The sequence below is a fragment of the Pinus tabuliformis genome, chromosome J, assembly GCF_031772625.1.
Source record: "Pinus tabuliformis cultivar Carrire ecotype Pingquan chromosome J, CPIR1, whole genome shotgun sequence".
Classification (NCBI taxonomy): domain Eukaryota; kingdom Viridiplantae; phylum Streptophyta; class Pinopsida; order Pinales; family Pinaceae; genus Pinus; species Pinus tabuliformis.
The window spans coordinates 589423529-589495617 of NC_142295.1; the positions used below are offsets into that span (position 1 = coordinate 589423529).

General features: G+C 39.0%; 2 pseudogenes; both read left to right on the plus strand.

Annotated features, from left to right (window-relative positions):
• Positions 1 to 25461: 25461 nt before the first annotated feature.
• LOC149228362 (mitochondrial uncoupling protein 5 pseudogene) lies at positions 25462 to 26833 on the plus strand (annotated as a pseudogene).
• A 19600-nt stretch (positions 26834 to 46433) lies between these two features.
• On the plus strand, positions 46434 to 48491 carry LOC149228363 (ABC transporter C family member 9 pseudogene; annotated as a pseudogene).
• Positions 48492 to 72089: the final 23598 nt, after the last annotated feature.

The following is a 72089-nucleotide window of genomic DNA, read 5'->3' on the forward strand; positions in this document are numbered from 1 at the left end:
TGACCTTTGTGGATGATTAACCAATAACCATGAAAGGACATGAATCCCTGCTCGTGGTAGTTGATAGATTCAATAAGATGTATGTCCTAATTCCCTATAAAAAGACCATCAACTGAGAAGAAGCAACGAACTTGTCCTTTGGATAAGTATGGGTGCACTTATAATACCAAGGAGCATCATTTCAGATAGGGACACAAGATTTCTTAGTGGATTTCGGTCTACATTATGGGAGAGGATGGACATGAAGTTGAATAGGTTGACAACGTTCCATCCATAAAGAGATGGAAAAACACTAGCAGTCAACATGAGTTTGGTGCAACTTATGAGGGGTGACAATCAAAAACATCTAAAGACTTAGGATGAGAATCTAGTATAAACAATGTAAACTTTGAAATGGGAACTGTACCGAGTACCTATTTTTTTGAGGTAGCAAAAATTCATCTGATTTTGAAAAGTGATGATTCAAAATACACCTTCTTCTTTTTTAACATATTTTTGACACTTTAAATTTTCTTATGTATTAAGAATGAACATTGTTTTTAAAATTCTAGTGATTTCCATACTGATTTTGAAAAGTGTTGATGCAACATCAACCACTTTTTATAGCGTTTATTTTTGATACTTTAAATTTTATAATGTATTAAGTGTGGATAAATTTTTTTAAATGTTGGTGATTTTTATGCAGATTTTGAACAGCATCAACAAATTTTTTTAAGCATATTTTTACACTTTAAATTTTCTAATGACCTAAGTTTGCACAATTTTTTTTAACTGTTCATTATTTAACCATTTCTTAAGTTGTCTTATTCCTCTTCTTCTTTTTCGTCCTAACATGTTTGTTTTTCAAGGGTTTTCCAAACATGTGATTTTTGTTTTTCTTTGCAATGTTTTTTTATAATGATTTCTTTTTGCAAAATTAAAAAATAATAATAACATTAATATTTTGAGGTTAGGATTTTTTATATATTTATATATTATTAATTAATACTTCAATACATATAAAATAATTGTCACTAAAAAATAATAATTTTAAACACTGCAAAAAAAAAAGGTATGGTTTGCATATAGATATAATTAAAAACATGTGTATTTTAGTTCCTTTTCGCTAAAAATAACATCTTAAAAAAAAAAAAAAATATGAAAAAATGAATAAAAAATTTAAAAAATAAGAAATTTTTATGAATTTTATATGAAAAAATAATAACAATTGAAGAGTGTTTTTTTTTCATAATTTATTTATTTATTTTTTTCCTAAAAAAAAGTTCCAGATAAAATTTTAAGTAAAAATAACATAAAAAAAATTAAAACATACAATTAGAAAAAAAAACTTAAAACAAATAAAAATAAATTAAAAAAATAATAATAAAAATAAAAGAAGCATTAAAATATATATATAATTAATTAATTAATTTGAAAAAAGAAACATTAAAATAAAAATAAAAATAAATTAAAAGAAACACATTAAAATAAATATAAAACAATAAAAATAAAAAAAATAAAAATAAATAAAACTATGGCTCCAAGGTTCTCGGCGGGGGAGCTCTGATTCCGGTTATCGAAACACCCCCACCTAGGACCCGTTGGGCCGCAGGGGTCCCACCCCCTAACCCAATGTACCTAGGGTGAGGGAGGTCTGATTTGCCTCCCCTGCCCTAAGCCCGTTGGGTTGAGGGGGTGGGCGGGGGCACGGAGTTGCGCCTCCCCGCCACCCCTGCGGCCGAATGAGCCCAAGGTGGGGGAGGCCCGATTCCCAAAATTGGGCCTTGCACGCCCTAGGTCGCGGGGGTGGGAAGGGGTGCGGCGCTGCGCGTAGCTCGCCCCACCACACAACCCCGCGGCCAAATGGACCTAAGGCGGGGGAGGCCTAATTCTGGGAATCGAGCCTCTCCTGCCTTGGGCTTGTTTTGCCGCGGGGGAGGTGGGGTGCGAGTTGAATGCAGCTTTGCGAGGGTGGGTGGGGGAGGGTGAGTTGCACGTAGCTCTTCTTCCCTTCCCCCCCCGGCCACCCCCTCGGCCAAACGAGCCTAGGGCAGGGGAGGCCTAATTCCCAAAATTGGGCCTCCCCTACCCTGGACCGTGCCCTTGCCCACCCTTGCGGCCCAATGGCTCTGGGTGGAGGATATGTTGATTCCCGGAATTAGATCGCCCCCAAGGCCAGTGGGGTCATAGTTTTTGAATTTTAATGCTTTTGCATGTTTTTTTTTAATCTTTTTTAATTAATTTTTAAATTGTTTCTAATTTGCTTTTGTTTTTTAAATTTTTTTTGTTTATTTATTTTTTTGCAAATTTTTTTATTGTTTTTTTAAATTAGGCTTTTTTTTTTTTTTTTGCTCGTTCTTCTTCTTCTTCTTTTCTAATAAGTTAATTTTTTTTAATCATTTTTTATGTTTGATTCTTTTTTTGGGGAATTTTTTTTTTATATTTCTTTGTGTTTCACCAATTTTCTTAATTTTCTTACTATTAACATATATTTTTATTTATTCGTTATTATTTTAATTATATTTTTTTGTGCTTTTTTGTTTTTATTTTTCTCAATGTTTTTTTCTTTTCTTTGGGTCATGGTTTTTAATTTTTTTATGTTTTAATATATATTTTTATTTACTTATTATTATTTTTTAAGCTTTTGCATTTTTTTTTGTTTTGTTTTTTTTTTAATATTTTCATTTTTTTCTTTTGTATTTTTCATTTTTTTTTTGTAAGCTGCGGTGGTACTCTTCTTTTTCTATTACTTTAAATCAAAAACAAAACAGTACATATTTGGTTGACTTCAACTCGCCCTCTTGGGGAAACCGAGTTTTTCAGCCACCTAAAGTTCTTAATAGCTGACCAAAAATAAAAGTTCCAGATTCTGATTATCCATGCTAAATAAACTAAACAGTCTTGCATATTTCTATTTCTACTTGTATGCATATAGCGATTTTCCTCATCTAATACTTTAAGCAAACTATAATTATCTATACTATGCAACTTCATCAAAATTAATACATATCTATACTCAAACAGCTTCTGCCGCTGGTCGCTGGTTTGTCTCCCTGTTGGCACCCTGTTGTCCTTCCCTTATCATTTGCTGAATTTCCTCAAGCTTCTTTTCTTGCATCTCCAATGTAATCTAAATAATCCTCAACTCCCTCCTTAGGTTGGGGACTCCTTGCGCCAGTTCTGCCATCTTCTTTTGTATTTTTCATTTTTATTTATTTATATATTTATTTATTATTTGGTAATAAATAATATGTATAGTAAATTTTTAATTGTGATTTGTAAAAAAACAATTTAAGTATGGTTTAAACATATGATTTAGATATGTAGAGAAGTTAATGGTGTGAATTCTAGCTATTGATTTAGTGGCGAGGATGAGAATATGCTGAGATCTTTAAATTTTCACCATTCAATCAAAAATTTTAATTAACAAAATCATTAAAGTGCGCAATTCCAATAGGGATGCATCTTTAAATTTGCACCATTCAATAAAAAAATTTAATTAAGAAAATCATTAAAGCGCACAATTCCAATATGGATTCCTATCATTAAAGCACTCAATTCCAATACGAGGATGCATATCGGCTTAATAAGCTTTGTGACAATATGGTGGCTCATAAATACTAAATGTTGAAAATCTCATTACTAATTTTATTTCTATAATATTTTTCTTAATTAATGAAGTTTTTTTTGTAAGTTTGGTAGGTCCTTCCATTTTTATTAATATAAAAGCAAGTTACATCCACATAACAGATAGTTAGTTGGCCTCAACTTGCCCTGAGGGAAACCAAGTCTGTTGGCCACCTAATAACGTGATATGCCATCCAATAGCAAAAAATAATAAGTTTGTCTAACCAAGCTAGATAAGTCTGAATGTCTTTGCCTTGCCTGAATACTACATGCCTAAAAACAAAATGATCATTGTTTTGAAAATTAAAAGCTTCTTGCATACAAAAAGAAAGAGGAAATTGGAAAACCATTTATCAGAGTACTTTTCTCCCTCGGTAGACGCAGACTCCACCAGAGTCGGGTCCTTAACATTGGAGCCTGGAAGCTCTGTCTATGAGATAATGTAAGGGAGTTGATCGTCTATTCATCGAAGGCGTTCATCCTACTTTTTCCTATGAAACTGGAGCTTCTAAAATTCGTGTTTATAGTTGGGAAAGTCCTGCATCACTGGAGACATGCCCACAGAGACCTGCTCTAGAGCCTTTCCCGAGATGCTCTTCATGGACCAGTACAAGGACAAGGTCTGTTTGAACTGGGTGATGGGAACACGGGTGTGCCGTGGATCTGGAACCATAGCCCGTCATTCCTCCACCCCAATTTCCATCGAGCCAGTTTAACGGTTCAAGTTTGCATCCCATTCCTCGATTAGTTGCCAGATTTCCTCACTCGTGCCTTTGTGGTTAGTTGTAGCCACATCATTGATGATGCTGACAACTAGTTTATGACCCCTCGGTTTTCCTGCAGAGGAGATGGGTTGCCCTGTTGTCACGGTACCCCTTGGTTCTTCTACCTCGACCCCTCAGGGCTGGGCTTCAAGCCTTTGCAGTCATCGTTCAAGCCATTGTCGCATGCTTATAGTGTTCAGTGGAGGAAATGGTAAGTCAAATTTCTTGTACATGTGGTAGCCCAAGCCCAAAAGCTTCCAACTTCCAAGTGCCACTACCGCCCCACACACCTACCAAGGGAGAAGCATGAAACCATAATTTCCAATAAAGAGCCTAAGGGACTTCCTCCCTTTTCTTCCATTGCATACCTTCCTTACCGACTGACCCAAACATAGATACAACTGCCACAACCCAGAGCCCATTAACATAACAATCAGACAAAGGTATGGAGAAAACATCGAAGCTTATACCATAAGAACAAACCCGGTACTCGAGCCATTGCAAAGCCATAGATATACGCCCAAGAAGACTCCCATAGGGGCAGAGGCTGTGGAACAATTCGACTCCAGAACAAATAGAGAAAAAGCCCCAACCCATCCCCAAAAAATTCGGAAAGACAAAACCCAAGAGAAAAACTGTAAACTACCCATCCCCCAGTCCCAGCAATGTCGGGTCGAGCCAACAAGAAGTCCCGAGGGCCGACCGTAGAGACAGAAACCCCATATAAACCCATCCTAGATAAAATAATCCCAAACAAAACAGACACAAAGACCATGTCAGGCAGATGGACTTGTTGCAGCAGGCAAACACACGCATGTAGATGCATGGAGCCTCTCTTTCTCACAAACCCCAATAATTCAAAACCATACATTCCCAAATCCATTAAGCAGATAAGTCGTTGCATGGAGGAGTGAAAGGAATGGTGAATCACATACTAGTTTACCCTCACAGGGAGAAGACTATCTTGCCACCTCGCCTGAATTCGTGTCATTCCACCGAGCTCGGCACCACCCTTCCACACTCCTCTATCAGTAACAAGACACTTACCAACTTCTCTCTCAGAGTGCCTAACCAAATGCCAGAACCAAAACTCAATATTGTTGCCACCTCTTGTTGGAGTATTAACACCATGCATTCACGAAGGCACTACACCAAATGCGTCAAGCATGTGGAGGGTCGTGGGTTTGTACCCCAATGTCATCTTCATTAATCTGTCATAATGGAAACGTCGTCCAAATTGCAACCCAATCGAGAGTTAATTAATGAATTTAATTAAAGTTGTTTCTATAATATTTTTCTTGATTAATATATTTTGGCATTCAATCTCCCAGCCACCCGGTGAAAATTGTGCAATCTTCGCAGACAGTCACACGAGTATATTGCATGTCAGTCCTCCACTTTGTTTTGGTTTTCAACTAAAATATTGCTTGTCATGAGTGTTGTTATGTCTCCAAGCATCACAGGTGTTCTTCTCCCTCTCAACAGCACAGGTACAATGGCTTCCAGGAGAGTAGAGTCAAAAAGACCATTGAGAGTGAAACTGGGGATGCAATTGAGCAAGTGTCTATGAACTTGCCTATCTATGAAGACATCAAGTTGTTCATAGAAAAGGATATCAAGATGAAATGGCAACAGAATCACAACGAGCAGCACCATCGGCAACAGTAGAAGGTAGCAAACTTGCATGCGAAAAATGCAAGAGGAAGGTTGTTGACAACGCAGAGGTGGAGCAAAGTTGCAAGTTCAAATAGATCCACTTGTGATGAAAGAAGCTTTGGAGACTGAGACTATGAGGCAATGAAACGACAAGAGGATCGCACGAAGGTAGAGAGAGAAACAGAGAAGGAGTTGCAGGTGTTGGAGCGGAAACTCAAGGAAGAACAGGGGTTACACATATCAGAGGAGGAGTTGGAGTAGGAACAGGTATAGCAGGAGGCGCAACATGCACAAACTTATGAAACAACACCCATACAGGTTATAGACCCAGCCCAGCAGCTGGCACAGAGGAGACCGTGTGGGAAGTGATGTCGGTCGCATGAAAGGGTGTTTAGGAGCATGGATGTCATTATGCACATGCATGCAATCCCACCCATTGGCACACTCACCAAGGTGAATACAAGAAGCAAGTACGACTTAAGCTAAACATGTATTTCAACATGTTGATGTGCATGGTGACCAGCACAAGCTTGGAGATCAGCACAGACACTATGCATCAGTATGTTGCTAGTCCGGCCACACTCAAGACAATGACACACATGATATCATACAAGTTGGACAGGGGAGCCAAATCAGTGTACCCAGATGCAACAGAGGCAAGATTTCATTTCCAGAAAGATGTCACCATAGAGTACACAACCACCATCGTGGACTACCAAACCTGGCATTAGTTCGTCACCATCGACCATGGTGAGGATGTCGAAAAGTTGGTCTTCCCACAGTTGTCTTAGTCATAGTGATGTCTTGCATGGCTTGCTCAAGCCTATTTTGTCTCACATGGGTACATGTGCAGATTGTATGTAACATCTTGTAAAGTGGAAGTTCAAGTGTCGATAGTTGAATGTAACAGTCATAGAGTAATTGAAGATTCGTGGGGGTAGATGAACAGTCACAAAGGGGAATGTCAAGGGTCACCCTACCCTCTGCTATTTATAGTACCTCATAACTCATTGTAGGGGCTTTTGGTCAGTTAAGCTTCCGATAGGAGTATCTTAGAGAAAGCTTGGACAGTATTGTAACGAGCCTTGGCTTCTCCACAATGTAGATCTAATACATCTCTTTGGAAGAGTAGGCAACATTGACTGCAGCATTCCATTATTGGGACTAGTGGTTGGTCATGGTTGTACTGTATGATTGGAACTTTCACTTCTTAATATAACAGAGCCAACACGTTTCATGCATATTTTGTTATTGTATTTCAGTTAACTTGGTTACTCTAATGATATATGTATATGTTTGCTTACACATGTATGTATAGACTCTTTCTGTATATGTATGTATGAATCTTACTGAGATGTGTTGTTGGTTTAACCATCACTTTGGATTGTTGGTTGACCTTCCTTCTAGTCTATGATGCATCTTTGCCCGTGTGTTCCCTTCCAAGCTACATGTCGACACAGGTTCCCAAGGGTGCACTCATTCCACCCTCCGTGTGTTAGAACCATTCATGCACCTTCCTTGGCTTGTTGCGCATTTCACACCCTTGCTACCAACAAGGACATCCTACTTACCTCTACGCGCAACTGCAGTCAAGACGATACCGTACGACCCACTGCTGGGACTCCTACACCAAACGGTATGAGGTCTAGTTGGGACTTCTTACCAAGGAGATCCCCTGACATGTTGGCGGGTCCAACACCGTCAACATTTTGGCACTAGAAGGAGGGCTAGATATCAAGTTGAGCCCTTACAATCTGTTTTGAATCTTTGTACATCTATCATGGACACTATCATACTCATCCCTCCGCGATGTTCTTCGCATGCCAAACCTCTCGACATCACGAGGGAGTTTGTTGACCTCTTTTTGGAATTCATGTATGATGGTGAAGGCGAAGTAGCATGGCCTGAGTTCTTAGAATACTTCTATGCATTCCTTGTAGATGAATTATATGCAGAAGAGGCCAGTGTATTGCTTGCATACACACTTTGCGAATCCCCACTACAGTGGTGCTGGAGTCTGCCACCCGGCAGCGTGCACCCACTGGAGCAGTTCTTTGATCTCATTGAATCTACTTTCCATCATTTTGATCCAGAACCTCTTGACAAAAAGTTGTTAAAACAATGGAAGACCCTGCAAGAATCGCATATGGATTTTTGGGACAGCTTCTGTGTGTTGCAATTTCAAGCTCCGAAAATCTAGATCAAATTCCAGTATCTCGTGGAAAGATTTGAATATTGTCTTACCAAATCTGTCAATCCCAAGAAGAAGTTCAAGCTTAAGCCCTGCTTAGCATACTTCGGTGATGGAGCTACACAATCACAGACGGACACTGTCACTGTCACAAGTGATTGTCTGTCATCCCCTCATCAAACAGCTCCACCACCACAAAGTGATGTGGGTGAACATGCACACACATCTATTCAACTGTCACATCCTCCCAACATCACTTCTCTCAATTTTTGCGTAGACTTGCCTACGAAGCCCATGGATTTTCACATGCATGTCTTACCTCAACCTCGATCTTCGTGTTCTGTTGATCCTCTGGATTGCACTGTCTTGTATTCTTCCATTCTGGACTCTACATCTGTTGTGAACGAGGATCAAGCTTTCGATGGAGTGGGTGTTGGACAACCAACTTGTGCTATCATTCATGAAGAGTATGACTGGGAACATGAGCATCAACCCACGGTGAAGGATGACTCCCTTCTATCCGCGCCTCCTCCATTTTTTCCTGCCCTTTGTGGTGATTCTGCCATCCCTGATTTAGCATGTGTATCTTCGTCTGCGGATGCACCCACTCTTGATCATTCGCATAACACACCCGATGTCAGTCCATCATCCGACAACAGAGAGGATAAATCATTCTTTGAACATCCACTTGATTCTTCATCTGCTTTTTATGGAAATGCAGAGGGTGAACATTCTTACTTCTCATCTACCCCTCTGTATGATTAATCAAATCATGAGGATGCCAACAAACATCCTGAATTTTCTGATCTTGGTTTTCGTGATCTCTTTACTTCTTCATCCGATCATGATGTTGATTCAATCGTTGTTAATCTGTTTAAGACACTGGTCTATGATGATCTATTTGTCGACGAAGTCGAAACCCCGCAGACTGTCAAGGCACTTCAGCTTGAGCTGATGGTTATGTCAGGCCCTCGCTATCCTGAGGTTGGTTTCACTTCCGATCAAGAAATTGTTCAAACACCCAAGGCTCCTCATCACTCATCTGTATGCACTGAAGATCAATCTAACACTCAGATTTCGCTTCCTCCACTCGAACTACACGATCCCATCGCTCATGCATTGGAGGAATCTTACACAGCAAGCACACTTGCGCAACGTAAGTGGTCTATATTTCTCACGTTTTCTTGCATGTCACGGTCAAGAGAATGTGTATGCTTAACATCTGCACATAGTATAGCACATCACCATGGCAAGTCCATAGAGTACATGCCATGCGCTTTCAATCACTTCTTTTATGTGGACGAATTTAAGCCTAGAGTGTGTTTTTCATCACTTTTATATATTTCATGTTTGTTGGTTTTCATTGCTGCGTTGTTCGGGAACCATGCCTTCACCAACATGGGTCGACCAATGCACCGGTCACTGCATTGGAAGTATCACTTCACATGAGCAGACCCAGGCATCGTTAGCTTAGGAGTAGGAGTAGTGTTTTTTTTTGGTTTACTTTCTTGCATGCATGTTTGCTTCTTACGTTTCATGTTTGTTTGTTTTCTTGCTTGTTTTCTTACGCATTTTCTTCTTCTTTTGCTTTGTTTTGTCATTTGTTTTCTTGTTTGCGTTCATAGGTTAGTTTCTCATGAAATTTGCAACTCTTGAAACAAGTTGGGTAAAGTACAAGAGGACTTGTGCAGTTATCAATACTTGGTTATTTGTCATCCTGCCTCTGCATGAAGAACTTGTTGTCCTCAGTCCATGATACATCAATGGAAAATACGTATTGTTTGAAGTGAACCTTGGTGAAAAAAGTGTTATGCGCAGTTACGAAAATGAAAAATGAAAAATGAAAATGGAAAAAAATTCGAAAAAAATAAAAATGAATAAGGTGAAAGAAGAGAAAGGATTCCTATGCAGAGCGGTGATGCAAGTAGCTCTGTCGGGGTACTGACCAGGCTCACTGGCAGCGGAGTGATGCTTGTGTTCCTGCATGACTCCTCAAGGGTACTATCCAAGCCTGCTAGCAGTGGAGCAACACCAGAGATGAAACTAAAACTTTGACGATCATATGGCTTGTGCACCAATATGTCCCTCATCCCAATTGAAACAACTGTATTTTCTTGGCTTGGAATGTGTACCGACCGACCAAGATCTTGGCAGATGCTACATCTTACAATCAAGCAAGTGTGGAACCAAGATGAATAGAGAACTGAACAACACTTCCGTAGGTGTTAGACTTGCTTTTCATGAACAAGGTCCATTCAAAGAGCTGGAGTTCTACCAGTGTGTTGCCGAGTGTTGTAGCAGCTACAACCACCCTCCAAAATTTTACCTTAGCTTCTTTTTGGAGCCTCCCTACCAACCATCCATAGTAGCATGTCTTGCACTGTTAAGTACATAGGCTTCAATGTTTTTCAGTGGCTTTCCATCCAGTGCATGTCATTTTGCTTCACTCCCTTCATAGGCTACCATTCCGAAATTAAGATATTTGTTGGCTAAGCAGTTCCCTCATAAAATTGCGCAATTTTCGAGGGGAACCATCCTTCCCTCCAGAAATTGTGAAAATCTTTTGGACAGCCTGCTAGGCTCAGAAATTTCGCAAAATAGTAAAATAGGCTTCCTTGAGAAAACTGCGCAATCTGGCCCAGCAATGCAGCTCAGCCCAGAAATTGTGCAATTCTGGGAGATAGTCACTTGCTGACTCTAGAAATTAGGAAATCTCTTAGTGACAGGTAGTTCTGCTTAGCCTAGAAACTGCGCAAATTTTCATCCCAAGCTCAGACCGATGCATGTGCCTTCAGGTTGACCGGTTCCCTCTGGGACCGAGCAAAACTAATTTTCATGCATGGGTTGCTTTTCCTGAAATAGAAAAAGGAAGCATGAAAAAGGCATCCCTGGATTTAGGGACCTATTTTTAGCAGCTAGAGGTTACATGCAAAGATCATTTTAGAAACCTCTCGCCAAGTGTTGCTTTTTCCTAGATTTGTGGCATGCGCGTCATAACCTCGATCTTATCAAAACTTATGAACCGGACGTTGCAGAGCTCATTCCTCACATTGATCTTGTAGCTCTGACATCCCACATCACATCCAGGAGTCTTCGACACTTTCAGCTTAGTTGTTTCAAGGTAAGTCTGCTTCTCATGTCTTGTGTTGTGTTTCTATCGCTTTTTGTGTTTCACTTTGTGTAAGTGTTGTTTGCTTGATTTCAATGAGCGCTTGTTGTCGTTTTGATGTATGTTAGCTTGTAGAAGCACTGTTTCAGTTTTCGTTTGCATCTCACTGATGTCGTATGCATGACATTTTTTTTGCATCGACAGTCGTCGTTGCAGCAACCCGCTTCACACACATGCATGCTTTCCCGTTTTTTGAATCCTACACTTACTGTTTGCATGCACAATCATTCACTCTTGTTTACACTCAGTATCACCATGCACTCAGACTTCTCATGTTTTCAGTTGCCCGTCGGCGGGTCTAGGTTGCTTTGGCCCAGACCTTGACTTACCTGGCTAGCATTGTGCATTTCTGGAAGTGAAGGCTCTGCCTTCCCTCCAAAAATTGTGCAAGTCTAGCCCATCACTGGCCTCTAGGATTTCATTGCGCAATTCTGAGAGGCAGTGCCTTGCTGGCCTCAAAAACTGTGCAATGCAGTTTGCTGGTTTGCATGTCACTGCTGACTGAAATTGCGCATTACACAGTTTCATTCCTCAACAGGCCAGGTTGGACTTTGTGTTGCGTAGTTCCAGCAGTCAATCAAGCTCTCGACAGCTTGGGTTGTGCAGTTTTGGTAGTCAGTCTCCCAACATCCCGGTGAAAATTGTGCAATCTTCACAGATAGTCACACAAGTATGTTGCATGTCAGTCCTCTAGTTTGTTTTGGTTTTCAGCTGATAGATTGCTTGTCAAAGTGTTTCTATGTATCTAGGAACACAAGTGTTCGTCTCCCTCTCAACAGCATAGGTACAATGGCTTCTAGGAGAGAAGAGTCAAAGACACCGTTGAGAGCGCAACCATGGATGCAGTCGATCAAGTTTATATGAACTTGCCTATCTATGAAGACATCAATTTGTTCATGAACAAGGATATCAAGATGAAATGATAACGGCATCACAGTGAGCAACACCATTGGAAACAATAGAAGGTAGCAGACCTGCAGGCAGCAAATGCAAGAGGAAGGTTGTTGACAGCGCAGAGGTGGAGCAAAGTTGCAAGTTCAAGCAAATCCACTTGTGATGAAAGAATCTTTGGAGGCTGAGGTTATGAGGCGACGACGCAACAAGAGGAACACGTAAAGGCAGAAAGAGAAACAGAGAAGGAGTTATAGGTGCTGAAGCGACAACTCAAGGAAGAACAAGAGATGCATAGACGAGAGGAGGAGTTGCAGTAGGAACAGGTACAACATGAAGCGCAACATGCACAGACTGATGAAACTGTGTCCATACATGTTATAGACCCAACCCAACAGCTGGCACAGAGTTGACTGGGTGAGTAATGTTGTCGATTGCATGCAAGGGTGTTCAGGAGCATGGATGTCATTATGCACACACATGTGATCCCACCCATTGGCACACTCACTAAGGCGAAGACAAGAAGCAAGTCTAATTGGAGCTGAACATGTATTTCGACAAGTTGATGCGCATGGTCAAGAGCACACACTTGGAGATCAGCACAGACACTATGCATCAGTATGTTGCTGGTCCAACCACACTCAAGACAATGATGTGCATGATATCAAATGAGTTGGATAGAGGATCCAAATCAGTGTACATGGATGCAATTGAGGCAAGAGTTCGTTTCTAGAAAGTTGTCACCACAGAGTACACGAACACCATTGTGGACTACTAAGCTTGGCATCAGTTCGCCACCATTGACCATCGTGAGGATGTCGAAGTGTTGGTCTTCCCAGATTTGTCTGAGTCATAGTGATGTCTTGCATGGCTTGCTCAAGCCTATTTTGTCTCACATTGGTACATGTGCAGATTGTATGTAACATCTTGTAAAGTGGAAGTTCAAGTGTTGATAGTTGAATGCAACAGTCATAGAGTAGTTGAAGAGTCATGAGGGTAGTTGAACAGTCACAAAGGGGAATATCAAGGGTCACCCCACCCTTTGTTATTTATAGTACCTCATAACTCATTGTAGGGGCTTTTGGTCAACCAAGCTTCCAATAGGAGTATCTTAGAGAAAGCTTGGAGAGTATTCTAATGAGCCTTGGCTTCTCCACAGTGTAGAGCTAGTACATCTTTTTGGAGGAGCAAGCGGCAGTGACTATAATGTTCTGTTATCGGGACTAGTGGTTGGTCATGGTTGTATTGTATGATTGGAACTTTCATTTCTTAATATAACAGAGCCAACACATTTCATGCATATGTTGTTATTGTATTTCAGTTAACTTGGTTACTCTAATGATATATGTATCTATTTTCTTACGCATGTATGTATAGACTCTTTCTGTATATGTATGTATGAATCTTACTAAGATGTGCTATTGGTTTAACCATCGCTTTGGATTGTTGGTTCACCTTCCTTCTAGTCTATGATGCATCTGTGCTCTTGTGTTCCCTTCCAAGATTTGTGTTTACACATGTTTCCAAGGGTGCACTCATTCCACCCTCCGTGTGTTAGAACCATTCATGCACCTTCCTTGGCTTGTTGCACATGTCACATCCTTGCTATCAACAAGGACATCCTACTTACCTCTGTGCACAATTGCGGTCAAGGTGATATCGTACGACGCACGGTTGGGACTCCTACACCAAATGATCTGAGTTCTAGTTGGGACTTCTTACTGGGGAGATCCCGTGACATGTTGGCGGGTCCATCACCGTCAACAAGATACTATGGGAGCATTGTGAGGTTTTGGGAGCCACGAGGGGGAGGGTGTAGCCCAATGATTCAAAGAGCTCAAAGTCAACAAGAATGATACGATTGAACAACTGTGAGGAATGCCAAACCAAGAAAGGACCCCACAAGAAGAAAATAAAGAAAAAATCAAGAATGGATAAGGATAAACCTACAAGAGAGAAAAGTTGTCTAATAGGTATCAAGTTGTTCCACAATGGTGGGTTGCTTTGTCCAGAGTTGGAACTTATCATAAACCTTCATGCAGATATCCTTGTTCTCAAGAGAAACAAAGTGCTTGGCGAGATTTAGAGGGGAAGATGCTAGCTTTGTAGAGAAAAAACTCTTTTGCAAGCTCGTGGTGCTTTTATTCAAAACTGCTTGGAATGTTAGCGGTGAGTATTCCACGAGCGTAGTTCACGGGACTAAACTAGTTTTAGCTGCTCTTCACCTAGTGAGCTCTCATATTAGACAGGGAATTGAACCAACATAACAACTAGGATGTTTTTTGCAATTAACGTTGCCATGTTATGGCCATAGACCTATTGTCCCTAGTGGCCTGAGACATTATAAATCTAGAGTGCCATGATCGAGGCAATAATTTCCATACTTCGCGATTGCATAGAGTGATCAATCACACAAGAGAGGCTCAAATAAAAAATCTAAGAGAAAATCAAATCGGCGCAGGTGTGACGATAGTGAAAGTTGCAAAGGTAATGTTTAATGAGTATAACTTGTTTATATTAACAATATTAATACTAAAAATTAATATTAACATTAACGTTAAGACCATATTAACATTAAAACCTAATATTAAATTATATTGATAAACCTAATATTACCTTTAAACCATATTAACATATTAAAACCTAAAAACCAATTATTTATATTAAATATAATATTAAAACCTAATATTTTATTAACAATATTCCATTCTACATTATACTACACTACTAAAATCTAATATATATTATTATATTAAAATTTGAAAACTAATATGTCATTTTATCTGGAAGGATATTGAAAGCTAATATATATAATTATATTAAAAATCAACACCTGAAACGTAATAATATATTATTATTATAAACTTAAAAAAAATTATTATAAAAGCAGATCTTAAAACATAAAACATTTGTATTTGTTTGGAGTGTGAAGGATATTAAAAATTCAATATATATTATTATATTAAAAATTAAAATATAATAATATATTATTATATTTTAGATTTTTGTTGTTTTGAGGATGAATCACATTAGTTGATATCAAATTTTGACCAAATCTTAATAATATAATTAATCTGAAAACCATTCTCATTTATAATAATATATTATTAATATAAACTTAAAAAAATTTACTATACACTCATAACATAAAACCTAAAACACTTTTAATTTACCATAAAATTTTAAATTTTGAATTTATAATAATACTCTTACATTTATAACCAAATATATATATATATATATATATATATATATATATTTCTCGGCAAATGCTAATTCTATTAACTATAAAACAAAGTAAAAATACAAGGGGGCGAGGCCTCGGGAATCATCCTCCGATGGCATTCAGAACAACATAAACTATCCCTTGTAAGGGAAGAACCAGATACGTAAGCAAGAGAACAGATAATGCCACTAGGAATTAACCGAGGAAACATGAAGAGGAGGAGAAAACCGTCAGTCGAGAGCATATGACCAGAGCATGAGATCATTACAATGCTCAAAATTCCAGAGACCATTACAATGCTCAAAAATCCAGAAGAGTTTTACATTACTAAGCAACACAGAGAAAATTAAGTCCGCCTGTCTGAAGATATCTGACCCGAGCTGCGTCTATAACCACTTGAGCTTGATCATGTTAGTCATCCAAAAAGCAAAAAAGGAGAAGGCCCAAATGGCCTCAAAATGCATCTTCCTCATGCTGAGGTTCCTCCACCACTGGACAGACGTTATCCTTCCATGCATCCTCATGTCCAGCATCTTCCTCACCTGGGTGCCTCATTAGGGGGCGCGTGTCACTATCCATCTCTTCCCGAATCCTCGAGACAACAGTTTCCAGAGGCTGAGAGGCACTGGGAGCCTTGCTCCTTTCAAGTCTCTCCCCCTGATCTTTCGCCAGACTTTCCCCTGCATTGTCCTGTCTATTGCTTTGACTGTTGACTCTTTGGAAAGCTTCCTGAGAAGGCTCAGACATCAGGCGCACCCGAATTGGGGGCGGAGCTTCTTCTTCATAGAAGAGAATGGTGATATTGGCAGTGATTACAGGTCTCTGCAAATTGCTCTGAAAAAGTGAAATGAGTTGTTTGGAACCCATGATATGGAATTGGATTGTGAACAGGATCCACAGAGTTGGAAGCCGCCTGATTTCCATGCCCTCCCCGACTTCCCCCTGAACGACTCCTCTTGTTGTGGCACACCATGATGAGTGGAGTCCATAGAGGCTGAGATCGGAGGGTGATGAAACAATCTGGAAAATCGAAAGCAGAACCCAGAGATAGGTTACACAACATAGGAACCAACTTAAGACACGGACGACCAGACTGTAATTGCAGGGAGAACGACGCAGAAAAAGTAGCAGGGGAAGTAGAAAGCTTGCCAAAGTTTCCAGAGACCAGACCGTTATCTAAACGCCACACTTTCCCAAGCCAGAGATGAACAAGAAATGAAATACATAGAGAAAACTCACATTTGATTGCAAGGAACATCCAGCCTCCAAAACCCACTTTCGGCTTTAACTAGAGACACGAAGGCAGGGCGCTTACAGTGGTAATGAAATCATGGACGCCATGGATAAAATAATCAAAGCCATACCTTGAACGGGACAAGTAGTAAATGCAGAGAACGTGCCAAATCTTCTGCTCTGCAAATGATCCTTCAGGAACCGAGCGAACCACCTGAATATCACTCCCATCAACCGAATTAGCTTCTGGAGAATCGCACGGGTCTGCATCTGGCAGTACCTAGCACCTCCATCTATCCTGTGCACCATTATTACACATTGATTTCACCCGCATCCGGGTAACCAAATATATATATATATATATATATATATATATATATATATATAACATTAAAATTTAAACCAGCTATTATAACTAAAATCGTGTTAATATTTTTACACTTCGATGAAAGTGCAAACAAGAAGGTTAATGAATCGAATAGATAAAAATTAAGATTTTTGAAAGCAGGCATGATGATTTCAACCACATTTCAATAATCGAGAATAATAGGTTAATGAATCGAATAGATAAAGATTATGATTTTTGAAAGCAGGGATAATGATTTTCAACCACATGTCAATAATGTAGAATAATGTATGATTTTCAACTACATTTCAATAATGTAGAATAATGTAACGTTTTAATGTGACCATGTTTGTTTTAACATTTTTTAATTTTTTATTGGTCTAATCTCTATTTGCAGTAATAAATAAATTTAATAAATAATTTGTATGGTAAATTTTTAATTGTGATCTGTAAAAAAATAATTTAAGTATGGTTTAAACATATGATTTAGATATGTAGAAAAGTTAGTGGTGTGAATTTCATCTATTGATTTAGTGACAAGGATGAGAATGTTGAAAATGGCAACAAGAAATGCTAAAAATATCACTGCTATAAATAGCAATTCGGGTACCAGTGTTGGACATAGCGACAAGGAATGAAAAATGGAAGTGTTAAAAATATCATTGTTATAAATAGCATTTTGGGATGGATTCCTATTTTAGTTAATCCTTGAACTAAAATAGACAAGTAAAATTCAAATTTGATCTTAGCACCTGTCTGTAAAATAATCAATTAATTCACCATGAGTTAATTAGTTGTAGAAATTCAAACATGAAGTCAATGTGAAGACATGCAACAGTTTCTCCATTGATTGAGGAATTTATCCCTCAGTTAAATAGATAAGGATGAGTTGTAATTAGTTGGCTCAGTTAACTGAGTTAAGTCCAATTAGATTAATTCAAACAATTTGTTGAATTAATTGTGAGTTCAGTTAGTTAATGCTTGCATGCATGTAACTGCTGCTCTCCAGATAACTGAATATTCTCTCATAAATAACTCATGCATGTTAGTTCAGTCAGAGACCCAGTTGAGATCAGAGGATGGGATAGTGTACTATCAGTTGGAAGATTTTTCCTATATAGGAAACTCATCCATGCAGAAGGAATTATCTCCTTCAGGTTTGTGCAGTTATTTCTGAGCCAAGTGAGTAGTGTGAGGTGGGAATTCACACAAGTGGAAGCACTGGACCCCAGGAAAAACTGCGCAAGGAAATAGGAGGCTTGGAGGGTAGAGGAGAAGGTTGTGAGAGCCTTTGACTGTCTATGAGCAGTATTGTTTGATTGCAAAGAGAGCAGGATAGCTTGAGAGTTGATTCTTTTTGTAACTTGAACAAGATTTCCACTTGTATGATAATATAGAGATTGGGGTTTTAGGCTGAGGCTTTCCCAAGGTTATTTCTTTTGTGTTATGTGTGATTGATTTTTCATTCTCAATTATATGTGTTCTCATTGATCTTGCTCAATTCGATTAAACTTCCACAAAATTTGTTGTAGAAGTAGATCTTGTATTTTGCTTTAGTCTATGACATAATCTGTTGATCTACAGTAGGAATTTCTACATGGTATCAGAGCAAAGGTGATCAAAGGAGAGAACAATATACAAGAAGGGAGAATTTTGAAGTTTGAGGTTCCTGAATATAGAAATCGAGTTCTTATCACATCTCAATTTCACCAATGGAATTCAACGGTTTAAGACTCGAGTATGCCCTTGATGGCAGCTTGAATTATATAGCTCGGAAGGATCGCATGGAATCAGTGTTAGAGGATAACGGTCTAAAGAACTTCATTGAGAAATAATTCCCCAAACTCGTAGCAACAAATGCTACAGAATTGGCAGAATGAAAGAAATGTGTGGCTAGAGCAAGGAGAATCCTCCTGGAGGGAATTCGAGACCACATTGTCTCAAGCCTCCATGGGAAGGAGACAGCATTTTCGATGTGGAAAACATTGAAAGATTTATATCAGAACAACAACGATTAGAGGAAGCTGGTGCTAAAAGACAAGCTTCAGAAAATCAAGTGTGAAAAGGGCGACACGATCTCTACATATCTAAACAAGCTCACCACTTACAGGGATGAGCTTGGAAGTATAGGGATCACGACAGCTGATAATAACATGGCGAGGTTTACACTCCTCGGTCTTCCTAAGCACTGGCATAGCTACCAAGACTCGGTTAATGGAAGAGAGTAACTGCCAGATTGGGAATAACTTTGGTCGAATCTGATGCGGGAGGAGATAAGAAGAAGCACCAGAGATGGTTCTTCATCCAAGGAAGATGAAGAAAACTACGCCTTAGCGAGTAAGGCGAAGAAAGGGAAGGAGAAGAATTCCCATCCCAAATCAAGTTCTTCCCATGGTGGGAAGAAGTTTGACAAATCGAAAGTGTGATGCTTTCATTGTCATGAGGTGGGCCATTTTTCTACAAATTGTCCACTGAAGAAATCCAAGATGGCATCCAAGGAAGGATATGAAGGTGAGGCATTGGCCTCACAGTTCGAGTTGGATTTCACCCTCTTCGCATGCATGGTTTCATCCATGGTGGGATGTGGTTGGTTTCTTGACAGTGGAGCTTCTTTCCACATGACCAGCAACAAGAGTTTGTTTAGTACCTTGGAGGAGAAAGATCTCTAGATGCTCATAGAGATGGGTAATGATGAAAAGTATAGTGTCTCAGGTGTAGGCACGGTTGTTTTTCAGAGGGAGCATGGAGCTCGCATTACCTTGACCGATGTCAAGTATGTACCAAGACTGAAGAAAATTTGGTGTTGATCGCAATGCTGGAAGACAAAGGCTATGATGTAGTCTTCAGTAAGGAAAAGGTTTTCCTTCGACACATCACCACGATACAGGTCAAACAGATCGGTTCATGAGTCAAGAACCTGTATGCTCTTGAGGTTCAAGATGCATGCAAAGCCTTGAGGAGCAAGACAACTGTTGGAGACTTGGTGGTTGAGAGGGAGGGTACATTACCTCTCAACATGCAGCGCCAGAAGAAGTCTCAGACAATTGTGGAGGAGCCATAATTAGTGAAGCAGCTTCAGGAGGTTGTGGAGCAGCCACAACTGGAGAAGCCGAGAGACCGAGTGGAGGCATCCACTCATGTAGAGACTTCCAGTAGGGGGAATTTTGAGCCAAGTGGGGAGAGGGATCACATGCATCCATACGTCCAGGTAGGAGGTGGGGCGATGTGGAGTGACAGTCCCAAGAAGGCTAGAAGAGGGGCAAGATCATTGAGGTACCCAACCTCTTTGATTAGACCTTGCTACGGGAACCCCAACGAGGAGTAGCAAGACTGGCTGAGTGGGTAGAGGCAGATGAAGATGGAGCGACAGAGAGAGATACAATACAAGAATCCTAAGACAGATTAGAGCTAGCAGGCTGCAACAATGCGAGAGGCACACGAGTGGTGCACCAGTGCAGGATGGCACAGAGAGGTGTGCAACGATGCGAGATGCATGGAGTGTTACAGTAGCTCAGAGGTCACAGAGGGAGCACTTGTCAGTGGCAGATGGAGCTTCAGCATCAAAGGATGTTTCTAGCCCAACAGAGAGGTCAATTGGGAGTTTTTTTTGTTGTTTCTAGAGTTGCTGGAGCAATAACACTTGGGAGAAGTGTTGCATACAGAACATTCCAAAGGTTCGGGATCGGGTTCGAGTTGAATGCCTTTCTTGTTGAGAGGAAGTGTTGAAAATGACAACAAGAAATGCTAAAAATAGAAGTACTAAAAATAGCACTGCTATAAGGGTACCAGTGTCAGACATAGCAACAAGGAATGAAAAATGGAAGTGCCAAAATTAACATTGCTATAAATACAATTTCGGGATGGATTCCTATTTTAGTTCGTCCCGGAACTAAAATAGAGAAGTAAAATTCGAATTTGATCTTAGCAGCTGTACGTAGAATAATTAATTAATTCACCATGAGTTAATTAGTTGTAGAAAATCAACCATGAAGTCTATGTGAAGACATCAATAGTTTCTCCATTGATTGAGGAATTTATCCCTTAGTTAAAGAGATAAGGATGAGTTGTAATTAGTTGGCTTAGTTAACTGAGTCAAGTCCAGTTAAATTAATTCAAAAAATTTGTTGAATTAATTGTGAGTTCAGTTAGTTAATACTTGCATGCATGTAACTGCTGCTCTTCAGATAACTGAATATTCTCTCATAAATAACTCATGCATGTCAGTTCAGTTAGAGACCCAACAGATATCAGAGGATGGGACAATGTACTATCATTTGGGGGATTTTTCCTATATAGGAAACTCATCCATGCAGAAGGAATTATCTCCTTCAGGTTTGGGCAGTTGTTTCTGAGCCAAGTGAGCAGTGTGAGGTGGGAATTCACACAAGTGGAAGCACTGGACCCCGAGAAAAACTGCGCAAGGAAGTAGGAGGCTTGGAGGGCAGAGGAGAAGGTTGTGAGAGCCTTTGACTGTTTATGAGTAGTATTGTTTGATTGCAGAGAGAGCAGAATAGCTTAAGAGCTGATTCTTTTTGTAACTTGAATGAGATTTCCACTTGTATGATTATATAGAGATTGGGGTTTTAGGCTAAGGATTTCCTCAGGTTATTTCTTCTATGTTATGTGTGGTTGATTTCTCATTCTCAGTTATATGTGTTCTTATTGATCTTGCTCAATTCGATTAAGCTTCTGCAAAGTTTGTTGTAGAAGTAGATATTGTATTTTGCTTTAGTCTATTGCATAATATGTTGATCTACAGTGGGAATTTCTACAGAGAATACGCTGGCATATTTAAATTTGCACCATTTAATCAAAAATTTTAATTAAGAAAATCATTAAAGTGCACAATTCCAATAGGGATGCATCTTTAAATTTGCACCATTCAATTAAAAAGTTGAAATAAGAAAAGCATTAAAGCACACAATTCCAATAGGGATGCCTATCATTAAAGCACCCAAATCCAATAGGTGGATGCATATCTGTGTAATAAGCTTTGTGACAATATGGTGGCTCATAAATACTATATGTTGAAAAACTCATTACTAATTTTGTTTCTATAATATTTTTCTTAATTAATGATTTTTTTTGTTTGTAAGTTTGGCAAGTCCTTCCATTTTCATTCATATAAAAGCAAGTTACATCCACATAACATATAGTTAGGTGGCCTCAACTTGCCCGAGGGAAACTAAGTCTGTTGGCCACCTAACATCGTGATATGCTATCCAATAGCAAAAAATAATAAGTCTGTCTAACCAAGTTAGATAAGTCTGAATGTCTTTGCCTTGCTTAGATACTACTTGCCTAGAAATAAAATGATCACTATTCTGAAAATTAAAAGCTTCCTGCATACATAAAGAAAGAAGGAATTGGAAAACCAGCGATCAAACTACTCTACTCCCTCGGTAGACGCAGACTCAATTGAAGTCGGGTCCTTAGCATTGGAGCCCGGAAGCTATGTCTGTGAGATAATGCAAGGGAGGTGTTATTTTATTCGTCGAAGGCGGTTATCCTTCTTTCGCATATGAAACTGGAGCTTCTGAAATTCATGTTTATAGTTGGGAAAGTCTTGTACCGTTACAGCCATGCCCGCTGAGACCTGCTCTAGAGCCTTTCCTAAGATGCTCTTCATGGGTCAATACAAGAACAAGGTTTGTTTGAACTAGGTGATGGGTACACAGGTGTGCCCTGGATCTGGCTCCATAGTTCGCCATTCCTCCACCTCAATTTCCATTGAGCCAGTCTAATGGTTCAAGTCTGCTTCCCATTCCTCGACTAGCTATCGGATTTCCTCACTCGTGCCTTCGTGGTAAGTTGTAGCCACATCATTGATGATGTTGGAAACTGGTTTATGACCCCTCAATTTTCCCCTAGAGGAGATGGGTTTCTCTATTGTTGCGGTCCCCCTGGTTCTTCTACCTCGACCCCTCGGGGCTGGGCTTCGAGCCTTTGCAATCATTGTTCAAGCCATTGTTGCGTGCTTACAGTGTTTAGTGGAGGAAATGGTGAGTTGAATTTCTTGTATAGGTAGTATCCCAAGCCCAGAAGCTTCCAACTTCCAGGTGCCACTACTGCCCTGCACACCTGCCAAGGGAGAAGCATGAAACCGTAATTTCCAATAAAGAGCCTGAGGGACTTCCTCCCTTCTCTTCCATTGCATACATTCCTAACCGATGAACCCAAACAGAGATATGACCGCCACAACCCAGAGCCTGTTAACATAACAGTCAGACAAAGGTATGGAGAAAGCACCAGAGCTTATACCATAAGAACAAACTCGGTACCCGAGCCATCGCAGAAACATAGATATACGCCCAAGAAGACTCCCACAAGGGCAGAGGTCGTGGAACAATTCGGCTCCAGAACAAATAGAGAAAAAGCCCCAACCCGTCCCCAGAAAATTTGGAAAGACAAAACCCAGGAGAAAAACTATAAACTACCCATCCCTCAGTCCCAGCAATGTCGGGCCGAGCCAGCAGGAAGTCCCAGGGGCCGACCATAGAGACAAAAACCCCATATAAACCCATCCTGGATAAAATAATCCCAAATAGAACAAACACAAAGACCATGTCGGGCAGATGGACTTGTTGCAACAGGAAAACACACGCATGCAGATGCATGGAGCCTCTCTTTCTCACAAACCTCGACAATTCAAAACCATACATTCCCAAATCCATTAAGCAGATAAGTCGTTGCATGGAGGAGTGAAAGGAATGGTGAATCACATACCAGTTTACCCTCGCAGGGAGAAGACTATCTTGCCACCTCGCTTGAATTCGTGCCATTCCACTGAGCTTGGCACCACCCTTCCACACTCATCTATCAGTAGCATGACACTTACCAACTTCTCTCTTAGAGCGCCTAACCAAATGCTAGAGCCAAAAGTCAATATCGTTGTCACCTTCTGCACGTGTATTAACACCATGCATGCACGAAAGCACCACACCAAATGCCTCAAGCATGTGGAGGGTGGTGGGTTTGTACCCCAAAGCCATCTTCATTAAATTGTCATAATAGAAATGTTGTCCAACTCACACCCCAATCCAGGGTTAATTAATAAATCAAAGTGATTCTATAATTTTTTTAATTAATAAATTTAATTAAAAGTGTTTCTATAATATTTTCAAAAATGTATAATAAAAATATTATGCAAAATAAACCGTTTTATCCAATGATATTTAAAAATATAGTAAAAACTTTATGCAAAATCAACATTTTTATCCAAGTAAAAACTTTATGCAAAATGAACATTTTTAACGACCAAATGTTGAAACAATTTTTGAATTCAACCCTTTGTTTGCTTAAAGTACAGAATAGAGAAAAGGAGCCGAGGACATCCTCTTGCTTTCAATTTTAAATAATATTCCATTATTTATATGAGTTAAATAGAGGTTTCCTCCTTAGCATTATAATATGTAGTTAAAGTTAGAGGTTGTTGGTTGCCATTATATTCCACACGCCACGAGGTAACTCTAAGCAAATGCATTCGTTAATCATTCCCAACGCATGTTCAAAAGATAAGATAAAGATTGACTTGTAGTGGACGAATTGTTTGATGTGGTCACGCTTTGAACACTGTATTCTCAGGTCCGCCGTTGGCACTTCAAAGTTGTGAGACAAAGCTTTATATGAATGATCGTTCAACCATTCATTTTGATTTCGCCCTTCTCTCCATGGACGCGGTTGTGGTGCCGCCGTGCGTTGCACAAATGTGGTCTTCTCCTATTTCTACTGAAGTCTGTAGATTCTTTTATTGTGTTCAACAGTGCTGTCACAGTCATAAATAAAAAGGCACGAGGTCAATTTTTCAATCACTAGTGGAACGCGTCCAAAGAATTTAAACTAATGACGGTGAAAGGCAAATACTAAGAAGGATCCTCTCCAGCTTTTCAGATCAGATTGCTGTTGTCATTCCCACGGCGAGACTTGCAAGTGTTAATTTAGAGCACGGAGAAAATCAAATTTGTCCCGAAAGTCATAGGAATTTGCCAAAATAATTTAGGTAAGATGGGATAAAATCTTCCCAGAATTTTTGTAAATCTAAATTATAACTATCAAATTTCAAGAATTTAGATTTTAAGAAGTTTTTGGTTCTTGAGGGTGTTGAATTTATTTCTCTCATCAAAAATACTCATTACTCATCATTCTACTGAGCTAAATTTTTTAACCTTTTGTTTTTACCATTCTGGCCATTTTTAAATTTTTTGAATTTTCTTTTTTACCAAATTCCGGCTATTTTTAACTGACCGCGCAAATTTACCGGCTCGGTAGACGATGCCCTGGGAATATCCGGAGAATCCAGCTCATACCTTTTACAGTGGGTTGGGAACCTGGGCCTACAGGGGTTTATTCTTGGGTTGGGTGAGATCAGGTTGGGCTGTTGAAAAGATCTGGGGTGCTGTTGAAAAGATCTGGGGTTTCACGTTTCAACGTTTCCAATTTGCAGGGCGCATCCTCGACATTTCGTTAGGCGCGTATGATTTCATGCAGATGTTGAACGCGCCGGTAACCATCCAGTAGTGATGAGGTCCTATACCTGCTACACATATGTATACACACATCGGCTCCTTTTGCATTCAATCATGTGTCTATATTACCTTGGGTCCGTGTTATATATAGAAATACATAACAGAGTGTGTTAGTAGATTCCTCCATTATTTGCATATGTCTGAAAGGGACCACGATCTGCGACCTTGCTCAAGCGCTTCCGGCTGATCCTGCTGAGCGAGAGAGGAGGAAGTATTATTTTCTTGGGTGCTGAAGTGGTTCTTGTTCCAGAAAAATGGGCGTAAAGGGGTTTCTGGAAGGAGGGATTGCCTCGGTTGTCGCAGGCTGTAGCACGCACCCTCTGGATCTGATAAAGGTGCGCATGCAGCTACAAGGCGAACAAACTGTTCGCCCCGCATTCGCCTTTGCTAATGTGGGCGCCGGTTACCCAGTGACGGAATTAGCCCGCCAGAATAGGGTGGGGCCAATCTCTGTGGGAATCCGCGTGGTTCAGACAGAGGGGGTGTCTGCGCTCTTTTCCGGTGTGTCTGCAACCATGCTTCGGCAGGTACTGTACTCGACCACTCGCATGGGTTTATACGAGATTCTGAAGGAGAAATGGCGAGAGTCGGGTTCGAAACCGGGAAACCTACCACTTGTCCAGAAGATCGCCGCCGGTTTGATCGCTGGAGGCATCGGCGCCGCTGTGGGCAACCCCGCTGATGTGGCGATGGTGAGAATGCAAGCCGATGGGCGCCTCCCGGTTGCCCAGAGGCGCAACTACACGAGCGTTGGCGATGCCATCGGTCGCATGGTTCGACAAGAGGGCGTGACTTCACTGTGGACAGGGTCATCGTTGACCGTCCAGAGGGCCATGATCGTGACGGCCTCACAGCTGGCTACCTACGATCAGATCAAGGAGACTATCATCTCCCGCGACATTATGAAAGACGGCCTGGGCACACATGTCACAGCCAGGTTCAGTGCAGGGTTTGTGGCTTCCGTGGCTTCGAATCCCGTGGACGTCATCAAGACCCGGATCATGAATATGGACCCTAAACCAGGACAGCCCGCACCTTATTCTGGAGCCCTTGACTGTGCTATGAAGACCATAAAGGCGGAAGGTCCTATGGCTCTTTACAAGGGGTTTATTCCTACTGTGACAAGACAAGGTCCCTTTACTGTCGTTCTTTTCGTTACTCTGGAGCAAGTTAGGAAAATTTTCAAGGACCTTAATTTTTAAATCTTATTCTCAACAATTTTATAATTCTATGCCTCCATTGTGGCCATTTATTTACCTGTGTGTATTAACAATACTCTTTGGATAGATCGATGACCAATTATACTTTCTTACTCAGAATTAGATGAATTTCAAATTAAACCATTGATTAATATCCACTTTGATGCATGACGATGGATGATGAAAGGTTCATAATCTTACATGACGCGATGATGTATATCTGCCCTCACTTAACATTCAATGCTACATAGTAAGCTTCACATAACATTCAGAAGATTCTTAAACGAAAATTAAAAAAATTAAAGGAAGTCATAAAATATATTAAGTTTTTTTTTAATATTTTTTTGTATAATAAATGGGTATCATGGAAAATTTTAGGGGTTAATATTAGTAGGTGGGCTAATTTTCTATGTTTTTTCAAACAACAAAAAAATATTTTATTTCCATTTTTTTTAAAATAACTCACCCAATTTTATAATATAAAATTGTTTTACCTTAACAATTGCCTAATTTTATAGATACTTATATCATTAGAAATTTGAAATTTTTACAAAATTATTTCTAAGCATTTTACAATTTGCATATTAGAGTTTCTAAACTTTAACATAAATTTCCATCTTTAAAATTTTATGCGATGAATACTACTTGATCACCATCACAAAATTGGTTCCAATGACATACAACAACAAATAGTGTTTTTCTATGGTTAGGGTTTGAATTGTACAAATTTTCTGCAAACCCTAATTTTGCAGTTGTATTTTGTATTTAGATCAATTCCATATCAGATTTGGTAACCTTTTTATGTTGCTAGTGATTTTTCATGAACACCCACGTGGTGAGGGGTGCAAACCCCTCCTACAAATAAGCAATGGCTAGAGAAAACCATTCAAATACCAACAGATCAATAGCAAACCATACTGAAGGAAATTTGTGGGAGAATGTAGTCTTGGGGACCCAATGACAATCCCAGTTCAAAAGAAGATGACTTCCTAGCACCTGTATATAGAATTGCAAGATTTTTCAAGCTAGAGGATGCGTTGATAGAAGCATATATAATGTAAATGTAAGACATGTTCTTAATGTCATTTTTATTGTTTAGACCTTGAAAGAATTTATATAATCCATGGTTTTCATGTCAGATTTAAAAGAGAAAATTTTGAATTTTGAATTTTTGGCTCCAAACTAATCAAGTTGGCCCTACCTTAAGTCAAGTCGGCCCCAATGAAGAGACACACCCATTCACGAAGGAAAAACACTATATAAAGACATTCAACCTCCTCTACAAAGGCACCATTCGACCTCACACAAGAAAGACAGTTTTTAGGCATCCAATTGAAGGAGAAGAAGGAGAAGAAGGATAAATTCATCTTTAGCATCTATCTCTCTCTCTTATAGCTCGCACGTGTGTTTTTGGGAATTTTTTTGGATAGCATATTATGGGTTAACTAAATTTTTGGATGGACCCGGAAGCTGAATTTCTGAATTTTTGGACAGTTTTTGGGTGGCTAAATTTCAACCTAGGGCAAACCAGATCATGCCAAGTTGATAGGAATATCGGAAGCTTGAATTGAGGGTAGTTGACCAGGTTTCACCATAAGCATTATTGGTCTATTTGACCCCATAGTTGATTAGCTACATTAGATGTATCTCTTGTTGAACTGAAAAAATTCTCTAAGGAAAGGTTGTTATGTTTTTCCCCCAAGTGGGTTTTCCAAAGGTAAATCTTGTGTTCTCTTTCTGCACTATGATCTCTATTGTCTTTATGGTTTTATAGTTGAATTTCTGAAGTATAACTGCTTAATGATAAATAAGAATTGTTAAGAGAAGATCTACATCATTTGAAGTAATTATCAGTATTTCAAGAATTCGTGCTTGTATCTATTGCACTTGAAAAATCAACATTGTATCATAGATTTGGTGACAGAAAGGACTTTGAAATCACTCTTAAAGAATGAAGATAGAAATCAAATTGGAATCATTCTCCTTCCTAAACATTGTATGAAAGAAGAAAACAAATTGGAAGGAGCTATAAACTTTAGGTCTTGGAAAACAAGGATTGATTTTCTCCTTGTTAAGAATGATCTTTTAGATATTATGAAAGGTAAGATTACTAAGCCTACAGATGATGATTCAGATGATGAAGGGAAAATGAAATATGAGAAGGATGATATCACTGCTAGAAGCATCATTGTGGACTCTATTAGAGATCACTTGATTCCTTATGTTGCAAATATTGAATCTTCAAAGCAGATGTATGATGCCCTAGTTGGATTATACCATATCAACAACTTTGGTCAAGAAATCAACATGAGGAATGAGATTCGTGATGTTAGAGTGACAAGAAATGATACTATAGCCTCATACTTTATGAGGATTTCCAATTGCAAAATCGAGTTCAAGCAATTGATGAAATCATTTCTGAAAAGGAACTAGTGACTACAACACTTAATGATTTACCTAAATCATGGGATTCATTTGCATCGAGGATATGTGTTAGAAAACGAGCTCGAAGGTTTGTTGAACTATGGACTACATGTACTCAAGGAGAATCAAGACTTATGTCAAGAGGAAAGATTCATAAATCCAAAGAAGGTGGCTCTTAAGCATATGCAACACGTTTCAAGAATGGTGGAGGAATAAAGAAGTATGATTTCCAAAGAAGAAATGGAGGAAGAAGAAATCAAGGAAGAAGACCTGAAGAAAGAATATATGTTCCTCAAGGAAAGATAGATATGTCTAAGGTTCAATGTTATCATTGTTACAAATTTGGTCACTATAGACATGATTGTCCTAAAAGATCAAATGATAGAAAGAGAAAAGGAAAGAAGTATGCCATCGTAGCAGACTTTGAAGAATTTCCAAAAAGACCCAAGAATGAAGATTCATGTACCAAAGATTTCTTTTGTTTTTCCACTCTTACAAGTTCTATTGTAGATAGTGATGATTTGTGGCTAGTACATAGTGGTGCCTCAAGGAACATGATGGGAGATCGTGACAACCTCACTAGTCTAATGGAAAGGAGACTATCTCAAAAGGTAGAACTTGGAGACAACAACTGTTATGCAGTAAAAGGCATTGGGAAGACTTCCATTGAGCTAGAATCAGGTGAAAACATTCATCTTAGCAACATACTATATGTAACAAGTTTGAAAAAGAATTTGGTTTTCATTTCATGCTCAGAGGATAAGGGAGACATAGTAGCATTTGTTGATGGAAAAGTTCTTGTATGGCATAAGGGTTCTAGTATAAACAAGGATAATTTTAGGGGCGAATGTTCGCCCTTTGGCGAAATTAAGGGGTTTTAAATTTTTAGTGGGCGAATATTTTGTATCATAGTACATTTTTACAAATCACCTCAAATAGCCCACCTTATTTTAAGGGAGAGGGTAAAAAAGGTAAATTTAGCCCTTGAAATTAGGACTTACAACCTTCCATTCGCCCATTTTCAAGAATAGGTTTTATTTAAGTGAATCCATTCGCCCATTTTCAAGAATAGGTTTTATTTAAGTGAATCCTATGGACCAAATACCATATTTATAAAAGAGGTATGGTAAATTAATAAAAATATAAATAAATGAGAGGTATGGTAAATAAATAAAACATTTTTTATATTTACTCCATAAGTCACCTTATATACATGTAAGGGTGTAAACAAATAAAAATATAAGTAAAGTGGAGGTATGGTAAATAAATAAAACGTTTTTTATATTTACTCCATAAGTCACCTTATATACATGTATATACATGTAAAGGTGTAAACAAATAAAAATATAAGTAAAGTGGAGGTATGGTAAATAAATAAAACGTCTTTTTATACTTACTCAAAAGGTATGGTAAATAAATAAAAATATAAATAAACTAGACGTATCGTAAATAAATAAAACCTCTTTTTATATTTAGTCCATAACCCTCATTCTATTTGTGAAGGCTAAGAAAGAGGTTTTATTTAAGTGAATCCTATGGGCCAAATACCATATTTGTAAAAGAGGTATGGTAAATTAATAAAAATATAAATAAACGAGAGGTATGGTAAAAAAATAAAACATTTTTTTAAATTTACTCCATAAGTCACCTTATATTTACGAACACTCAAAAAATGGGTTATATTTAGGTGAAACCTATGGCCAAAATACTATGGGACAAATACCATGGACTAGATTGTTATTAATACGATGTAAAAAACCATTATTAACCCTAATATTAGAATTAATAAAAACAAAAATGACACATGGTATTGACCCATGGTATTCACCAAAATGGCACATGGTATTGACCCATGGTATTCACCTAGAATGTAGCCTATTTAAATGGGGGAATTAAACCAGCATGTAGCCTATGCTAAGATTCACTAGGACTTTACAGAGTTTTATTATTTAGTGAAAGACTCGCCAAGATCTTACAAGATTTTATAATTGAGTAAAATATTCGCCATTCCTGGTGAGAGATTCGCCAAAAAATTATATATACATATTATATTATTGATAAAAACGCCTTCCACTTTTCCTATATACCATGGAGATTCGCCCATTTAGGGGGGTTCTTAAAATTTTCCCTGAGTATAAATGTAGCTAGAGTAATTGAAGTCCGTGAAGGAAGGTCATATAGACTATTGAAACAACCTTCTCAAGCATTAGTACATAATGACATTAATCCATGTGAGCTTTGGCATAGAAGATATTCATACCTTCACTCTAGCTTTTCATGCCTTAAAACATATGGTTTCAGGTGCTCTAGATTTGCAGGTAGAACATGAAGAAGTCTGTAAAGGATGTGCACTTGGGAAAATGTCAAGAAGCCCTTTCCAAGCAGTGAAAGTAGGTACAAATAAATTTTGGATCTAATCCATTCTAATGAATTGTTGGAGATCAGATGCACAACAAACATAAAAAAGCATATACACAGCTATTAAAAAACATGCACAGGAGACACAGCTTTTTAACGTGGTTCACCCAACCAATCTGGGCTACGTCCACCAAACATAGGCATCGGCAATCTTTATTAATCAAACAGGAGATTACATAATTAATCAAATCCTCATAAACTCTCACATCACACCATCCGTATGGATACCTATTTTATAGCAAGGAGAATCTAACTATCTCTCACATCAAATTTAGGATGCATTAACTCTCTCCCAACAACCTGGTGCTAATCTAGCAACAAATTTCTATTGTTGTCACACACTGGGATTTTTGCCTATTTTATTTAAAACAGAAAATCTCAACAATCTCCACCTTGACAACAATTAGCCTGATGCCCTTTTTTTTTATTATTTTATCTTTTCTGCAAGCCAAGACAAGCCAAACACCAACGTAGCTTCTATAACAAAACTGGTTTCGTGAACATGTCTGCACAGTTTTCCTTTGTATGTACCTTTTCAAGAGAGACTCCCCTTTTAGTGATAACCTGTCTTACAAAATGGTACTTGATTGGAATATGCTTTGATTTACTATGATAGGCCGGATTCTTAGCCAAATGTATTGCACTTTGACTATCACAAAGTAACCTGATGTTGTCTTGTAACCTACCAAACTCACCAAGCAAACCTTTCAACCAAACCGCCTCTTTGCAAGCATGCGAAGCAGCAATGTATTCTGCTTCAGTAGTGGATAAAGCAACAATGTTTTGTAGCTTTGACATCCAGCTAATAGCTCCACCTGCAAGAGTAAAGACATACCCTGAAGTTGACCTTCTCTTATCCAAATCACCTGCAAAATCAGAATCAACATATCCGCAAACAGATTCACTACTCTTATTGTAAGTAATACAATAACTACTTGTGCATCTCAAATACCGAAGCACCCATTTTACTGCTGACCAGTGTTCTTTACCCGGATTTGCCATATACCTGCTGATAACCCCAACTGCATGTGAAATATCTGGTCGCGTACACACCATTGCATACATTAAACACCCTACTACATTAGCATATGGAATTCGAGACATAAATTCCTTTTCTTCATCTGAATTAGGACATAAACTCGAAGAAAGCTTGAAATGGGAAGCGAGAGGGACTGACACAGGCTTCACGTTATTCATACCAAACCTCAAAAGTATTTTCTCAATATACTTTTGTTGTGATAGCCATAGCTTACCATTGCTTCTGTCTCTGAAAATCTCCATGCCCAAAATCTGTCTTGCTGCTCCTAGATCTTTCATATCAAATGTCCTTGCCATATGAGCCTTCAACCTATTGATTTCTTCTATGCTTTTGCTTGCTAAAAGCATATCGTCAACATACAATACCAAGATAATGAATATGCCATTATTTAACTGTTTAAAATAAACACAATGATCATATTCACTTCTAACATATTTCTGACTCAACACGAAAGAATCAAACTTCTTATACCACCGCCTAGGCGACTGCTTCAGGCCATATAATGACTTCTTGAGCCTGCAGACAAATTTCTCATTGCGATGCTGAACAAACCCTTCCGGTTGTTCCATATATATTTCCTCATCTAAGTCTCCATGTAGAAATGCAGTCTTAACATCTAATTGCTGCAACTCTAAATCAAGCAAAGCCACTAATGCTAACACAATTCTAATTGAAACAATTTTAACCACTAGTGAAAAAATCTCATGAAAGTCAATATCGGCTTTCTGAGAAAACCCTTTTGCAACCAGTCTCGTTTTGTACCTGTCTTCCGTATCATTCACACCTCGTTTCAGCTTGAAAACTCATTTACACCCCACAGTTTTCCGGCCTTTGGGAAGTTCAACCAGATCCCATGTGCCATTCTTACCTAAGGCCATCATTTCTTCCTTCATGGCTGCTTTCCATTTGTCACTCTTTGAACCTTCTACAGCTTCCTGATAACACAAAGGTTCATCATCGTTAGCGGTCAAAGCAACTGAAGTAACATAATCATCATACCTTCTCGGAGGACGTTTGATCCTTGTAGACCTCCTTAAGGATGTTTCTGGTGCTTCCACAATTGGCTGTCTACCATCTGTAGGAACTTCTTCATGATCGCCATCTGAGACCTGTTCATGTCCTCCATCTGAACCCTGTTCATAATCTGATTCTGAAAGCTGTTCATGACTAGAATCTGAACTATGGTCATCATGACTATCATTAGAAGTGCTGTCAAACTGAATGTGCTGAAAATCAGATACATCATCCTATTTCAATTTATTATCTACATCTAACTGTACAAGAGAGGATTCATCAAACTTTACATCTCTGTTGATGATGATTTTGCGGGTAGTAGGATCCCACAATCTAAATCCCTTTGTTCCATCACCATACCCAACAAAGACATACCTTTTCGATTTCGGATCTAATTTAGTTCGATAATGTTTAGGCACTAGAGCATATGCATCACAACCAAACACTCTGAGTTTAGAATAGTCACAAGGGTGTCCTTTCCATACCTCTTGCGGAATCTTGCAGCCTATCGTCGTTGATGGAGATCGGTTTATCACATAACAAGTTGTTGCCACCGCTTCCGTCCACAACTCCTTTTGCAACCCGACGTTACTCAGCATACTCCTTGCTCTCTCTAGAAGAGTCCTGTTCATGCGTTCAGCAACTCCATTCTGCTGAGGAGTATAAACCGTGGTCTTATGTCTCTCGATCCCTGCATCCTTGCAATAGCTGTCAAACTCCTTGGAAGTAAACTCACCACCATTGTCAGTTCTTAAACATTTTATTGTTCTACCAGTGTTGTTTTCTACCAATGCTCTAAACTGCTTGAAAACTGAAAACACATCAGACTTCCTTTTCAACATGTAGACCCATACTTTCCTAGAAAAGTCATCAATAAATGATAAAAAATACGACGAGCCACCATACGAGGTTGTAGGTGCTGGACCCCAAACATCTGAATGGATATAATCAAGTATTCCTTTACTAGTATGTTTGCCTGTTTTAAACTTTTGTTTACTTTGTTTGCCAAACAGACAATGTTTACATAAATCTAACTTTCCAGATCTTAGATTAGGAAGTAACTTGCAATCAGCCAAAATCTTTAACCCTCTTTCACTCATATGGCCCAACCTCTGATGCCATAGGCGAATGGAACTACTGTCTTGTTCAGACACCGTAGACACATGAACTGACCCTGTTCTTCCTTCTAACTAAAACAGATTTCCTACTTTCTTAGCTTTCATTACTAGTAAAATACCTTTGTAAATTTTCATTACTCCACCTTGAATGACAGTTTTATATCCATTTGTATCAAGTGCCCCTAGTGAAATTAGATTTTTCCTTAAATCTGGTACATGTCTTACATCAATTAACATTTTGGTTGTCCCATCAAACATTTGCAGCTGTATACTCCCTATTCCCACAATATTAGATGTGACATCATTTCCCATGTACGCGACTCCATCATTCACTGATCTATATGTCTTAAACCAACCTCTATGAATACACATGTGGTTTAATGCACCGGAATCTAGCAACCAATATTGATCATGATTTGACAAATTAACTGATAAGACTTTGTCGCTCATACCTGAACCAGATGTTGAACCTGTATCAGTCGTGTTTGCTTCCTTCTTTTCTGTCGATGAAGCTTCCTTAGAAGTTTGTTGTCGCTTCCAGCAATCCTTCTTCAAATGCCCTGATTTGCCGTAGAACCAGCACTTGACTTTACTCTTCTTCCCCTTGGAATTTGAACGCGAATCGCTGCACTTACCAGAGCGTCTTTCTCTAGAACGACCTCTAGCCATCGTTGCCTCTCATGTAGAGGTGTCAGCATTCGACCGCTTCCTGGTTTCCTCGGACAACAAAGCTCTGACGACATCATCAAATTCAATGGTTTCGGATGAACTAAGACTTATAGACGTGACAAAATGATCCCATGACTCAGGCAACGAGCACAATAAAGTTATGGCTTTATCCTCGCCTTCAATTTTTACTTCTATGCTTTCTAATTGCACCATTAAAGTATTAAAAACATTCAAATGGTCAGTAATGGAAGTACCTTCCTTCATTCACAAACTGTATAACTGCCGCTTTAGGAGAATCTGATTTGTCAAGGATTTTGTCATATACAGCTTCTCCAACTTCGTCCACAAACCAGCTGCAGTCTTCTCTGACACGATGTTAAATAAAACATCATCAGCCAAACACAACCGAATTCCGCTCAAGGCTCTTCCATCCAATTCATTCCACTCATCATCTGTCACGGGGTAAGGCAGTTTGGACCTGCCCAACAACGCCTTTGCCACGCCCTGCTGTACCAGCAGATCATGCATCTTTACCTTCCAGATCTCGAAATTATTTTTGCCATTAAATTTCTCGATTTCAAATCGGGCACTCTGAGTTTTCGCCATCTCGTCTAAAACAAAGAATCTCCAATTTCAATTTTAAAAAACAATTGAATCTCAATAAATGCCTATGCCTCAGTTTACCTTCGCCTTTAAAAAAAAAAAAAACAAACAACCCCCTTTGCTTTGCTGTTTAAATCTCAGATTTCAATGTAAAAAACAAATGGCGCTTACTGATGACCACAAGAACCGCGCCCTTTAAAAAACGCTGTAAGTGTTGACAAAATGGCGCGAGAATACCACTCAAATACGCGCCTATCAGCACATTAGCGCATTGGTGCACTTAATTAAATAGGATCCGCGCCATTTCAATTGGTTGGCGCGATTGTTTTTGAATTACCCGCGCCAATTAAAAAACTTTGAACAAAAAAAAAAAAAATCACTTTTTCGGCGCGTTCTGCGCATTACAGACCTTTGACTCTTGATAACATTAATAAAATTGTGTTCGAATTCGAAAATTCAAACCATCGCACCTATCGCCAGTCCCGAGCTCCAGCAGCATCGATGCTCCACGCAATAAATTTAAATACCTCCACTCAGCGCACCAACAGCACCCATGAATGGTTGTCGCGCTACACCTTCACTCCAACAATCAACAAACTGAATGCGCACCTCTAGCACGCAATCTCAGCACCTCCAGCATGCACCTCCAGCACGCAATCTCAGCAATACTTCTCACCTCTACGCAGGTTGGACAGCAGTCCAACACGGCCACGCACCAGCAATGAATTGGAATCCACGTAGCAATCGAATACCATACACTCCATGCAGCACTCCAGCGATACTACGCACGCAGCAACACCATTCCATGAACACGCAGGTCCACACAGGCACGTCAACACGGTGTTTTTCTCTACGCTGTAGGTTGTAACAAGTATATATATATATATATATATATATATATATATATATATATATATATATATATCTCAGCACATATATATAAGCCGATTCACGCACCAGCTGCTCGCCTTTACTCGCACCAGCACCACTCCAGTTCTACGCAGCTTACGCACTCCAGTTCTACGCACAAAACAACCTCCTTTCGCTACTCCATTCAACGCACCAGCACTCCAACATTGCTCTGATACCAATTGTTGGAGATCAGATGCACAACAAACATAAAAAAGCATATACACAGCTATTAAAAACATGCACAGGAGACACAGCTTTTTAACGTGGTTCACCCAACCAATCTGGGCTACGTCCACCAAACATAGGCATCGACAATCTTTATTAATCAAACAGGAGATTACATAATTAATCAAATCCTCACAAACTCTCACATCACACCATCTGTATGGATACTTATTTTATAGCAAGGAGAATCTAACTGTCTCTCACATCAAATTTAGGATGCATTAACTCTCTCCCAACAACCTGGAGCTAATCTAGCAACAAATTTCTATTGTTGTCACACACTGGGATTTTTGCCTATTTTATTTAAAACAGAAAATCTCAACAATCTCCACCTTGACAACAATTAGCCTGATGCCCTGTTTGTTTATTATTTTATCTTTTCTGCAAGCCAAGAGAAGCCAAACACCAATGTAGCTTCTCTAACAAAACTGCTTTCGTGAACATGTCTGCACAGTTTTCCTTTGTATGTACCTTTTCAAGAGAGACTCCCCTTTCAGTGATAACCTGTCTTACAAAATGGTACTTGATTGGAATATGCTTTGATTTACTATGATAGGCCAGATTCTTAGCCAAATGTATTGCACTTTGACTATCACAAAGTAACCTGGTGTTGTCCTGTAACCTACCAAACTCACCAAGCAAACCTTTCAACCAAACTGCCTCTTTGCAAGCATGCGAAGCAACAATGTATTCTGCTTCAGTAGTGGATAAAGCAACAATGTTTTGTAGCTTTGACATCCAGCTAATAGCTCCACCTGCAAGAGCAAAGACATACCCTGAAGTTGACCTTCTCTTATCCAAATCACCTGCAAAATCAAAATCAACATATCCGCAAACAGATTCACTACTCTTATTGTAAGTAATACAATAACTACTTGTGCTTCTCAAATACCGAAGCACCCATTTTACTGCTAACCAGTGTTCTTTACCCGGATTTTCCATATACCTGCTGACAACCCCAACTGCATGTGAAATATCTGGTCGCGTACACACCATTGCATACATTAAACACCCTACTACATTAGCATATGGAATTCGAGACATAAATTCCTTTTCTTCATCTGAATTAGGACATAAACTCGAAGAAATCTTGAAATGGGAAGCGAGAGGGACTGACACAGGCTTCACGTTATTCATACCAAACCTCAAAAGTATTTTCTCAATATACTTTTGTTGTGATAGCCATAGCTTACCATTGCTTTTGTCTCTGAAAATCTCCATGCCCAAAATCTGTCTTGCTGCTCCTAGATCTTTCATATCAAATGCCCTTGCCATCTGAGCCTTCAACCTGTTGATTTCTTCTATGCTTTTGCTTGCTAAAAGCATACCGTCAACATACAATACCAAGATAATGAATATGCCATTATTTAACTGTTTAAAATAAACACAATGATCATATTCACTTCTAACATATTTCTGACTCAACACAAAAGAATCAAACTTCTTATACCACTGCCTAGGCGACTGCTTCAGGCCATATAATGACTTCTTGAGCCTGCAGACAAATTTCTCATTGCGATGCTGAACAAACCCTTCCGGTTGTTCCATATATATTTCCTCATCTAAGTCTCCATGTAGAAATGCAGTCTTAACATCTAATTGCTGCAACTCTAAATCAAGCAAAACCACTAATGCTAACACAATTCTAATTGAAACAATTTTAACCACTGGTGAAAAAATCTCATGAAAGTTAATACCGGCTTTCTGAGAAAACCCTTTTGTTACCAGTCTCGCTTTGTACCTGTCTTCCGTATCATTCACACCTCGTTTCAGCTTGAAAACCCATTTACACCCCACAGTTTTCCGACCTTTGGGAAGTTCAACCAGATCCCATGTGCCATTCTTACCTAAGGCCATCATTTCTTCCTTCATGGCTGCTTTCCATTTGTCACTCTTTGAACCTTCTACAGCTTCCTGATAACACAAAGGTTCATCATCGTTAGCGGTCAAAGCAACTGAAGTAACATAATCATCATACCTTCTCGGAGGACGTTTGATCCTTGTAGACCTCCTTAAGGATGTTTCTGGTGCTTCCACAATTGGCTGTCTACCATCTATAGGAACTTCTTCATGATCGCCATCTAAGACCTGTTCATGTCCTCCATCTGAACCCTGTTCATAATCTGATTCTGAAAGCTGTTCATGACTAGAATCTGAACTATGGTCATCATGACTATCATTAGAAGTGTTGTCAAACTGAATGTGCTGAGAATCAGAGACATCATCCTGTTTCAATTTATTATCTACATCTAACTGTACAAGAGAGGATTCATCAAACTTTACATCTCTGTTGATGATGATTTTGCGGGTAGTAGGATCCCACAATCTAAATCCCTTTGTTCCATCACCATACCCAACAAAGACATACCTTTTCGATTTCAGATCTAATTTAGTTCGCTGATGTTTAGGCACTAGAGCATATGCATCACAACCAAACACTCTGAGTTTAGAATAGTCACAAGGGTGTCCTTTCCATACCTCTTGCGGAATCTTGCAGCCTATCACCGTTGATGGAGATCAGTTTATCACATAACAAGTTGTTGCCACCGCTTCCGTCCACAACTCCTTTTGCAACCCGACGTTACTCAGCATACTCCTTGCTCTCTCTAGAAGAGTCTTGTTCATGCGTTCAACAACTCCATTCTGCTGAGGAGTATAAACCATGGTCTTATGTCTCTCGATCCCTGCATCCTTGCAATAGCTGTCAAACTCCTTGGAAGTAAACTCACCACCATTGTCAGTTCTTAAACATTTTATTGTTCTACCAGTGTTGTTTTCTACCAATGCTCTAAAATGATTGAAAACTGAAAACACATCAGACTTCCTTTTCAACATGTAGACTCATACTTTCCTAGAAAAGTCATAAATAAATGATACAAAATACGAGGAGCCACCATACGAGGTTGTAGGTGCTGGACCCCAAACATCGGAATGGATATAATCAAGTATTCCTTTACTAGTATGTTTGCCTGTTTTAAACTTTTGTTTACTTTGTTTGCCAAACAGACAATGCTTACAGAAATCTAACTTTCCAGATCTTAGATTAGGAAGTAACTTGCGATCAGCGAAAATCTTTAACCCTCTTTCGCTCATATGGCCCAATCTCTGATGCCATAGGCGAATGGAACTACTGTCCTATTCAGACACCGTAGACACATGAACTGACCCTGTTCTTCCTTCTAACTGAAATAGATTTCCTACTTTCTTAGCTTTCATTACTAGTAAAATACCTTTGTAAATTTTCATTACTCCACCTTGAATGACAGTTTTATATCCATTTGTATCAAGTGCCCCTAGTGAAATTAGATTTTTCCTTAAATCTGGTACATGTCTTACATCAGTTAACATTTTGGTTGTCCCATCAAACATTTGCAGCTGTATACTCCCTATTCCCACAATATTAGATGTGACATCATTTCCCATGTACACGACTCCATCATTCACTGATCTATATGTCTTAAACCAGTCTCTATGAATACACATGTGGTTTGATGCACCGGAATCTAGCAACCAATGTTGATCATGATTTGACAAATTAACTGATAAGACTTCGTCGCTCATACCTGAACCAGATGCTGAACCTGTATCAGTCGTGTTTGCTTCCTTCTTTTCTGTCGATGAAGCTTCCTTAGAAGTTTGTTGTCGCTTCCAGCAATCCTTCTTCAAATGCCCTGATTTGCTGCAGAACCAGCACTTGACTTTACTCTTCTTCCCCTTGGACTTTGAACGCGAATCGCTGCGCTTACCAGAGCGTCTTTCTCTAGAACGACCTCTAGCCATCATTGCCTCTGATGTAGAGGTGTCAGCATTCGACCGCTTCCTGGTTTCCTCGGACAACAAAGCTCCGACGACATCATCAAATTCAATGGTTTTGGATGAACTAAGACTTATAGACGTGACAAAATGATCCCATGACTCAGGCAACGAGCACAATAAAGTTATGGCTTTATCCTCGCCTTCAATTTTTACTTCTATGCTTTCTAATTGCACCATTAAAGTATTAAAAACATTCAAATGGTCAGTAATGGAAGTACCTTCCTTCATTCGCAGACTGTATAGCTGCCGCTTCAGGAGAATCCGATTTGTCAAGGATTTTGTCATATACAGCTTCTCCAACTTCGTCCACAAACCAGCTGCAGTCTTCTCTGACACGATGTTAAATAAAACATCATCAGCCAAACACAACCGAATTTCGCTCAAGGCTCTTCCATCCAATTCATTCCACTCATCATCTGTCACGGGGTAAGGTAGTTTGGACCTGCCCAACAACGCCTTTGCCATGCCTTGTTGTACCAGCAGATCATGCATCTTTACCTTCCAGATCTCGAAATTATTTTTGCCATTAAATTTCTCGATTTCAAATCGGGCACTCTGAGTTTTCGCCATCTCGTATAAAACAAAGAATCTCCAATTTCAATTTTAAAAAACAATTGAATCTCAATAAATGCCTATGCCTCAGTTTACCTTCATCTTTAAAAAAAAACAAACAACCCCCTTTGCTTTCTGTTTAAATCTCAGATTTCAATGTAAAAAACAAATGGCGCTTGCTGATGACCACAAGAACCGCGCCCTTTAAAAAACGCTGTAAGTGTTGACAAAATGGCGCGAGAATACCACTCAAATACGCGCCTATCAGCACATTAGCGCATTGGCGCACTTAATTAAATAGGATCCGCGCCATTTCAATTGGTTGGCGCGACTGTTTTTGAATTACCCGCGCCAATTAAAAAACTTTGAACAAAAAAAAAAAATCACTTTTTCGGCGCGTTCTGCGCATTACAGACCTTTGACTCTTGATAACATTAATAAAATTGTGTTCGAATTCGAAAATTCAAATCATCGCACCTATCGCCAGTCCCGAGCTCCAGCAGCATCGATGCTCCACGCAATAAATTTAAATACCTCCACTCAGCGCACCAGCAGCACCCATGAATGGTTGTCGCGCTGCACCTTCACTCCAGCAATCAACAAACTGAATGCGCACCTCCAGCACGCAATCTCAGCAATACTTCTCACCTCTACGCAGGTTGGACAACAGTCCAACACGGCCACGCACCAGCAATGAATTGGAATCCACGCAACAATCGAATACCATACGCTCCACGCAGCACTCCAGCGATACTACGCACGCAGCAACACCATTCCATGAACACGCAGGTCCACACAGGCACGTCAACACGGTGTTTTTCTCTACGCTGGAGGTCGTAACAGGTATATATATATATATATATATCTCAGCACATATATATAAGCCGATTCACGCACCAGCTGCCCGCCTTTACTCGCACCAGCACCACTCCAGTTCTACGCAGCTTACGCACTCCAGTTCTACGCACAAAACAACCTCCTTCCGCTGCTCCATTCAACGCACCAGCACTCCAACATCGCTCTGATACCAATTGTTGGAGATCAGATGCACAACAAACATAAAAAAGAATATACACAGCTATTAAAAAACATGCACAGGAGACACAGCTTTTTAACGTGGTTCACCCAACCAGTCTAGGCTACGTCCACCAAACATAGGCATCGGCAATCTTTATTAATCAAACAGGGGATTACATAATTAATCAAATCCTCACAAACTCTCACATCACACCATCCGTATGGATACCTATTTTATAGAAAGGAGAATCTAACTGTCTCTCACATCAAATTTAGGATGCATTAACTCTCTCCCAACAACCTGGAGCTAATCTAGCAACAAATTTCTATTGTTGTCACACACTAGGATTTTTGCCTATTTTATTTAAAACAGCAAATCTCAACATGAATGTGGTCCAATGCTAGTAAAGTTTCATGGAGGCTCCTTGTACTATGTAACCTCTATTGATGACTTCTCTCACAAGACATGGATCTACTTCATGAAGACCAAGGACGAAGCCTTTAACAAGTTTAAGGAATTTAAAGCTAAAGTGTAAAACTTGAAGGGAAAGAAAATCAAGATCCTCAAATCTAATAATGGAGAAGAATGCACTTCCAAGGAGCTTGCTTCCTTTTGTAAAGAAGTTGGGATTAAGAGGGAGTTGATAGTACCGTACAATCCACAACAAAATGGAGTTGTTGAAAGAAAGAGCAAATCCATCGAAGAATCTATCAAGGAAATTATGCATGATCAAGACCTGCCTATGTTTCTATGGAATCAAGCATCAACGATAGTTGTTTATATCCGAAATAGAAGTCCTCATCGAATTTTGGAAGACGAGACTTATGAAGAAGCATTCACCGAACATAAACCACAAGTCATTCAGTTGAGAATATTTGGTTGTCCTGTCTATAGCCATGTCTTGTTTAATTCAATATATGTGTATATTTTTATTTATTGTATTCACCAATTTTTTCTTGATCTCATCAAAACTCTTTGCTCTTTTTCCTCGCCAATTTATTGTCAATTCTTAGTCCGGTTATATATATATATATATCTATATATATATATATATATATATATATATATATATATATATATATATATATATTCCCTATAGCATTTGTATTTGCTTCAAGATTATAAGCATAAAAAAAACCTATATTATATGGTATTATGCATATCCGTTACACTTTCCAATTCTAAAAAAACACAAGTAACTTAAAAACGGTTAAGTGACTTTCCATTGTTGGTTGTTAGAAATGAGTAAAATGCAGTTTAGCGTTAGGAAACTTGGGTGACTATTTTCAATTTGCAATAAATTCAATGAATAGTCTATGCGATACATAATTGTATCTATAACAACTTTTCTTCATTTTTCATGCTAATGTTGATTATGCTAAATGTAAAAGGAATTCCCTTCTCAAAATATTTTGCAAATTTTTACAATTGTATTGAAAACCACTATGAAATACTTTTATTTTGTAAAGGGATTAGATTCATATTTCATTAAGAAGGTGATTTAATATGAATGTATTCAAACATTTAGTACCTAAACCAAGTCACTACTATCTGATTGTTTTTCATAGTGGTTAAGGTTGGGATGGTGTAAGCGTAGGACTTGAATGAATCCTGGAAACCATGTACAATATGTAAACGTTGAGATGACCTGAAAAATGAGAAAAAACAAGAGAAATAATCACAATGATTAGCCCTTTGAAGTGTTTCATCTCATGTTTTCTTGACATATAGGCTTTTCTTAGTTTTCTTGACATAAAGGCTTTGCTTATTGTAATTTTGTTGTTGAAAATACAATATTTAAATGACTAGAAACCCAATTGAAAACCATCATCATACAAAACCCATGTTTTCGGCTGCAACTTGTATAACATAATTATAGATCCAATGCAATACAAAAATAATGAATGGGAAAGGTGATCATATTGTCCAATCATCAATCTCCATGATTGTCAAAATTGAAGATATATGCCTATATTATCCTTGAAATATCCCCAGAAAATCCCTGAATTATTTCCAATACGTCCTTGATTCTGGAATGTACTTAAAGTTTGCTTGGAACGTCTTGGGGATGGCAAGGAAGTCCTCTATTCCCCAATAAAGTCCCCAAAAATTTGGGGATGTTTCCTAAATGTCCACAAGTCCTCAAATTTTAGGGAGAATGGATCCCTATATTTAAACCATGCCTAAAAATTTGAGTTTTTTTATGGTTTTTCTTAATTATAAACGTAAGGCCTCAAAATAAAAATAATCAGCTTTAACATTCAACATTTTAGCAACCCATCATAAAATTTTATAAGCATAGCAACTGGTGCAAGTAATTCCTCCTACTTGGATACATGTAACATGGTGATTGAATCATAAGGGTGGTCTAGGCAGTGGCGTAAATGTTAATGCTCAACTCAATGACTATGATGTTCACTTTTGATTCCTTGCCATAATCACAGTCAGTCTAATTTCATTTGAAACCTCTACCACATCTTTCATTCTTCTCACCAAATGACATTTATAAATTTACACGAAACAAGTGCAGTTGCGAAGCAACAAGTCCCTACCAATGTCAATAAAATGTAGGTCATTGATCTAGGGTAAGATCAAAAGGTGTAACAAGATGAGAACAAATAAATAATGTTAAATATCTACAAAACACCTAATACGAAAGCATAGGTTGCATTCCTTAATGTATTGATGCCCTTTTTTGTAGTTAAATATCGTCCTATTACAGATCCAAAGTAAGCATAAGTCATCTTATTATAGATCCAAAGCAAGCATAAGCATTACTCGCATGCTTCATGTACCTTGGAAGTTATATCTTATGCAACTCAATGTGATTAAGTTTACCCTTACTTGCAATGTAAATCAACAAACTTGAATATTTGGTGTTTTATCACGTTAAATTGCTTGATCATCTTCGACATCAGTGTCTTCAAAACCTGGACGGGTTTCTCCAATGGCAAGAATCTAGTCTTTTATTTCGACTTTGCACTAGATAGACAATTTCTATTTTCATCCATGTTAGCTTCCTTAGCAGCTTCTTCATGACCTTTATCAGGGGAAGGATTACCCAACATTTTACCAACAACCCTAGAGACTCAAAGCATGAAATGTCCTCCAATGGAACAAACAAGGAGACAACCCAAACACTTCATATTCAACAATAAAATTGGGTCTCATCTACAAGACTACTCTCAATTGTTGTTGTTTACTCTCAAAGGTATGTATTGTTGTTAAACATTAAGTTCCTCCTCGCAGTGTGGAAACGAGTTCCCCTCACGTCTTGTCTCCTTTCTGTAAGGTAAATATGTCTTGGAATTTGGCAATTCCCTTGCTCATGTTCTTATGGGAGGAGTACATCTCACTTAGGGATTCTCATATCTCTTTAGATGTGTTAAAAAACATCACATTAGAGCTAACTGAGGGCTCCATATTATTCCACAACCATGTCATAATCTGGGCATCATCATGGATCCATTCCTCATAATTAGACGAACATTCTTTGGACTTATCTTTGGAATGATACGACACTTTACCATGTGTTTTTAAGAAAACCTTTACAAATTTCGTTCAATAATTAGCCCCATTCAATTTGATACATGTAATTTTATCACCAATGGTGTCATTGTGGTATTACACTTTTGTCCACCAATGGTCTTATTGTGGTATTACATTCCAACTTTCGATTCCATTGTATTGATTCATGAGATTCAGAAAGACAAAGAAGGGATCTCAAGAAATTCTGATATATCCAAAGAAAAGAGTCGCTTACTCCTTTCGTGACTCTGTTAACAACTTTACTCATTTACCATACTTATTATATACAAAATGCTATGGGATATATTTCATGGCATACAAAGAAAATGTGCTTGGCATGCTTCTGTAGTTGCAGAAGATATTATACTGACATTCACATGGCCATTTGTGTCTATAATCACATTCAATATCAGAAAGAAAATTCGTAGGAGACTCCCAATCATTTTGCGAATCTGGTGGATATTCTCTTTTGTGCAATCAGTTCTCTCCTCTCTAACTGATATCAACTCTGTAGTTGCATACAGGGAAATATCCACGGATGCATATATAGATTTTTTCACTTTATTCTTATGCCTCATTTTGTTCTATGTTGCTATTCAAGGAGACACAGGCATATACAGCTCCACATCGGAGCTTGAAGAACCACTTTTGGGTTCCACTGCAGTGAAGCATGCAGATACAAAGCCAGAATCACCATATGCCAAAGCGAGTATATTTGATCTTGTCACATTTTCTTGGCTCGATCCCTTGTTTCGTGTTGGCATTAAGAAACCCCTGGAACTCAATGACATACCAAATGTTGCAAAGGACTCTGCTGATGATGTTTATCATTCATTCGATGAAAAAGTAGATTTTTTGAAACAAAAGCATCCTTCAAAAAAACCATCAATGTCAAAAGTTGTTGTCCTGTTTATTTGGAAAAAAGCCGCTCTGAATGCAATTTTTGCAGTTATAAATGCAACTGCATCTTATGTTGGTCCGTACTTGATTGATAATTTTGTAAAATTTTTACTAGAAAGCAACATTCTACACATAAAGGTTATATGCTAGCCTGTGCGTTTTTTGGTGCAAAGCTTGTTGAGACTATATATCACAAAGGCAATGGATTTCTGGGGCAAGGCAACTTGGAATGCACTTGCGAGCAGCCCTTGTAAATTTTTTGACTAGAAAGCAGCGTTCTACACATAAAGGCTTTATGCTAGCTTGTGCTTTTTTTGTGCAAATATTGTTGAGACTATATCACAAAGGCAATGGATTTTTGGGGCAAGGCAGCTTGGAATGCGCCTGCGAGCAGCCCTTACAACACATATATATAAGAAAGGCCTTCATCTGTCAAGTCAGGCTCATCATGGTCACAGTAGTGGGGAAATAATCAACTATATGAGTGTAGATGTCCAGCGTATTGGAGACTTTGCATGGTATTTAAACACAATCTGGATGCTTCCTATACAGATTCTACTTGCAATGTATATTCTTTATAAAAACTTAGGCATGGCATCACTTTCAGGATTTGCGGCTACATTGCTTGTGATGGTGGGAAACCTACCACTTACAAGAAGACAAAAGCACTTTCAGACGAAGATCATGGAATCAAAAGATGAACGGATGAAAGCTACGTCAGAAATATTAAAAAGCATGAAAATACTCGAACTGCAAGCTTGGGAGATGAGATATTTGGAAAAATTGGAGGATTTGAGAAAAACTGAGTATGGTTGGCTTCGAAAGTCACTTAAACTTGGAGCTACTACAACATTCATTTTCTGGGGAGCACCCGCAGTTATATCAATAACATTCGGTGCCACCATCCTCATGGGAATCCCTTTGACAGCTGGTAGAGTCCTCTCAGCATTGGCAACATTTAGAATACTTCAAGAACCTATTTATAATCTTCCAGACCTCCTTTCAATACTTGCACAAGCAAAAGTGTCCCTCGATCGTGTCACTGCCTTTCTTCAAGAGCAAGAATTACTAGCAGATGCAGTTGAAAGCATCCCTACACATTTAACTGAGTTAGAAATTGATATAAAAAATGGACATTTCAACTAGGATCCTTCTTTGGAACAACCAACTCTCAAAAATATACATTTGCAGGTCAGGAGAGGGATGAGGGTGGAAGTTTGTGGCACTGTTGGATCAGGTAAGTCAAGCCTTTTGTCTTGCATATTGGGAGAGATTCCAAAAATATCTGGAACTATCAATGTCAGTGGCAGTAAGGCTTATGTTCCTCTATGTATCTTTTTGTGTAGCAGAGTGTTTTCTGTGATTAGGCCCCTCCTTGCAAGTAAAAATATGCTTAACGCTAATTTGGATATTATGTTGAAAAATGACCCGTTGTTTCTCATCCCTTGACATAGCGGGTAACTAAGTTACCAAGTTGTGTTTCATATTGATGCATCTAATTGAGCCATTGTGGCCTCGTGAATGCGTGCTTGGTTCTATTTTTCCTCTGGGTTGGTTTTAGGTGCCAGCTTCAACTGAAACTCTGTGACTTGTGCCTATAATTCTTCAATCATGACACCAACTTGGGAGGCCTGCACTTTCCCAGGATCCTTGCTGAGGTTACATCAAGGGTTTTACCAAGATATGAAAAGGTTAAGAAAAACCCTTGCTTGAGTGTCTCCCATCTATTCTTCTTCCACCAAGTTACATATATCCTTCCCTCCCCAGTAGGGATGATAATAATCCACTCGATGACATTATTCTTCCTAACCTTGGTGATTTTGCGCCTTTGTTGGATGATATCATTGGAAGTTCCATTTTAGCTTTATATTTTCATGAAGTTGCATGGTTCACAGAAAAGAAAAACCAAAATCGCTGATATGATGTGATGTACATTGGTCCAAATACATTTTGGCAATTGTGGCATGTAAAGCCGCTCCAAGAGGAAGCACTTGTTCATCTAAGAAAAATGAGGAGAATGAACTGAATGGATTGCGTCGATGCTTTCATTTTTCACTTCGACAGAGTAAAGGGTTACAAACATAGCGTAGATGATACAATATCTAAAGAACAGGCACGTTGCGCATGATGATTAAAATGGATAATCTCTATGTTATATTAAAATAGAATTATATAGATCCCTAATAGTAGTTGTCAAGGTAGTTTGTCTTATTAGGCCTAGGAAGAAAAGATGTATGTTGCTTTGATCTCCACCCGAATCTAACTGACTGAGGACCCAACTATTTATTCCGAGGCAATAGAAGAAAATGAGCACTTGCCTTTCAGAAGGATGCTTGCGTGAAAATTGCAGTCGATATGGCCTTACATAAAGCCTTGCATCTCTCATTGTAACCTGCTGAGTGTAATGTGATCTGATCCCCTGTCTCTCTTGAGGGATATGGGAATGTAATAAATGTTTTACTATGTCGTGTGCGGCATTATGTGTAGTATCTCATGCAGTTTCGCTTGTTAATTCTACCGGATTATGCAGAACACTTTGGCCAGCGTAATCTGGAAAACTATCTTGGACTCGATGGTGTAATCTCAGTATGTCGCATATTACTGGTATGAATGGATTGCGCTGATACTCTGATTTTTCACTTTCACTTCAACAGAGTAAAGGGAACTTCACATGAGAAGCCAGTTGGCCAACTTGGGTAATTTGTGTAAGATTTTTGAGTAAGATTTTTGAGATATACAGATCTAGATCTGCAAAACAATAAACAAGCTTGCAAGAGAAGGAAGGAAGCGAGCAAGAATTGAGGAAAAAAAAAATTGATTCTACAATATTAGTTTTAAAATAAATACATAAAAGCAACTAAGTTAAGCTTAGTTGTACATGCAATAACTAAAGCTAACTAAAGCTAAGTGTGCTTTATCTTATGTTAATGTGTACATGTGCCACATGCAAGCAATAAGTTAACTGGAGCTAATCTAGGTGCATGTACACCAACACAGCTAGTCTAAGTGCATGTACACCAACAATTTGACAAGCCGCAATGTGTAACAGAGAAGCCGCTTGGTCAATTTGGGTAATTCGACTACCACATGTAACAAAGAAGCCAGTTGGCCAATTTAGGTAATTCGACAGCCGCTACGTGTACTAGAGGGCTCGAGATCCTCGGACACTCAATGAAGGATTGTGGATTGTGTCGAAACTCAATGAAGGATTGTGGATTGTGTCGACACTGGATGAAGTTAGAGATACCATTGTTGAGGCAACCGGGCCTGGAGGCGAATAATTAATGTTAACCAACTGACATTAGCATTACTCGGCCTTGAAAAGAAATTCCTACCAACATGATTTTTAATCCTATGTTTTTCAAACCATGTGTGACTCTCCGCTTCAAGAAGAGGCTAAATAAGATCTTCAAATTTCTCATTGGCCCAAAGAAATGGTTGTCAAAATTTAATAGGATGGTCAAAAATATATATTATAGAGTTTGTACACAAACTTTAGGTTTAGTGTTTGAATTCAGATGCAAAGACTAATAATAAGCACCTTATAAGCACCTTTACGAGTTACTATAGTCTCCACTGCCTTGGCAGGGACTAATAAAATATAATAAATATAAAATAAAAGTTAGGAAAAACGCATAACTGCCCTCCACCTTTAACAAGCAAATGGATGTGAAATTTGATTCTTGCTTTAAACTTATGTCATACCCAATTTCCAAATTCCAGATACAACAGTGTTGATAGTTGGGATGCATCTAACTACCATCATGCAATGTAATGTATGCACATGGAAACAACATTACAAATATGCGGTGGGGTAACCAGTGCGTATTCAAGGTTATCTGTTTTGCAATTATGTAGGTTGTGTCAAACGTGTGGCTTATTGGGAAGTTGGGAAGTTGGAACTCATATAGATGTGGCAAATCTGGACACAATTTCTCTGTCTCCGGTAAATGTGGCAAAAATGGACACCATTTCTTTGTCTCCCGTAAATGTGGTCGTGTTTTCAAATTATTGGACTATTAAAGATTTGGAGCAACTCCATAGATGAATCACCATGTTATTTGGTTGTGATCCTTTTTTTAATGGATTTCAGTATAAAATAATATTAGCTAAGTTATATCAATTAAATGATAAACATCATGTTATCACCTGGATTGAACCTCAGGCTGAAGGAAGGCAATGTCAGGGTAACCACAAACCACGCTTAGCCAAGTAGCTAGCCCTACTGGGCCCGGAGAGGGCTCTCTCTGTAAGGCTCTCGGCCAAGATCACTGGATCAGGTAAAGGATATTAGGCTAGGTATAGTAGCATGAAGTTTTGATTGGATTTTTGAATGGGTTTGCCGGATTGGGAGGAGCTGAACAGTTTAGGTCTAGGGAACTAGGTCAAAATTGCAGGGTGTTCAATGGGGCAAGGTAGGCATAGGCTTTAGCACTCAAGAGCTTGATGGGGTGAGATGTTTTAGACTGGTGAGAAGCTAAGAAGGGCATGTGAAAACCATGAATCCTTCCTAGACTACAGAAAACATGAAATGGTGAATGGTTTCCCAAGGCAGAGCACTGATACAATGAATTCCGCCTATCAACTTGAAAAAATTCAACTAGAAGCAATGAAATGATTAATGGAATACATAAAACATATTAACACATGATCACAAAAGAAGAAACTATGCTAAAACTCATACCACATGGATCCCATAAAAATAGCTGCAATTCTTATTAATCTCCTGCCAAACTACTTACAAAAGGTGTACAATCAAGGTCTGAGCATCGAGCTGAGTCTAACCCTTTACAATGGGAAATAAGAAGAATATATAGGCTTGTTTCAACCTCCTCCCATCCTCAGGGGTCGAATCCCTAAAATGAGGAGCTAATCTAACCAACTCTGGACAAGAAACATGAATATAGGGATTTCAACAACTTGCCTCTAAAAGTGAAAAACTGATTCATTTGAGCTCAAATTGACTTCTAATGTAATGAATCTACCCTCTAATACTAGTTATCCATCATAGTTACATGCCAAGTCATCATTTACAATGGTAAAACATCATCCATGAGAGAAAATCCATGAACACAGTCAAAACAATGGAAAACTAGCAATCCTGTGCAAAAACTTCGCTACGCGCAGCGCCACTTTCAGGTCCCTTTTGGAGGCCTTCCCGGCATCCAAATTAAGCTCATGATAACTCATTGGAAAGGTATTCAAATATAATTTCCAAAACACCTAGAATTTATTCATTTGAAGCTCATTTGACCCCTCAAAACTTGATTCTCCCAAGACTGTTTCTATGTGTCCAAAAAGTGGCAGAAAGATCATTTTTAGGGTGTTTTTTGACTTTTTGGTGGACCAGTGCTGCCCCAAAAACTTAGAAAATCCATAGGGTGCATGTACTCATTTCTCTGAATCTAAAAATGCAAGCCATTTGTCCATTGGGTGTCCCTAAGAAAAGCGCAACGCCGGTGGCACTGTGCATTGAGCCACCTCCTGAATGCACAACGCCACTTCCTGAACGCATAACGCCACTTCAATATGACATTTTACTACCTTCCCGATGTCCAAATTGAGCATGGGATAGCTCGTTGGAAATCTTGTCAAGTCTACTTTACAGAACATCTTTAAGTTTTCAATTTGGAGCTAATTTTCCCTGTAAAAAGCTCAATCTTCCAAGACTGGTCAAAATGTGAAGAATGAGGCTGCCAAAATGAAGAATGTTGTTTTAGTCAACTTTTGGAGGTCTTCCTCAACTCCAAATTGAGCTCATGATAGCTCATTGAAAATCTCTCCGTGTCTAGTTATTATTTGACTCATCAAGCAAGTCTTTTGGACATCACATCTAGGATAAAAATTTATTTTAGCAAAGTCACTCCAAAAGGGCAGCAACTCTCCTGTGGCAAATGATTGTTTGGACATTTCTCCCAAACCATGAGACCTGTGTAAAAATTGAAGGAGGTTTTTGTTCTTGAGTCTATGATGGACAAAAACCTCTCTCATGTTTTTCAAACTCATATTTTCTTGCTCAGAAACATTATTTGAATAAAACCTATCCCAATGTGTGGAACAAGAGAATTGTAGAAATAAATGGAAATGAAGGGGATGAGGGGCTTATAAATTCTTGAGAAAATTTTGGGAAGTAGGGAGGAATGTTAGGAAGTAGGGGAAAGTGGAATTTCAAGGATTGAGTGAGTGGAAGGGGCCCAAAAGGGAAAAACACAGGCCTAACCTAGAAAAGTGTCAAATTGTAGCAATATGTTAGGGTTTGTGGGAAAATGATGAATTTGATGGATATTAGTGATGGGAAGTGTTTAAGAAGGTATTTTAAGGATAAGGGGAGGTGTATGAGCACCAGGATATAAGTTTTGTTGATGATTTGATCATCCAAGAAAAATTACCTTCAAAACCCTAGGAGAGGGAGATGAGCCTTACCCAAGCACAACTGAAGCACAAACAAGGTGTAAAATGAACCATTGAAACCTGAAATAATGATGGAATCTCTTTGAATGATGATACACTCAGCCAAATGGTGACATGAACCAATACTTGGAAAACTTTGGAAGGAGTGAAAACAATCTTAGACCTAATACCTAGTGACCAAAAAAAAAATTGACTTTGACACCCTAAGACCATTTTGTAAAAGCATGTTTGAACGCTGGTGGAAAGCTGCAAAGACTGAAACTAACACATCCATTTATAATAAGTATCTAAACATTTAATTTATTATATATTTCAATTTATTAAAATTAATTAAATTATAACTTTATTTAAAATAATAATAATTATTATTAATAGTAAAAAGAATTTATATATAAATTAAATATATAGACATTTAAAAGAATATATAACAAGATTCTTAAGTATGGAGAAATCATTTTATTATAAGATTCTTAATCTATAAATAATTTTTTGGCTCGTGCATATCATATGTTCAAAAAATCATAACTCATTTTGTAAAGTTGGTGATATGATATTTTTCTTAATTAATGAATTTAATTAAAAAGCTTAAAAAAATGTAGTAAAAACTTCATTCCATAATAAACATTTTATTTTTTTGGCTATGAATACCATATGCTCAAAACATCATAACTCATTTTGTTAGTATGATTTTTTTAATTAATGAATTTAACTAAAAAGAATTAAAAATAAAAACTTTATTCCAAAATAAACATTTTTATTGGCGTAATAGTACAAGTTTCAGGCAATTTTGAATTCAACCACTTGTTTTGCTTAAAGCTTAGAATAAAGAACAAGAACCTAGGATCTCCTCCTGCTTTCAATTTTATATAATTCCATATTTACATTGATAGGCGTTTCTTTTGAGTCAACTCAACTCCGATTTTCATCTACCCTTCTCCTCTCCTGCTGACTTTTCTGCACAAGTATTTACGCTCACCCTCCCCCTCTCGAATTAACATTTGTGCACTAATATTTTTACGCTAAATTACATGCACCATATTTAAGCTAGAGTTCCAAGGCATATTTCCTAGGTCTCTAAATTTCTCTTCGTTGTCTCTGAACTACCGATACACCTGCCTTTTCTAGTCACAAGATTTTCAAAAGGGTAGGGTTTCATAATTTCTCTTCATGGTTAGTAAACTACCGATACACCTGTTGTTTCTAGTCGCAACATTTTCGGAAAGTGCCTCCAACACTCTACGAATGAGTTTTATGGTGAATGACGAAGAGTCCATCGATTTTTACGGTTCACGACCAACAACTTCCTAAATCCATGGCGCATGATGAACTCATATGCTACCCGGTTGGGTCAGAGTAAGTTCATCTTCAAACTTATCTACGATGAAGTTCTACATTATCCCTCTTTCTCAGTTGTTGCTTGTATTTTTTGTTTCTTTGCTTCTCAGTTTAAATCATTGGGTAACCCTGTTTGACAAACAGAAGTATGGAGTGTGAACAACCCAAGTCAAAGTTTCGTACACAAAGTCCGTGGAGACTAGTGAAGGTAAGTGATTGCAAAACTTTCTCTGAGTTCAATTTTGTTCCCTTCATTATGCAATAGAAACCCTTAATTGTTCTTTGTTATTTTTTAATTTTCTTTGTATCTATATTATTAATAGAAACCCTTAACTTGCTAAACCTATCAGTCACAAATTCTGAAAAAGAGTATTGGGAGAGACTCACAAAGAATTGCTAATTTGTGTTAATCTGTCAGGGGTGCCTCCTGTAATGAATATTTTGAAAGTGAAAACATTTTTTTCCTAAATGGTATAAAAGTGTTCTAATTCATTCTCCTTCCTAAGCACAGGGTACCAGAATTTTATGGGATGCTCTTCATTAGGTAGGCAATAGCATGAAAGTATTGGGTTTCTTTAAATTTTCTCAATTGATGATCCATTGTGTCTAAAATAATAGCCCTCAGTCAAAGGTTATAGGGTCCTCTTTCTCTGTTAATTTGTGAATAACATAGATGAACTCCATGGGAAATTTTTAAGTATTCTTTAAGCCCCATGATTTACACAACAACCAAGTTAATTCCATGTTTAGTTTTGATAGGATACCAATATCATATTTCTGAGCTATGGTAGAGCAAGGTTCTTTTACAAGATTTTTTGTCCATAGGTTCATTAATACACACCCACTTTTATATTCTTCTAAATAGTTTTTTGCAATTTTAGGATCGTAGTTGCAACCCGCACTTGGTGAACAGAGCATAGCATTAAAAGTAGCTGAAGTGAGGAGGTGCTTTTTCTTACCTGGAGTTTGGGTAGGGACCGGTCTCCTCTCTGCATCGTAGTGCTTGGTGCACCACTGAAGCAATTATGGGTAATTAAAAATTTTAGGAACACACACCACTTTAATCAATCCAGAATGCCAAGCTAAATTTGACTGATTTTTTCTCTGCCTCGTATAATTCTTGAGTTGGTTGTATGTGGGATCATGTTTTGCTACGGTATTCTCAGTGTCAACCACACATAATTCCCTCATATTAAGCATGATGATCGACTTTGAAAATTTCGGTAATGTAATAGGAATTCCAGATGATCAGCTAGGATTTTTGAAGTTTCAGATTTTGAGGATATCTTAATTTCATATTCGCTCAAGTTTTAATACAAACAAGTTTGGTATTTTTTAATTTAAAATCATGGTGTAACAACTGGTCGTTTCGTTGGATTTGTTTGACATCTGTGACTCTCGGATCTTGCCACACTAACATTTTGGGACTTAAAAAAAAGTCCAAACATAACTTCCCAAATTGTTGACAAAGTTGTCATTGAGATCTATGACGTTTGTTTTACAATTAAGTAGGATGATTGTGAGTAATGATAAGTTCTCACTGAATCACACATCCAAGTTCCTTTTTAGGTTTTTAGGATAGAATGGTTCTTTTTGTACGAGTAAATATACTAAATTCCATCACTACAAGTACTCACCTTTTGTCATTAGCCACAATTCTCATTAGCTCATTCATGTCATTGGAAACAAGGCTTTGAACACCTTATGAGTGAAGAAACTCCTCTTTCAAGAACCTCATATTTTCTTCATAAAGAGATTGTGTTAGATTTTCTCCCTTTAGAATAGTATTAGCAACTACAAATGACAATATTTCAATTTTAATGCCCTTAAGGGTAACACCCGATGCAAAGCCACTGCTAAGATTTAAGTTGATCATGCTACTCCTGAGAATATCCAAAGCCTCCACTGCCTTCCCAAGACCAGTTGTACCAGCCCTCCCTAACAGGGTTCCAACTTCTGAAAATTGTCAAAGGATTCAAATGTAACAGTCTCATAAATTGAAATAATTCAAGTTACATGTTAGAAAACAAAGAAATTATATAAAATTGGATATGAGAAACTAGATATATAACAAATATATATTCAAAGGAGGTATTATGAGCTAGAAATATGTGCAAAGGATGATGAACGAAGTGAGCTTGGAAATATTTGCATGCTTTCCATGTTGTATGTCGATTATGAACTCTCTGTTATTGTTGAGATTGCAACAAGATGATGGAGCTTAGTGAAAAGAGTCGCCTTCACTAAGTGGGCCCGCAGGCTATTTTTGGCGCAAGTCTATTTTTAGACATATGGATCATGTCTATGTTTATGGATGATTGATCAAGTTGGGAAAAATAGATGGACTTCTATTTTTGATGAAAATGTGAGTGATCACAGTGTGAGTGATCAAGTCTATTTTTAGACTGGCTGTCAAAAATAGAAAAGTCAAATATTATTATCTCACAATAATATTTGGACTATAAAATTAATCTTATTCTCTTGGAGCACTTCAGTTTGAGCTACGGAAGTGGCACATGCAGCTGTCAGAAGGAAATTCGTTTTTCTTATGAGTCAGTTGAGTTGTTGCATGCATGACTTCAGTTAGAACTCAAGTGAGTTGAGTTTAGTGGACTGGAGGTACAGTTGATGGAGTTGTGTTCAGTTTAACTTAGTTAAACTGGTTGTAGTTAGTCTAACTGCAGATAGACTAATGATGAGTTGTTAAACTAATTATTAACTCATAATACAACTAAAGAATACATCAGTTAACTCAGTTGCATGTCAGTGCATGTTTAGTTCAACAGGGACAGGTGGTAGAGAATCAGATTGCTATCAGTTGTGACTATAGTTGTGCACCAGATCTTGCACAATCAAAGGATTGAGTATGCCAATGAGTTTGCTCACGTATTTGGCCCGCATTTTAGCCTTTGCTCACGTCCAACAAAGAGTGAGTGACTATTTTGCAGGTGAAAATCGAGTTTGGGAAGCAATTCTCATCAGTTCTTGAGCAGGTATTGAGCAGTGGAGGCAGGCAAGCAGTGGAAGAGATTTGGAGATCAGATCTGAGCTGTATTGTGTGTAACAGAGGTGGAGATACTTGTGAGAAGTATTATGCTGTGTAATGTTACATGACTCAATCATTAAAATACAGATAGTGTGGGGTTTTTAGCGAGATGCTTTCCCCGTGATACATACTGTGTTAATGTGTGAATGCTCTTGATGTTTTATTGTTATTGATGCTGCTATATTGTTGATCAACGTAGAGGAGCTTATGTATTGTGTATGTTTTCCGCATTAGTACATGATCAGGATAATCTCCATTGAATATGTGTTAAATTATTCAAAATTTCTACATGGTATCAGAGCTAGATAATTGTAGAAAAATTTTCTACATGGTATCGGAGCAGCTTGATTTGTAGAAGAGATTTTTACAGGATATCAAGCGAGGGTTGATCGGAAGCAGTTGAGTTGGTTGCTGGTGGAATTCGAATTTGCAGCAGTGTTGTTGAAAATGTCTTTCAACGGATTGCAAATGTTATTCCAAAGCAAGAGCGACTTGGCGCTCAAGGATAAACTCAGTAACAATAAAGGTGAGAATGGATCTTCATCAAAGGTATCTGATGAAGAGAATTGCGCTTTGGCTGCCAAAGCAAAGAAAGGGAAGAGCAAGAAAGCTTCTCAGTCTGGTGCGAAAGGCAAGAAGCAGGATATGTCCAAAGTGAAGTGTTTTCACTGTCACCAGCATGGACACTATGCCACAAATTGTCCGCAGAAGAAGAAGAACAAGCAAGCTGCTGGATCTGCAGGGGGAGAGGCTTTAGCTTCTCAGTTTGAGCTTGATTTTTCATTGATCGCATGCTTGGTTTCAAGTGTGATGGGATCAGTGTGGTTCCTGGACAGTGGTGCGTCTTTTCACATGACGGGAGATAGAGATTTGTTCTCTGATCTGGAGGACAAAGATCTTGGAGTGCACATCGAGATGGGCGATGATGGTAGATACAGTGCGACCGGTATCGGTACCATTTCCTTTGAGAGGGAGTCTGGTAAACCCTTTGTATTGAAGGAAGTCATGCATGTTCCAGGATTGAAGAAGAATCTCATCTCAGTGGCGATGTTAGAAGACAAGGGGTATGATGTTGTTTTCAGCGAGGGAAAGGCCTTCCTACGCAGCAAGACAACTGGTGAGACCCGGAAGATAGGGGTTCGAGTTAGGAACCTTTATCAGTTGCATGTAGATGGATGCGCAGCAATGGCAGGCAAGGCAGAAGGATTGGTGAGCCGGGATGATGGCGAGTTGTGGCACAGGAGATTGGGTCACCTTCACCATGGAGCCTTGAAGATACTGCAGCAGATCACTACAGGGCTTCCTAAAGGCACACTTGCGCAGTCAGATCAATGCAAGGGGTGTACTTTGGGGAAGTTTGTGAAAGCCACCTTTCACGAGAAGGATAGTCGCGCCACGACGATCCTTGAGAGAATTCACACAGACGTGTGTGGACCTTTCTCAGTTGCTTCGACAGCAAAACACAGGTATTATGTGATTTTTGTTGATGATTTCTCTCGTAAGTGCTGGATCTTCTTCATGCAGAAGAAGAGCGAGACATATTCAAAGTTCTGTGAATTCAAAGCACTGGTCGAGAAGGAGTCGGGGAAGAAGGTGAAGGCTCTTAGGAGCGATAATGGTGGTGAATACATCTCGGACGAGTTCAAGGATTTCTGCAAGGCAGAAGGGATTCGTAGAGAGCTCATAGCTCCCCATAACCCACAGCAGAACGGGGTAGCTGAGCGGAAGAACAGAACGATTGTGGGTGCTGCACGGGCAATGTTGCATGATCAGGGCTTACCCCTTCACTTGTGGGCGGAAGCATGCAATACAACAGTTTATGTGCAGAACCGTTGTCCTCATAGGATACTTGGCATGAGTACACCCGAGGAGGCTTATTCTGGTAAGAAGCATGATCTTTCTCATTTGAGGATTTTTGGTGCTAACGTTTACATGCATGTGACGAAGGATGCCAGAAAGAAGTTGGAGCCGACTGCAGAGGTTGGGATATTTGTGGGATCCACTGATACGCCCCACAACTATCGTGTGTATTTTCCAGATAGTGGTAAAACTGTTGTGCGACGGGATATAAAATTTCAGGAGGAGAAAGCCATGAAGTGTTCGCTTGAGAGGGAGCTACACTTGCATGCAGATGAGGAGCTATTAGTTCCTAAGGATGAGCTTCAGGACGTGGATCAGCCACAGGACGAGGTTCATGGAGTGGAAGAGACCACTCATGCAGCGCCAACCATCAGAGGGCGAAAGCGCTTGACAGAAGCTGAGCGACTGGCTCAAGATGCAGAGAAAGTTGTAGGACCACCTACAGCCCAACGCAGGCAGAGACAGTCACCTGATCGGTACACTGGATACATGGCTCTTATGAGCAAGTGTGTTGTGACTGAGCCATCCTCTTTCGAGGAAGCTGTGGAGGATCCCGCATGGGTAGACGCCATGGTGGAAGAGTATGATTCTATTGTCAGAAACAGTGCATGGGAGATTGTTCCTAGACCGGAAGGGAAATCAGTGGTGGGTTCGAGATGGATCTACAAAGTTAAGCAGGCAGCTGACGGGAGTGTGGAGAAGTACAAGGCAAGATTTGTTGCCCGAGGCTTTTCACAGATTGAGGGGATCGATTATGAGGAGACCTTTGCACCTGTCGCAAGGTATTCTTCCATACGGACGATTCTTGCTCTCTCAGCGCAGATGGGATGGCACATTCATCAGATGGATGTGAAGACTGCGTTCCTCAACGGAGTCATTGAGGAGGAGGTGTACATTGAGCAACCCGAAGGCTTTGAAGTCTTCAGCAGCGAGTCGCATGTGTGCAGGCTCAAGAGAGCGCTGTATGGGTTGAAGCAAGCACCACGTGCTTGGTACACACGGATAGACAGCTATTTCACAGGACTTGGATTCTCCAAGAGCGAGGCGGATCCGAACCTATACCAGATTGTGGTGGAGGGTAAGTTGCTTATCATTGTACTGTATGTTGATGATTTGATTCTAACGGGTGATGAGCTGTTGATACTGTCATGCAAGAAGGATCTTGCTACAGAGTTTGAGATGAAGGACTTGGGCCTCCTTCACTATTTCCTAGGATTGGAAATATGGCAGCGCAGTGGTGGACTGTTTGTTTCTCAGGGCAAGTATGCTCGGGAGATACTGGAGAAGTTCAACATGCATGGCTGCAAGCCTGTTGATACTCCTCTTCCTGGAGGTTGGAGGAAGGAGGATGCCACTTCGGGAGAAGAAGTGGATGCCACTGTTTATCGACAGTTGGTGGGGTCGCTGATGTATTTGGTCAATACACGACCTGATATATGCTATGCAGTTAACCAGCTTTCACAAGCTATGGTTAAGCCTACCAAGCTCTTCTGGAAGGCGGGCAAGCATGTATTGCGCTACTTGAGAGGCACATCGGGATATGGTTTGTGGTACAGACAGGAGGATGAGGTGAAGCTATGTGGCTTCACGGATGCAGATTGGGCAGGGAGCCCAACAGACAGAAAGAGCACATCAGGAGGGGTCTTCAGTATCGGATCGACAGCAGTTTCTTGGTACAGCAGGAAGCAGAGATCCGTGGCACTCAGTTCAGCGGAGGCCGAGTATATGGCAGCAAGTTTGGCTGCATGCGAGGCTATATGGATGAGGAAGATCCTGGTTGGTTTGTTCGGTTCTCATTTGGATCCTACTGTGATTTACTGTGATAACCAGAGTTGCATTAAACTCTCAGCTAATCCTGTATTTCATGATAGATCTAAACATATTGACATCAGGTACCATCATATCAGAGATTGTGTGCAGCGGAGGATCATGTTACTTTCGTACATTCCAACGGAGGATCAGGATGCTGATATTCTGACGAAGGCTCTCACCAGGAGCAAATTCGAGTACCACCGAGGCAGGATAGGGGTTGCTGATAATCCATATCTTGTCGAGAGGGAGTGTTGAGATTGCAACAAGATGATGGAGCTTAGTGAAAAGAGTCGCCTTCACTAAGTGGGCCCGCAGGCTATTTTTGGCGCAAGTCTATTTTTAGACTATGTCTATTTTTAGACATATGGATCATGTCTATGTTTATGGATGATTGATCAAGTTGGGAAAAATAGATGGACTTCTATTTTTGATGAAAGTGTGAGTGATCACAGTGTGAGTGATCAAGTCTATTTTTAGACTGGCTGTCAAAAATAGAAAAGTCAAATATTATTATCTCACAATAATATTTGGACTATAAAATTAATCTTATTCTCTTGGAGCACTTCAGTTTGAGCTACGGAAGTGGCACATGCAGCTATCAGAAGGAAATTCGTTTTTCTTATGAGTCAGTTGAGTTGTTGCATGCATGACTTCAGTTAGAATTCAAGTGAGTTGAGTTTAGTGGACTGGAGGTACAGTTGATGGAGTTGTGTTCAGTTTAACTTAGTTAAACTGGTTGTAGTTAGTCTAACTGCAGATAGACTAATGATGAGTTGTTAAACTAATTATTAACTCATAATACAACTAAAGAATACATCAGTTAACTCAGTTGCATGTCAGTGCATGTTCAGTTCAACAGGGACAGGTGGTAGAGAATCAGATTGCTATCAATTGTGACTATAGTTGTGCACCAGATCTTGCACAATCAAAGGATTGAGTATGCCAATGAGTTTGCTCACGTATTTGGCCCGCATTTTAGCCTTTGCTCACGTCCAACAAAGAGTGAGTGACTATTTTGCAGGTGAAAATCGAGTTTGGGAAGCAATTCTCATCAGTTCTTGAGCAGGTATTGAGCAGTGGAGGCAGGCAAGCAGTGGAAGAGATTTGGAGATCAGATCTGAGCTGTATTGTGTGTAACAGAGGTGGAGATACTTGTGAGAAGTATTATGCTGTGTAATGTTACATGACTCAATCATTAATATACAGATAGTGTGGGGTTTTTAGCGAGATGCTTTCCCCGTGATACATACTGTGTTAATGTGTGAATGCTCTTGATGTTTTATTGTTATTGATGCTGCTATATTGTTGATCAACGTAGAGGAGCTTATGTATTGTGTATGTTTTCCGCATTAGTACATGATCAGGATAATCTCCATTGAATATGTGTTAAATTATTCAAAATTTCTACAGTTATATGGTCACATTATTCTCCATTTGTAAGTACTATGATTATAAATCGGTCTATATAGAATGAAAAATCCTCTATTTAGTTCTATATGTATTAAGAAGAGTGCTTAAACCTGGTTTCTGCATAATATTCATAGCGAAAATCAAAATTGTGCTTCAAATTTTAACATTAAACATAAAATTCATAGATAGGGGGGCTCTTTTAGTCTACAATATAGGACCTACAATTGTTTTGTCCCACTTTGGCACAACTTCAACACATTCATAACACTTTCAATTGTTTTTTGTCAACAAGGTGTTAACCCTTCCCAGGTTGCTTTCCGTCAGATCCTCACAAACCTCAAAAATGGAACACCTACTCTTGAAGATTGGACACTCATAATGTCAAGGAAAAATTCCTCTCTTACGCATGAAGAGAAACAAACATTTCAAGACTCCATGAACCTATATGCAACAAACAACTCAATTGATTTGCATAATACAACAATGCTAAAAAAATTGAACATGTCAATAGTGCTTTGCTCTGTCGATCAATAAAGACAACAAACTTCTACTACAACAGAACATGAACATTTGGATGCAAAGGTACTCTTATGTAATGAACAAAAGGTTATACTCACCAACAACTTATGGGTACATGCATGCCTTGTTAATGGCATACTTGGCAAAGTCTTTTCAATCTATTATACACCTAACTGGAAGTCCCCAGAATTGCCACCCTTCGTGGTAGTCGAATTCAACCAATACAAAGGAACACCATGAGACATTTCACATCCAACATATGTACCCATTTCCCCCATCACAAGGGGTGCACGCCGGTATATACCACTTCGAATGGCATAGGCTTTAACGATACATAAATCATAGGGAATGACATTAGACAAAGCAACTGTAGACATTGGCACCAAAGAAAGATAAGGTTTAACATTCACTACCATATCAAGAGTAAGATCATAGTCAGACCTTCGAATCAATCCAGCATTTCCATTCTCATGCATCTCACAAAATATGCAAGAAAATATATATCTCAAATGTAGACAGCAAGAGGAATCATTTCTCACATCAAAATATCTTCAAGGGAATACACTCTAGCCAACCATACACTTTATGTTCCAAATTTACTCATGGTAAACATCAATTGCTACTTAACCGAATTTCACATACGATTTCTTAATATTACATTTAACCTCATATTGTTTTTATTCTTATTTAGAAAAAATGTTCATATTTACTTTGATTTAAGAAACAAAAGTATAATTCTTTCAACATACACCTCCACTAAAAATTACTATTTCTCTTTTTTTATGACCAACATATATGGATACAAACTACTTAAACATGTTATATGAATATTGTTGACAAATTCAACAACAAGAACTTACCTTGAAAGATATACAAACGGGGCTCATGCCCCCACAATCATTGCCTCTTTATTGTTTGCGTCAAACTATTATCTTGCTACGGAAGTGTTGATGGTGTTGGATCTGCCAACATTAAGGGGATCTCCCTAGTATGAATTCCCAATTAGACCTCACACCGTTTGGTGTAGGAGTCCCATCCAGTATGATGGCTCGGTTTCCATTTACTTAGAGATTTTCGTTAGCTCTTGTTGTTCATCATATGAGAGTGTTACATTGGTGTCTTCAAAAAACGAGGTGAGTGTGTCTGGTGAGTGCGTAATGTAACTGTGGCTAGGTTGTCTTACTGCAAAAGGGGGAGAGTAAAGTGAGCCTCTAAGTGAGACGTAATAGTACCACCTAGGAAGAGACACATGTGAACCAGAAAGATCTTTCCAATATCCCACGGAGTAGTCCACAATAGATGCGGTAGTCGTTAAAACTAACGTACAAGGGAAGACCCGTCCACCATCCAACAAAGTAGTCCACAATGGATGTGACGGTTGTTATAACCAGTAAACAAGGTGTTGGGTGTGTGTTATATTCTTTCCACGACTACCCCATGCGCAGGGGGGGGGGATATGTAGGGGGGCAATATCCCCCCTATATGGGGTTTGGGGCAGTGCCCCGAGAATTTTTTTTAGACCCTATATTAGGTGGGTGGACCTACCTATGGTTTTGTGCATGGATTTCGCACATGGTTTTGGGCATGATGGTTTTCTTTCCATGGTATTTTGTAGATCCGGTGAAGGGAACTATGGTTATGTTCTAATCTAGGGTTAATGGATTGGGGTTTATGGATGCTTTGGCATGTATATATATGTATTGTAACATTGAAAGGAATATAATGAAAAATCAATCTGGTAGTCCCGGTTTTGGGATCCAGGGGAAAATATTTGTGTATATTTGTTTTATGTTTTATGCTCTCACCATTGTTTATTTTCTGTTTTTTAGAACTCGTATGCAAGTAATTTCTATACGGGGTTAAAACCTTCATTTGGTATCAGAGTTGTTTCACCTTCAAGGGGACACCTTTACTGTTGAAGGGTTTTTCTCGGGCATGTGGTATACCCTATTCAGTGGGAGATCTGCGGGATCGAGTCTTGTGGTGAAAGAATATGGCGAGCAGTGGAAATATAGAGATTGAGAAATCTAATGGTCAGAGTTTTGAGTTGTGGAAACTCAAGATGGAGGATCTATTGGTGGATAAAGATCAATGGATTGTCGGTAGATCCTGGTACTAAACAACAACAATGAGCTGAAAATTGGGCGAAGTTGGAAAATAAGGCAAAGAGCACAATACGATTGCGTGTCTCAGATTCAGTATTGCTAAGTGTATCTAGGGAAGCTTTAGCGAAGTCTTTGTGGGATAAGTTAGGGACTTTGTACCAATCTAAGTCTTTGGTGAATAATTTTTTTTTACAGAAAAAGTTGTATAACGTGAGGATGAAAGATGGAGACTCAGTGACATAGCATCTGAATGCCTTTAATACTGTGGTAAGACAATTATTATCTGTTGATATTAAAATTTCAGGTGAAGATAAGTACATCAGTTTGTTGTGTTCTCTACCAGATTCGTGGGATATTCTAGTTGTTGCAATAGGTAGCAATGTAACTGCCTTGCAGTTTGATGAAATAGTCTCATCCTTGCTATCAGAGGAGATGAGATGGAAAAATATGGAGGGCCAGAATGGTGATGCCTTGTCTGTATGAGGATGTTCCCAGAACAGAAACAAAGAATTCCTCGAGTGGGAGATCGAAATCTCCCGGAAAACCTATAAAGGTGTGCTAGAAATGCGGAAAGGAAGGGAACTTCAAAAGGGACTGTAAATCTAAAGCTCCTGAGAAAGGAAATGGATTTGATGATGCTCCTTCTGTAGAGGAAAAACCACCTCAAATGAAGGTGGGGATGTGTACTTGGCTTCTTCTTCAAGTACACATGTAGATCATGAGGCATGTTTGATTGACTCAGGTGCATCCTTCCACTTCACTCCCCATAGAGAGTGGTTCTGCTAGTATGAGAAATATGATGGTGGTGATGCCTTCTTAGGGGATGACAAGAAGGCTAGAATCGTTGGTCGCGGAAAAGTCAAGTTGAAGTTGCAAGGTGGAAGGATTATAACACTTCCGAGTGTTCTTCATATTCCTACATTGGACAGAAATCTTATTTTTGTAAGAAATATGGATGATGTAGGTGTAACAATAGTGTTCGAGAAAGATACATGCAAGATGGTTTGGGGAGCACTAGTATTGATGCAGGGAGTTCAGATTGGAACTCTGTACAAGCTGCAGGGTAGCACTGCTATTGATGTGTGCAACAGTTCTGTGGTTCCTAAAAGTGGAGCAGAAAATCTAGTGGCCTTTGGAGAAAATACCATGTTATGACATCAAAGGCTTGGACATATTGGAGAGAAGGGTCTTCGAATACTTCATGGTAATGGTATGGTAGAAGGTATGTCTAATTTCTCTCTAGATTTTGATTTCTGTGAAAATTATGTATATGGGAAATAGAATCGTGTGAGTTTCCCCTCTGGTGCTAAGAGGACAAAAATGATATTAGAGCTTGTGCACAGTTGATCCAGGGGGATCTCCAGACACCAGTGGCATGGAAAAGGCTCAAAATTCAAAGTGGCAGAAATTCGATTAACTTGACATTAGATAGAAGTGCTCATCGCCCTGATTCCAACGGTGTGAACGACACTCCAATCCGAGTCCGTATGAAGAAGATAGAAGCAGTCAAAGTTGTGGGTTGACTTACCCATGTGGTAGGCTTAAGGAGGGCGCAATTTGGCAAGAATCCAGCACCGGAATCCGGCCAGTTTTCCGTGTGAAATTGTGGGTCTGTTAATTTTTCTTCTACCACCTAAGGTTCTAGAAAATCCCAAAAGGGGACGGTGATTATTTATTTAAAAAAAATATAAATTAAAAAATGGGGCGGGCGGCCATGGCCCTGCCACCCCTGGAACCACCATACAAAAAATATTAAAATAGTGGGGCGGGCGGCCATGACCCCACCGCCCCTGGTACCCACCAGAACCACCATAACCAAAAGTCAAAGTGGGGTGGGCGGCCATGGCTCTGCCACCTCCGATCCCACACAACGACCATATATTAAATATGGTTGGGGGTGCGGCTGTCAACCCCGTTGCCCCTCCACCTCACCAATATAACGAAAACGTCATGTGAAAGATAGGGGCGCGGGCCACCAAGACAACAAACCTACCACCCATGATTAAAACCATAATATATACTCTATTAAAAAATGGGAGGGGTGGGTTTTGATCCACCGACCCCTCCTCAACTACTTGTTAATTTTAACCAATGCGCCCAACCACCTCGCTGGGTAATCCGTCCACCAAAAACTATATTACTCTTTTTTAACAATGTGTCAGGGAGGAGGGAGCATGCACATATTTCGAGGCAGATGAATTGAAAGTGGCGAAAACCTGAGCAGACCTGTGACAGGGGGCAGAACCTTGCTTGAGCACATTTTCCAAGGGGTCAGTTTTGGTCCAGTGTTAGAATTGGGCAAGTTTTATATCGATTTTGCACCTCTCAGCGACAAGAACTCAATGGTGATGCCAGTTTCTGCAACAGAGCTCTCCATTTTTCGGCCATTTTCCAAAGTGGAGGTATAAGACTCCTTTTTGTAAATGATGATTGTACTCTTCTTTCTCATGCCACTTAATGAATGAAGGCCTCCCCATTGATTGAGCAGGGCTCGGAGACATAGTCCAAATTGGACGAACTCCGTTATCAAGTCTCTTGTCTTCTTTCATGCTTTTATGTGTTTCTCCTCTTCTCTCATGTGCACATTAAATTTCTATGGTTAAGCTGCAATTTATGCATGTAATTCTTTAATACATCTAGAAGCAAAAGATCTTGGATCAAGTGGTATCAGAGTAGGTCTTTGTAGATGTGAATTGCATGTTTGTATGCTAACAAGAAACAGGCTCTGAAGAGGTGAAGGGAAACTAAAGTCTTTCGATCCTGAAGCAGGGCGTGCACATCGAAGGAGAAACATGGTAGATGAAGAGGCTCATCATGAAGAGGAGTGCAATTTCCGCAAAACCTTCTATACAATGGTAGAAAATGTCGGTCAGTTGCTTTCAAGGCTGGAGAAAGCAGAAGGGAGAAATCCAGAAGCACAAGGTTCGATGCATGGAAATGGTGGAGAAGAACCCCCTCCTCTTTCCACGAGTGAAATTTCTTCTTCCTCTCATCACCATCATCATAGAAATTCAAGGGATGCATCTAAGAAACCTTTCTTTAAATTAGATGTCAAATTTTATCTTCCCATGTATAACGGTGAAAGTAATGCAGAAAAGATTAATAACTGGATTAGTCAGATTGAAATCTACTATGGGATTCAACAGATCGAAGAGGACGAGGCAAAGATTCAGCTAGCCTCTCTTTGGCTGAGTGGCACCACTCTCGTTTGGTGGGAGAGAAAATTGCAAAGCAGTAAGAGTGTGGGTAATCTTCTTTCCTCAGGGCCTAGTTTCATTTCTGCATTAAAGGAACAATTTTATCCCTCGGGTTATAAGAAAAAAACCTTAATGGATTGGAAATACTTAAGGCAAGGTAGAGGTCAGGATGTTCAAAGCTTTACAGAGGAGATTAGAAAACAAGCACTTACTTTGGGCATTGCACTTGACTCACCTGAAGCAGTAACTAAGTATATTGGATCATTACCTAGTTACATTAGGCATTCATTATTATTGTTTGAACCAACTTTTATTGACTCGTCCAGTGTAAAGGCCATTCATCTTGAGAACAGGGCCAAAAATTAAAGACATGATCATTTCAAGAAACCACCTTTCAAACCTCTAAACCCAAAGTGAAAGGAAAGGGAAAGGAGAAGAGGATGACATCAACCAAGAAATATGAAGGAGAAAGGCCTTATTGCACTCACTGCAAAAAGGAAGGTCATGATGACGATCATTGTTGGAAATTGTACTCGAAAAAGAGACCAAAGAAGTATGGAGGAAAAGGCAAGCAGAAGACAGTGGCAACTGTGCAGCAAGACCTTGGATCCGATTCCGGAGATGAAGCATTGATCACAGCAGTAGGAAAAAAAGGTACTCTTACACCTCAGGTTAATTATGAAACACATGAAGGAACTAGTTCAATAGATGAGTCTCTTCCTAATGAACGAAAGAGAATTGAGTTATTTCATATTAGAGTTGTCATAAATCATACAAAAGTGGAAACTCTATTTGATACCGGATCCCAAGCAAATTTAATTTCAGAGTCCTTGGTAAAGAAGATAGGCTTAGAAACCAAACCACATCCAAAACCTTACTCGCGTGGATGGATACATGATAAAGCAAAATTGAATGTAACTAAGCAGTGCAAGGTTAAATTTGTGATCACTTCTAAGTTAGTGGATGAGGTAGAACTTGATGTGATGCCATTGGATATGTGTGGCATGGTGTTAGGGAGTCCATATCTATATCATAGAAAAGCAATCTTCTTCCGTCATGAGAACAAATACCAAATCACAAAAGATGGGTTAGAATATATTGTAAGGGCTCATCAAACTAAAATCAATGTCAACCTTGTAAATGCAGGACAAATGAAGAGGTTGGTGAATTCCAGTAAGGGTTGCATGCATATGGTTGTAAGGGGGAAAGATGCATAATTATCCTATGCTTTCCATTGTTGTGATCATGTGCACAAAAAGGAATTATGTGAATTAATTTCTAACTATGATGAGATGTTTCAGGAACCAAGGGGATTACCTCCAAAGAGGGAAATCCAACATGAGATCCATTTGTAGCATGATGCTCCTTTACTAAATATTGGCATGTATAAGATGTCGACTATTGAGATGGAGGAGATCAAAAAGCAGGTTTAGGAACTAGTGAACCAAGGGGTCATCAGACCGAGCACTTCTTTGTGCGGCTCACTGATTGTCTTAGTGCCGAAGAAAGATGGCACATGGAGGATGTGCGTGGATTACCGAGCACTAAAAAAAATCACGGTGAAAAATCGTTACCCTCTTCCACACATTGATGATTTACTAGATCAATTAAAGAATGCTATCTATTTCACCAAATTGGATTTACGTAGTGGTTATCACCAGATCCAAATTGTAAAGCAGGATGTGTGGAAAACTGCCTTCAAGACCAAACAAGGGTTGTTCGAATGGATGGTGATGCCATTCAGACTTTGTAACACTCCAACCACTTTCATTAGGGTCATGAATGATCTCTTAGGCCTTTCATTGATGAATTTGTTCTTGTATATCTAGATGATATTCTTGTTTTTAGTAAAAGTTGGAATGGACATGTATGCCATGTAAAGAAAGTGCCCGATGTATTGAAAAAAGAAAAACTCTATGTAAAATTGTCGAAGTGTGAGTTTAGGAAAACCTCTTTGGTTTACCTAGGTCATATTGTTGGTCATGGTGAGTTAAAAATTAATCCTTATAAAGTTGAAGCAATTGTAAATTGGCCTAAGCCTACTAGTGTAACCGAGGTTCGCAGTTTTTTGGGTGCAGTATAGTATTAGAGGAGATTTATTGCCAATTTCTCTATTATTGCAACACCTTTACACACACTGACAAGTGTAACACAAGTATTTCAATTGGGAGGAAAGTAGAAAAAGTCCTTCGAAACATTGAAAAAAAAGATTAGCACCGCACCGGAATTGGCCTTACCAAATCTCCAGCAGCCATTCGAGATCGATACAGATGCTAGTGGATATGCCATGGGAGTTGTACTGATGCAACAAAAGAAATCGATATGTTACCATTCAGAGAAATTCTCTCAGGTTGTGATAATATCCCACTTATGACAAAGATTTATATGCCTTGGTCCAGTGTGTGAAAAAGTGGAAACACTACCTAATCGGCAAGGAGACCATCATCCATATGGATCATCAGCCCTTGCAGTATCTTCAGTCACAAACCAAGTTGCAGCAAGCTCGTCATTTCAGGTGGATGGGTTTTCTTCAGCAGTTTCATCTGGTAATAAAGTATAAAAAGGGCACTAGCAACAAAGTGGCCGATATGCTATCTCACCCTCGTATTTCTACTTCTGTTATTTTTCATAATGCTTCATTATCTTTTGAAAGTTATGCTGAACAATATGCTAACGATGATGACTTTAAGGAGATTTATGCAAAACTAACCCATGGTTCACATGTAGACAACTATCACTTGCAGGGGAAACTGTTGTATCACCTTGGTAAATTGTGCATACCCACAGGGGAAAGGGTACATGTAATCTGGGAGGCCCACACCTCCCTTGTGTCTGGTCATTTTGGTGTTGAAAAAACTTTGTGTCATGTACAAAGATTTTATTTTTGGCCTCATATGAAGAACATTGTGACTTGCTATGTAAAGGGATGTGTGATGTTTTCTGTTTCAAAGCCCTCTAATAGAAAACTCAGGCCCTACACACCACTCCCTATTTCGAGTCGTCCAAGGGATAGTGTGTCGATGGATTTTGTAGGAGGTTTTCCTTTGTTTAGAAAAGGTCACGACTATTTGTATGTTGTCGTTGACCTTTTTAGTAAGATGTGTATTTTAATGCCTTGTAAAAGGAAGATCACTACAGAGCAGACTACTTATCTTTTCTTTCAACATGTTTGGGTCCATTTTGGGTTGCCCACATCGATTGTGTCAGATCGAGACTCTCGCTTTCTCGAAGAGTTTGGACCAGATTGTGGAAGATGCTGGAAACCAAGTTGAAAAGAAGCATGACATTTCACCCACAAACAGACGGACAGATAGAGGTTTTCAACCACACCGTGGTACACTTATTGCGAGGC